The sequence below is a fragment of the Budorcas taxicolor genome, chromosome 8 (assembly GCF_023091745.1).
Source record: "Budorcas taxicolor isolate Tak-1 chromosome 8, Takin1.1, whole genome shotgun sequence".
Taxonomy (NCBI): Eukaryota; Metazoa; Chordata; class Mammalia; order Artiodactyla; family Bovidae; genus Budorcas; species Budorcas taxicolor.
The window spans coordinates 5,874,788-5,946,876 of record NC_068917.1 but is presented as its reverse complement, the minus strand read 5'-3'; positions in this window follow the sequence as shown (position 1 = coordinate 5,946,876).

Genomic DNA, 72,089 nt, shown 5'->3' with positions numbered 1-72,089 from the left:
GAACTGGAAAGAAATTACTATGAATTTTTAGAATATCACAATAAATTACAATTATTTAAGAACATGAATGGAAAGGAATTTTCAACTGTACAACTCTGATTACTTTATAATAAAAGGGGAATCTATAAAGAATGTATAATATTTACAGTGGTTGCATACATCTACATGTTAAAAGTTTTAAGTGGGAATTCAATAATCAGAATGAAAGTGTGTATGTTGTTGAAGTATAATCCAAGAATTAAAAAACAGAACAACTTATTTTATTTCAGGAATAAGATAAATATATTTTAATAAGTTTTATGTTTGCTATTATTGCACAATTACACCACATGCTTATAATTTTTTCTATTCTTTGTCAATTTAAAATAAAAATCAAACTTATAAAACAACATTTTACATTAGTAGTTGTTTAACGACTATTATTTTTTTTTAATTTTATGGAATATAGCTGATTTATAATATTGTGTTAGTTTCAGGTATATACCAAATTATTGGTTACAAAGAATGTCCAGCGAGGCATTGAGTAATATACATATTTTGTAAATAATTTCAAAATTGAGTCTGAGTTCATTCTTTTATATTTTGTTGTTTTTATTTTTGTTTTATATTCTGCTATCCTTTTATTTTCTATATTATAAGAAAATAAAAGTTTCTTATTTTAAAAATAAAGTTTAACATTATAATTTACAAATTAATGATGGATTATAGTTAAACTAATTCTTGGAAAAATATGTCATAATCTGTGGTTGGTCACAGTGACATTTGACACTTTTTATTTTCTTTTCCAATAATCATTCTATTAAAAATGTTGTCAAATTCTTTATTTATGACAATATGGACTCCTGGATATTTACTCTGAGTCATATTGCATTAAATTTATATTCAAATGGACTAGGGAAGCATTGTATTCAAGGATTTATAGTTCTTTTCTATAATCATTCATTTTAGAATGTATATTTTTCTCGGAAGTATCACCATCAAGCTTGCTTGTCCATACTTTTGTAATATAACAACTACTCTTTGGTTCCTTAGGTTTTAGTCAGATTACTGATTTCCACCTGTATCATAGGGTTTCTTGGTCTTCTCCCTACTTTATAACTCTTTTCTTCAAGAACTGGCTTTTATTATCCACAAGACATATACTAATATGTTCACATATAGAATTCACATGCCCTGGAAAATGGGTCCCATTTCATTAGACAGTGGAGAAATGTATGCCACATGCTATGGAAAGAAATAGAGCAATGTCCTGGTAATGATGATAACAAAATCAGTGGCTAGTAGCTGAGTGTGATACCAACAGTCATGAACAGTTTAACACATCAGAGAAAGACACAATCGAAGAGCACACTATTCACCCCACTGACATCCAAGGTTTTCACTGCTGAGGCTATACTCTACAAATGGCAATATCAGAAATGATATTGCCAGAAAAATAGACCTTACTAAAATAGTCCAGCCAAGTCAGTAAACCACTACCACCAAGTTCCAGCAGTGCAGGGTCAATTGGTATCCAGATTTGCTGTAATGTATTATCTAAAATACCACTTTTCAACAATAAAAATCATAAGAGATTCAAAGAAATAGGAAAATGTAATTGTCACATAGTCACTTCCATTTAACATTGCAATGTTGATTCTACTAGGGCAATTAGACAAGACGAATAAATGAAATACATGGAAATTGGAAAGAATTAAAATTATCTTTGCAAATAACATGATCTTATATGTAAAATATGTTAGGAAATCAGTTGAAAACAATATTTATGTGGATGTGCATGTGCACTCAGTAATGTCCAGCTCTTTGTGACCCCATGAACTGTGGCCCAACAGGCTCCTCTGTCCATGAAATTTTCCAGGCAATAATACTGGAGCAGGTTGCCATTTCCTTCTCCAGGGAATCTTCACAACCCAGGGATTGAACCCACATCTTTTGTGTCTCTTACACTGGCAAGCTGATTCTTTACCAGCTGAGCCATCAGGGAAGCCCTGACACAATACTACCAGACTAGAATCAATAAACAAGTTCATCAAGGTGTAAGTTTAAACTATTTTTTAAAAATCAATCAGCAATGAAATGTCTACAAATAATTCCATTTATAATGGCATCAAAAAATATAAAATACTTAAGAATAGATTTTTATGACCCAGGAATCCCAATACTGGCCATACACCCTAGGGAAATCAGAATTGAAAGAGATGCATATACCCCAATATTCACTGCAGCACTATTTACAATAGTTAGGACATGGGAGAAACCTAGATGCCCATTAACAGATAAATAGGTAAGGAAATTGTGGTACATATACATAATTATTCAGCTATAAAAAGGAACACGTGTGAGTCAGTTCTAACGAGGTGGATGAACCTGGAGCCTATTATACAGAGTGAAGTAAGTCAGAAAGAGAAAGACAAATACTGTATATTAATGCACATATATGGAAATTAGAAAGACCGTACCAATGATCCTACATTCAGGGCAGCAAAGGAGACACAGATATAAAGAAAATACTTTTGGACTCAGTGGGAGAAGGCAAGGGTAGGATGATTTGAGAGAACAGCATTGAAACAAGTACATTATCAAATGTAAAACAGATGACCAGTGAAAGTGTAATGCAAGAAGCAGGACACCCAGAGCTGGTGCTATGCAACAGTCCAGAGGGAGAAGAAGGAGGTGGAAAGGGAGTTTAGGAGGGAGGGGACACATGTATACCTGTGGCTGATTCATTTTGATGTATGGCAAAAACCATCACAATATTGTAAAGTTAATCATCCTCCAATTAAAATAAGTTAATAAAAATAAATAAATTTAAAACTTGTATTCTAAAAACTCTAAAACACTGTTGAAAGAAATTTAAAATGCTATAATAAATGGAAAGCATCTATGCTCATGGACTAGAAGACTTAACATTGTTAAGATAGCAACATTCCTTAATTAATTTGTGGACTCAACACAATGCACAACAAGCATGAATGGCACTTTATTTTTTTAAACAGATACTAGAAAAACTGATTGTAAAAATTATAAGGAAATTGAAGGAACTCCCCTTGTAGCTCAGTTGGTAAAGAATCTGCCTGCAGTGCAGGAGACCCGAGTTCGATTCCTGGGTTGGGAAGATCCTCTGGAGAAGGAAATGGCAACCCACTCCAGTATCCTTGCCTGGAAAATCTCATGGACAGAGGACTGCAGTCCATGGGGTCGCGAAGAGTCGGATACGACTGAGCGACTAACACTAACTATAATAACCAAAATAATCTTGAAAAAAAAATTGAAGGAATCATACTTTCAAATTTCAAAACTTAGTATAGAGCTGCAAGAATCAAGACAGTGTGGTACTTGCGTAAGGATAAACATATAGATCAATTAACTAAAATTGAGAGTCCAGAAAGACTGATATATTTATGGCCAATTGATTTTGAACCAGAGTGCCAAGGCAATTTAATGTGTAAAGAATAGTCTTTTCAAGAATTGGTATGGGGACAACTGGACATCTACATGTAAAGCAATAGAATCAGACCCTTTCCTTACATAACTCTCAAATATATTTAAAGGCTAGTGAATTCTAAATCAAAATCTAGAATCTAAATTGTAATACTAAAAAAAATTAGAGAAACAAATAGGTGTAAATCTTCATGACCTTGGGATAAGCAATAGTTTCTTACTTATGACATCAAAAGTAAAAGTAAAAAAAAATAATCAAGTGACTTATCAAAATTAAAGTGTTCCATGTTGTAAACAACAACCTAAGAAAGTAAAAACATAGAAGTGACATCACCAAGATGATGGTAAAGGTCATTTCTAACACTGCTCTGCATTCACAAGAAGAACAAGTAACAACTAGTTTATGGACAAGACACTATTGAGAGATTCCTAGAACACGAGGTTGAGGCTGAAACACCCTCTGTACCACAGAGACCAAGACAGACCACATTTGAAGGGAAGAGGAGTGACTACATTGCCCCTCTCACAGTCCAATGCAGTACTACTCCAAGAGGTCTCCCCGAGCCTATGGTTTCTCCAGTGTTAAAAGAGAGCCCTAGGTGGATAGACAGCTTGCTCAGGGTTGTAGGTCACTTCCTGACAGCCCCCTACTCCAGTCATCCCCATTAGGATGCTGAGAACATACAGGACTTGACCATGGCGATCCGGTTGCAGCAATCAGCACTCAGGTCCTGGCAGACAGAGTTTCTACCTGCAGCACCCAAGCAGTACTCAGACTAATGCTCTGCTCTCCTACAGAACTGCATTGTGGCAGTCTGACCAGAGAACTCAGCAGTGTGCAGGTCTGCCTGATTCTTGTCCTCAAAGTCTTTTTGTACACAGAACCTGGTCTGTCCCTGCCAGTTAGGGGGGCTGAGTCATCTGTGCCAACAGTTCAATTGTAGCTCCTGGTTGTTCCCAAGCAGAAAATCTGATCAGAAAAATCTTAGAGGCTTCTTGGAGCTGGACCCCCAACCCATCTAGACAGAGGTTCTCAGACACAGACCTGCCCACTCTTAGGTGAAGCACCCAGCCCTACTCAACTGGAAAGCCTGGTCAGAATACCTGGAAAGCTGTGTAGCCCAGTAACTATCAAACAGAGAGACCAACGGGCAGAGTGGGTAGTCTACAGAGCAAAGAGAATGGTCCCTTCAGGCAGGGAACTTGGGGCACACATTGGGCTGAGTTAAGATTGCTAACAAAGAGCCTTGCCTGCCTTGAAGCTGCTTCTCCCCCTGTTCTCAGGCAGGAAACCTAATTCGTAGTCCTGCCCAATGCTGAATAGAGCCTTCAACTGCCCAGCCAGGGAACCTAAAGAGAGTAGACAAGTAGCTGTGGGAGTTCCATAGGAAGCTCAGCCTGTGGCCTTCCTCATCTGCAGAGTAAAACCAGGGGCCTCATCTGATGAGAAAACTCAGTATATAGTCTTACATGATTCAGATCCCAAAACAATAAACTGCTACCAGGACAAAGAAGCTAGTTCATTGCCCCACCAGCAGCTGAACATAAGACCTAGTGCTTGACTGTCTAGTAAGTCTGACTAGAAAACATAGGCAACTTGACAGCCCATCTTCAAGCCTTTCTTGGACGGGGAATAAACTAGCAGTTCTATCTAAGTCTTCTCAGCATCAATCAGCCTGTCAACTTGCAGCACTATTTACAATAGCCAAGACATGGAAGCAACCTAAATGTACACAGCAAATGAGTGGATAAAGAAGGTATGATACAAATATACAATGGCGGCGGGGGCGGGGGGGGGGGGGGGCAGTCAGCCTAAAAAGAATGAAATAATACTATTTGCAGCAACATGGATGGAGCTCATGTCAGTTCAGTCGCTCAGTCGTGTCCGACTCTTTGCGACACCATGAATCACAGCGTGCCAGGCCTCCCTGTCCATCACCAACTCCCGGAGTTCACTCAGATTCACGTCCATCGAGTCAGTGATGCCATCCAGCCATCTCATCCTCTGTCGTCCCCTTCTCCTCCTGTCCCCAATCCCTCCCAGCATCAGAGTCTTTTCCAATGAGTCAACTCTTCGCATGAGGTGGCCAAAGTACTGGAGTTTCAGCTTTAGCATCATTCCTTTCAAAAAAATCCTTGAGCTGATCTTCAGAATGGACTGGTTGGATCTCCTTGCAGTCCAGGGGACTCTCAAGAATCTTCTCCAACACCACAGTTCAAAAGCATCAATTCTTCAGTGCTCAGCCTTCTTCACAGTCCAACTTTCACATCCATACACGACTACTGGAAAAACCATAGCCTTGACTAGACGGACCTTAGTCGGCAAAGTAATGTCTCTGCTTTTGAATATGCTATCTAGGTTGGTCATAAATTTTCTTCCAAGAAGTAAGCATCTTTTAATTTCATGGCTGCAGTCACCATCTGCAGTGATTTTGAAGCCCAAATAAATAAAGGCTGACACTGTTTCCACTGTTTCCCTATCTATTTCCCATGAAGTGATGGGACCAGATGCCATGATCTTCATTTTCTGAATGTTGAGCTTTAAGCCAACTTTTCACTCTCCTGTTTCACTTTCATCAAGAGGCTTTTTAGTTCCTCTTCACTTTCTTCCATAAGGGTGGTGTCATCTGCATATCTGAGGTTATTGATATTTCTCCTGGCAATTTTGATTCCAGCTTGTGCTTCTTCCAGCCCAGCGTTTTGCAGGATGTACTCTGCACAGAAGTTAAATAAGCAGGGTGACAACATACAGCCTTGACGTACTCCTTTTCCTATTTGGGACCAGTCTGTTGTTCCATGTCCAGTTCTAACTGTTGCTTCCTGACCTGCATACAGATTTCTCAAGAGGCAGGTCAGGTGGTCTGGTATTCCCATCTCTCTCAGAATTTTCCACAGTTTATTGTGATCCACACAGGCAAAGGCTTTGACACAGTCAATAAAGCAGAAATAGATGTTTTTCTGGAACTCTCTTGCTTTTTCCATGATCCAGCAGATGTTGGCAATTTGATCTCTGGTTCCTCTGCCTTTTCTAAAACCAGCTTGAACATCAGGAAGTTCACAGTTCATTTATTGCTGAAGCCTGGCTTGGAGAATTTTGAGCATTACTTTACTAGCATGTGAGATGAGTGCAAATGTGTGGTGGTTTGAGCATTCTTTGGTATTGTCTTTCTTTGGGATTGGAATGAAAACTGACCTTTTCCAGGCCTGTGGCCACTGCTGAGTTTTCCAAATTTGCTGGCATGTTGAGTACAGCACTTTCACAGCATCATCTTTTAGCATTTGAAACAGCTCAACTGGAATTCCATCACCTCCACTAGCTTTGTTTGTAGTGATGCTTTCTAAGGCCCACTTGACTTCACATTCCAGGATGTCTGGCTCTAGATGAGTGATCACACCATCGTGATTATCCAGGTCGTGAAGATCTTTTTTGTGCAGTTCTTCTGTGTATTCTTGCCATCTCTTCTTAATCTCTTCTGCTCCTGTTAGGTCTCTGGATGGAGCTAGAGATTATCATAACAGTTAAGTAAGTCAGAGAAATCAAATATGATATGATGTTGCTTATATGTCGAATCTAAAGAAGGGGTACAAATGAACTTACCGACAGAACAGAAATAGAATTACAGATACAGAAAACAAACCTAGGTTACCAGAGAGGAAGTGGGGAGACAAGTTGGAAGCCTGGAGTTTACATATACACTCTACTACATATGAAATAGACAACTAGTAAGGACCTACTATGTAGCACAGGGGACCATATACTCTGCAGTGGCCTATATGGGAAAAGGGTCTTTGAAAGAGTAGACCTATGCACATAAGCGATGCGCTTTGCTGTGCGCCTGAAACTAACAGCACATCAATCAACTTCACCCCGACAAACACCGGATTTCATAAGCGCTGGAACAGGCACCTTGCCCAATATGGGCTCTGATAGCAAGCCCCTTCTTCCCAAACATACTACTATCAGAGGCTTCTAGAAACCCACCTGAGCTGACTGGTTAAGAACTATCTTTGTTGGAGCAATCCTGTAAAGTTTGGAAGAGGAGACTGCTTACTGAAATGGACAGACACCAACTTAAGGGATAAAAGATTATGAAAAATTAGGTAAACATGGCATCACTAATTAAGCTTCAATAACTAATCCCAAAGAAATAGAAATCTATACACTATCAAAGAATTAAGAATAATCCCCTTAAATACATTTTGGTCATCTACAAGAATACATAAGATAGACGATTGAACAAAATTAGGGAAATAATGCATAAACAATACAAGAAGTTCAACAAAGAAATAGAAATCAAAAAAAGGCAAACCCCAAAGCTAAAAACTACAGTGACTGAACTCAAGATTTCAATATAGAGCTTCCAACAACATACTAAACCATGCAAAGATAGAATTAATGACCTAGACCCCTAAATAATTTGAAACTATTTAGTCAGAGGAGAAAAAAGGAAAAAAGAATAATAATAATTAAAAAAGAGTGAAAAAACCCTATGGGATTTGCTGTGCAAAATCAAAAGAAACAATGTCTACATTAATGCAATTCCAAAGGAGGAAAATATAGAAGAAAGGACAAACTGTATATTTAAAGCAGTAGTGGTGGATGGCTTCCCAAACTTGGGGAAAGAAACACATTTCCATGCTATGAGGTCCAAAAGTCCCAAATAAATTGAACACAAATAGGGCTGCCCTGAGACACTATCAAATGAAAAGGGTAACACAACATACCAAAGCATATGGATACAGCAAAAACTGTTCTAAAGAAACTAAAGGCCTACATTAAGAAACAAAACAAAAAAAAGACCTCAATGAAGCTACATCTATGCCTTAAGAAACTAGAAAAATATAAATAAAATGAGCCCAAAATGAAGAAATATAATAATTAAGATTAGAGCACAAATGAAATAAAAAAGAAAAATATTAACAAAACAGTTGGATTTACAAAAGATAAGCAACTGACAAAACTTTAATTAGCCTAACCAGGAAGAAAGAGAGAGAAACTAAGTCAACAAAATTATAAATAAAAAGGTAAACATTAAAACTGATACCACAGATATACAAAGTATCATAAGAAGCTGTTAAGACCACTATAGTCCAACAAATGGTACAGGCGAAATAGAAAAAAAAAAAAAAAAAAAAAAACCCTCTTAGAAATATACAGCTTACATTGAATCAGGAAGAAATAGAAAGTCCAAACAGACCAATCATAAGTAAATATATTGATTCAGTAATAATCAAATATCTCTCAGTGAAAGAAAGACTAGAACTAAGTTAATTAACTGATGAATTTTACTAAGCATTTAAAGAAGAATTCACACCAATTCATTTCAAACGCTTCCAAAAAATTGAAGAAGATGAGATATTCCCAAACACATTTTATGAGGCTAGGGCTATTTGCCCTAACAGCAAAGGCAGAAAAAACTGCAAGAAATTATAGGCCAATTACCTTTCATGAATATAAATGCAAAAATTCTCAATAAAATGCTAAAAAAAAAAAAAAAACCTGAATTCAATAGCACATCCAAAAGATCATTTACCATGATCAAGTGGGATTTCTATCAGTGATGGTTCAACATATGCAATCCAATGTGGTACATCATCTTAATAGAATGAAAGAAAAAGCTATATCCTCTCAATAGATGCAGAAAAAGCATTTTACAAAATTCAAGATCTGTTTATGATAAACCTGTTAACAAATTATGTATAGAAGGAACACACCTTTACATAATAAAGGGGACGTATGAATACTCATAGCTGACATCATATTCAATGGTGAAAGGTTGAAGGCTTTCCAATAAGATCAAGAGTAAGACAAGGATCCCCACTATCACAGCCACTGTTCAACATGACATCGGAGTCCTAGACAGAACAATTAGGCCAGAAAAAGAAAAGACATCCAAATTGGAAAAGAAGAAGTAAAATTGTCTCTATTTACAAATGGCCTGGTTTTACAGAGAGAAATCCTAAAGACTCCACCAAATATTTTAGATCTTTTTAAAAAATTAAATAAAGTTGAAGGTTACAAATATAGAAACCAGTAGTATTTCTATACATGAACAGCAAACTATTTTGAAAGAAATTAGAGAAAATGATCTCACTTAGGATATCATCAAAACAATAAAATACGTGGGAATAAATACAATGAGAAAGTGAAAGATCACTACACTTAAGACTACAAAACACTGAAGAAAGAAATCAAAGAAGGTGTAAATATACAAAAAGGAATCCTAGGCTGCTAAATTGGAAGAAATAATACAGTTAAAATGTGTTTACTGCCAAAAGCCATTTATGGCAAAAGCAATCCTTATCAAGATTTCAATGTTATTTTTAACAGAAGTAGAAAAAACAATCCTAAAAAAAAACCTGGAACCAAAAATACCCTAAATAGCCAAAACAATCTTCAGAATATAATCAGTCTGATTTTGGTATTGACCATGTGGTGATGTCCATGTGTAGAGTCTTCTCTTGTGTTATTGGAAGACGGTGTTTGTTATGACCAGTGTGTTCTCTTGGCAAAACTCTGTTAGCCTTTGCCCTGCTTCATTTTTTACTTCAAGGTCAAATTAGCCTGTTACTCCAGGTATCTCTTGATTTCCAACTTTTGCATTCCAGTCCCCTATGATGAAAAGGACACCTTTTTAGGGTGTTAGTTCTAAAAGGTCTTATAGGTCTTCATAGAACCATTAAACTTTAGCTTCTTCAGCATGACTGATCAGGGCATAAACTTGGATTACTGTGATATTGAATGGTTTGCCTTGGAAATGAACAGTGCTCATTCTGTCATTTTTGAGATTGCATCCATGTTCTGCATTTTGGACTCTTTCATTGACTATGATGGCTACACCATTTCTTCTAAGGGATTCTTGCCCGCCGTAGTAGATATAATGGTCATCTGAGTTAAATTCACCCATTCCAGTCCATTTTAGTTCACTAATTCCTAAAATGTCATTGTTCACTCTTGCCATCTCCTGTTTGACCACTTCCAATTTACCTTGATTCATTCCAGGTTTCTATGCAATATTGTTCTTTCCAGCATTGGGCTTTATGCAATAGGTAATAAAAAATGAAATGCCAACACAACACCATGCTAAGTAATTTGAAAAGTCCAGAGGATAATGCAGAGAAGACAGAGAACAGCTAGTGAAGGAGGAGGAAAACCATAGGAGAATAACCAGTGAGTATGCTTTGTTCTGTTTTTAAAATGATAATGTTATTATTCACCTAGAGCCAGACATCCTGGCATGTGAAGCCAAGTGGGCCTTAGGAATCATTACTATGATCAAAACTAGTCGATGTGATGGAATTCCAGTTGAGTTATTTCAAATCCTAAAAGATGATGCTGTGAAAGTGCTACACTCAATATGCCAGTGAATTTGGAAAACTCAGCAGTGGCCACAGGACTGGAAAAGGTCAGTTTTCTTTTGAATCCCAAAGAAGGAAATGTGAAAGAATGTTCAAACTACCACACAATTGCACTCATCTCACATGCTAGCAAAATAATGCTCAAAATTTTCCAAGCCAGGCTGCAGCAGCAAGTGAACCATGAACATCTAGATGTTCAAGCAGGATTTAGAAAAGCCAGAGGAACCAGAGATCAAATTGCCAACATTCGTTGGACCATCGAAAAAGCAAGAGAGTTCTAGAAAAACCATCTACTTCTGCTTTATTAACTGCACCAAAGCCTTCATGTTGATCACAACAAACTGTGGAAAATTCTTCAAGCAATGGAAATACCAGACTACCTGACTTGCCTCCTGAGAAATCTGTATGCAGCTCAAGATGCAACAGTTAGAACTGGCCATGGAACAATAGACTGGTTCCAAATTGGGAAAGGAGTACGTCAAAGCTGTATATTATTGCCATGGGCGGAGTACTGTTACTATTACTGTGGCAGCAGTTTCATTGTCTCAACAGGTGCATACTGCTCAATATGTTGATACTATGTCTAAAAATGTCTCTTTAACGCTGGCAAATCAGGAAATTATAGACAGAAAACTAGAGATGAGGGTAGACGCCTTAGAGGAGGCAATAATGCATATTGGGACTGAGTTGCAAGCTCTTAAAGTGGAAATGGCGCTGTCATGCCACACTGATTACCGGTGGATATGCGTGACATCTTTGAAAGAAAACGAGACAGATTATGAGTGGGAAAAAGTTAAAAATCATATTTCAGGTGTTTGGAACAGCTCTGACATTGGCCTGGACTTAGGAAAACTTCATAATCAGATACAGACCTTTGGATTTTACTGCCCCTGGAGCCGCTAATGACTTTTTCCACACCTTCTCTAATTTTATTTCTGGAAAAAGTATTCTGTCTAATATCTTCAGTTATGTTGCCGTTGGTGCTCTAATTTTGCTTCTTATAATCATTCTTCCTTGTATTGTCAGGATTCTTTGGCAGAGCATTCAGAAGCTCTCAACTGACCTGCACCTGATTAAATTAAACAAAAAAGGGGGATATGCCGTGGGCCAGCGTGAGGAACTCCGCCCATGGCAAAGGTCATGAGGAAGGAGGCTTGGCATATGCAAAGGTGTGATCAAGCCTCAGGAAACCCCCTGTTCCCGAGCATCTAACCCCAAAACCAGAGTCTGTTTTATGCTCTCACCTACACCTCTGACTTTACGGGGGGCTCTCCCCCATAACTGTTTCTCTCGGAGAAGAAGTAAACGTGCAGCTCCAAAGCAATAAAAATTCTTGGGCGTGACAAGAGTGTTTCAGCTTACGGACTGCTCTGAAGGTTATCTAGCCCGCCTGTATAGGTTCATCCGGCCACATGGGATTGTTTACAGCCTCCCAATCTGAGAGGCACGAGATGTTTTAGACTTACTAAAGGCAAAATATTTTGGGGAGTTAGAAATTATTAGTATAGTGTGTTGGTTAGGAATTATATTGGTGAAGGGTTTTTTCATTGTTGTGTCAATAATTCCTGCTAATTCCCTGCTCTGGGTGGGACAAGGATGTCTCAGATCAAACCTCTCTGCTGACAGACTAGCTTGTGTGACAGGATTATCCATACTCCTGCCACATGATTGTTTACTACCTCTTAACTGTAAACAGCACAGAGAGTTTTGGAGTATTTTGAGAGTCTTAGCACAGGGCTTTTTCTTCTTGTTGAGTCAAAGATTGCTGCCAGGCCTCCATATCCTTAGGCACCTGGGAATATATTAATCAATATATTTGGACTATAGAAAAGGAAATATAGTAGTTTTTGATGTTAGCAATACTAGACTTTTTGAGTTAATGGATTTTCTTTTTTGTAATAGATCACTGTACTTTGTTATAAATCACTGTGTCCTTGTTATGTAAAAATGTGACTTTATCACTATCTTAAGACCAAATAGATCTTAAGGGGAACATTGGTGAAAGGATTTTCACTTGTTGGGCTGATGTTTGCTGCTAAATCTCCATGTTCCCTACCCTTATGATGAATATAACTAGCATATAGGAAGAAATAAGTATTAACCTTTAAGCATATAGGAGAAATAAGTATTAACCTTTAAGACTAATCATGTTAACCTTGGGTTAAATAAATTCCTTTCTTGATTGTAACTCACTATACCCTCACCCTATAGGAATGTAACTTTATTTGGAGGGTGGTGCCTGGTTTAAGAAAAAACACCCTTGGAAGAAACAAGTTTTTTGGTTATCAGAAAAAAAGGATCATAAAATGTCAGCAGGTCTCACTCATGGCCAGAAGATGATGTAATATCCCTAAGACCTTTTTTTTTTATATACATTTATGTGAAGCACCTGATTTTGATAAGGTCAGGATTGCTGACCCCTGCGTGACTCTGTATTCATCCCTATGTGTAACAAAAGGTATATAAGCAAACCCAAAAATAAAGAGATCAGATCAGTTTCTGGAAAGACTGATTCCCCCATGTCGCTTCTTTCTTGCTCCTGTTTTTCTGGTTGAATTCCCATCTGGAGCATGGATGCTATTCCACGTAATCCAAGTTATTCAGCCTCTTTTTCTCCACTAATCTTCCTACTACACCATCCATTTCTAATCTCTCTATATCTGTGATTAAATATGTATTTTTCCAAAGACGCCGACTCTGTCCCCACTTTTGAATCACCCTGGATCCACCGGGGCTGGACCCCGGCATATTGTCACCCTACTTATTTAACTTATATGCAGTATACATCCTGAGAAAGGCCAGACTGGATGAAACACAAGCTGGGATCAAGATTGCTGGAAGAAATATCAATATCCTCAGATAAGCAGATGACACCACCCTTATGATACAAAGTGAAGAAGAACTAAAGAGTCTCTTGATGAAAGTGAAAGAGGACAGTGAAAATGTTGCGTTAAAACTCAGCATTCAGAAAACTAAGATCATGGCATCTGGTCCCATCACTTCATGGCAAATAGATGGGGAAACAGTGGAAATAGTGATAGACTTTTCTGGGCTCCAAAATCACTGCAGATGGTGACTGCAGCCATGATATTAAAAGATGCTTTCTTCTTGGAAGAAAAGCTATGATCAACATAGACAGCATATTAAAAAGCAGAGAAGGAGGGGTGGCCCCAAGATGGTGGTGGAATAGCATGGGGAGACCACTTTCTCCCTGACAAATTCATCAAAAGATCATTTGAATGCTGTGCAACTTCCAGAAAATAACTTCTGAATGCTGGTGGAGGACACCAGGCACCCAGAAAGGCAGCCCATTCCTTCAAAAGATGGTGGGACAAAATATAAAAGGCAAAAAGACTGAGATAAGGGTTAGGAGATAAGGGTAGGAGACCTGTCCTGGGGAGGGAGTTGTGAAGGAGAACTTTCCAAACAGTAGGAAACTCTCTCACAGGCAGGAATGTGAGGAGTTTTGGAATCTCAGAGGGCAACACAACCGGGAGGGAAAAGAAAAAAACAAAACCCACAGAATATGTGCCTAACCGCATCTGCCAGTGGAGAAGTAGCCCAGACGCTCACATCCACCACCAGTGAGTGGGGGCTGGACAGGAAGGTGTGAGTGGCATCATAGGTCCTCAGGGCAAGACCCAGGCCTGAATGCCCTGAGGAGGATCTTAGGGAGCTAACGTGAGATAGCAACCCAAACTGCGGGATCACAGGGAGAAAAAAAAATAAAAAGGAGAGAAAGAACTTCCTCCCGAAAGGCTCTAACTTGCAGCCTGGTCGGCTCACAGAACAAAGGATTGAGAAAATACCAAAGGAGAGCTAGCTGGCTGCATACAGGCCCCTCCCCCCTGCTGGAGGCAGAGAGGCCAGCGGGAAGCAGCCAGAGCTGGAAGGCAAGGAGCTGCTGTAATCTCGGCCCCAGGTACGGGCATCCTCCCCCAAACTGTAAGCAGGCTCCCAGTTGCTAACCATACCTTCCTGGGATCTGAATGGTTTACATCTGCCAGGAGAGTTGCAGCCTGAGATCAGTTCCCCAGAGAGACACAGGACACACCTGGGATGGTGCTTTCATGGTGCATCCGGGAAACTGAGTGGTTGGTACTGGGGAGGTGATTAAGATGCACGGCCCACCTGGGACAGTGTGCTCACCAAGCACTTGGTTGCCTGACCTGCTCAGACCTTGGAAAGGCACAAAATGCACATCCACCCGAGTCTGTACCCTTGCAGAGTACCTGAGAACCTGAACCTGAGTGGCTTAAACCTGGAAAGTGCACAAAACGCAGGGCCCACTTTGGACAGTGCCCTGCAGAGCACCCTGGAGCCTGAGCAGTGTAGACCTGGAAAGCACACATCGCTGTGAGCTGGGGAAAACTCAGTGTGGTCCATACACTGCAAGCATTCTCCACACACACCACAATATTTGTTTGCAGTGTTCCTCCCTCCCCACAGCACAACTGAACAAATGAGCTTAATTAAGTAAGTGACCACCTTCACCCCCTTGTGTCAGGGTGGAAATTAGATACTGAGGAGACTTGCAAACAGAGAAAGCCAAAATAAAGAAAAGGGAACAGTTCTGGAAGGGACAGGTGCAACAGATTAAAACTCTGTAGTTAACATTAACTCAGCATTGGAGGGGGCCTATAGACATTGAGAATAAGTACAAGCTGGAATAAGGAACTATCTGAAACTTAACTGACCCCACACTGCCCAAAACAGCTGCAGAGAAATCCCTAGATATACTTTTACTATTATCACTTTATAAATTTTTTAAATATAAATTCTTTATTACTCCTTTAACTCTCATTTTTATAACCTACTATTACCTTGCAAAGAAAGACCCTACTTTTAAAGGAAATCATATATATATATATATGTGTGCATGTGTGTGTGTATATATATATACACATATATATAATTTTGGTGATTGATTTTGTTTTGTATTTTTCATACTGTATTTTTGAGAGTATAACGTCTACTCTAGGTTTTTAATCTTTGCTTTTTGGTATTTGTTTTCAATTTTATACCTTTAAGAATTGAAACTTCAGTATCCATTTTCACTTAGGGGTATGATACTGGCTTGATTGCTCTCTCCCCATTTTGACTCTACCATTACTTCTCCAGGTCACCTCTATCTCCTCCCTCCCACTTCTCTTCTCTACTTAACCCTATGAATTTCTCCAGGTGCTTCAGGCTGTGGAGAATACTTAGGGAATTGATTACTGGCTATATTGCTGTCTCCCTTTTTGACTCTTCCTCTTCTCCTCCTGGTCACCTCTGTCTCCCTCCTCCCTCTTCTCTTCTCCATGTAACTCTGGGAACCTCTCTGGGTGTCCTTCACTGTGGACAATTGTTTCACCATTAACCTAGATATTGTATCACCTGTGTATGGATGGAAAAGTCTTGAGGCTACTGTAAGAATAAGATTGAAAGTCAGAAGCAAGAGGTTCAACTCCAAAATTTGAGAACATGAGAGAACTCATGACTCCAGGAAACATTAGTTGACAAGAGCTCATCCAAAAGCCTCCATATCTACACTGAAACCAACCTCCACCCAAGAGCCAACAAGTTCCAGAGCAAGACATACCATGCTAATTCTCCAGTAAAAGCAGGAACACAGCCCTGAGCATTAAAAGGCAGGCTACCCAAAGTCAAACCAAACCCATAGATACCTCAAAACTCACTACTGGACACTTCGTGCACTCCAGAGAGAAGAGATCCAGATTCACCCACGAGAACACAGACACAAGCTCCCCTAACCAGGAAACCTTGACAAGCCACTAGTCCAACCCCACCCACAGGGAGAAACCTCCAAAATAAAGCAGAACCACAAACTTTCAGCACACAGAAAGGCCACCCCAAACACACCAACCTAAGCAAGATGAAAAGGCAGAGAAATATTAAGCAGGTAAAGGAATAAGATAAATGCCCACCAAACCAAACAAAAGAGGTGGAGATAGGGAGTCTACCTGAAAAAGAATTTAGAATAAAGATAGTAAAGATGATCCAAAATCTTGAAAACAAAATGGAGTTACAGATAAATAAACTAGAGAAAAAGGATTAAGAAAGTGCAGGAAATGTTTAACAAGGACCTAGAAGAAATAAAGAAGAGTCAATCAATAAAAAATAATGCAATAACTGAGACCAAAGGCAGTCTGCAAGGAACAAACAGTAGAATAACTGATGCAGAAGATACGATAAGTGACGTGAAAGATAGAATGATGGAAGTAAGTGAAGCAGAGAGGAAAAAAGAAAAAAGAATTAAAAGAAATGAGGACAACTTCAAAGACCTCTGGGACAATGTTAAACACACCAACATTTGAATCATAGGAGTCCCAGAAGAAGAAGACAAAAAGAAAGAGCATGAGAAAATACTTGAGGAGATAATAGTTGAAAACTTCCCTAAAATGGGGAAAGAAATAGCCACTCAAGTCCAAGAAACCCAGAGAGTCCCAGACAGGATAAACCCAAGGCGAAACACCCCAAGACACATATTAATCAATCTAACAAACTTCAAGCACAAAGAGTAAATATTAAAAGCATCAAGGGAAAAGCAACAAATAACACACAAGGGCATCCCCATAAGGATAACACCTGATTTTTTGATAGAAACTCTTCATGCCAGAAGGGAATGGCAGGACATACTCAAAGTGTTGAAAGAGAAAAGGCTACAACCCAGGTAACTATACCCAGCAAGAATTTCATTCAAATATAAAGAAGAAAAAGCTTTACAGACAAGCAAAAGCTGAGAGAATTCAGCACCACCAAACCAGGTCTTCAACACATGCTAAAAGATCTTCTTTAGACAGGAAACACAAAAAAGGTTTATAAACTCAACTCTCCCCCCTCCCCCGCCAAAAAAAAAAAAAAAAGCAAATGGCAATGAGGTCGTACTTCTCAGTAATCACCTTAAATGTAAATAGGCCGAATGGCCCAACCAAAAGACAAAGATTGCCTGAATGGATAAAAAAAAAAAATAAGATCCCTATATATGCTGTCTACAAGAGACCCACCTCAAAATAAGGGAGACATACAGACTGAAAGTGAAGGGATGGAAAAAGATATTTCATGAAAATGGAGACCAAAGGAAAGCAGGAGTAGCAATACTCGTATCAGATAAAATAGTCTTTGAAATAAAGGCCATGAAAAGAGACAAAGAAGGACACTACATAATGATCAAAGTATCAATCTAAGGAGAAGATATAAAAATTATAAATACATATGCACCCAACATAGGAGCACCGCAATATGTAAGGCAAATGCTAACAAGTATGAAAGGGGAAATTAACAGTTGCACATTAATAGTGGGAAATTTTAATATCCCACTCACACCTATGGATAGATCAACCAAACAGAAAATTAACAAGGAAATACAAACTTTAAATGACACAGTGGACCTGTTAGACCTAATTGATATCTATAAGACATTTCACCCCAAAACAGTGAATTTCACCTCCTTCTCAAGTACACATGGAACATTCACCAGTATAGAACATATCCTGGGACATAAATCTAGCCTTAGTAAGTTCAAAAAATTGAAATTATTTCAAGCATCTTTTCTGATCACAATGCAGTAAGATTAGATGTCAACCACAGGGGGAAAAAAAACTATTAAAAATACAAACATATGGAGGCTAAATAACACAGTTTTGAATAACAGTCAAATAACAACAAATCACAGAAGAAATCAAAAAAGAAATCAAAACATGCATAGAAATGAATGAAATGAAAACACAACAACCCAAAACCTATGAGATTCAGTAAAAGCAGTGCTAAGGGTAAGGTTCATAGCATTACAAGGATATCTCAAGAAAGAAGAGAAAAATTAAATCACCTAACATTACACCTAAAGCATCTAGAAAAGGAAGAAATGAAGAACCCCAGGGTTAGTAGAAGGAATGAAATCATTATAATTAGGGAAGAAATAAATGCAAAAGAAACAAAGGAGACCATAGCCAAAATCAATAAAACTAAAAGCTGGTTCTTTGAGAAGATAAATAAAGTAGACAAACCATTAGCCAAACTCATCAGGAAAAAAAGGGAGAAGAATCAAATCAACAAAATTAGAAACAAAAATGGAGAAATCACAACAGACAACACAGAAATACAAGGGATCATAAGAGACTACTCTCAGCAACTATATGACAATAAAATGGACAACTTGAAAGAAAGAGATGAATTGTTAGAAAAGTATAGCCTTCCAAAACTGAACGAGGAAGAAATAGAAAATCTTAACAGACCCATCACAAGCATGGAAATAGAAACTGTAATCAAAAATCTTCCAATAAACAAAAGCCCAGTACCAGATGGCCTCACAGGTGAATTCTACCAAAAATTTAGAGAAGAGCTAACATCTATCCTACTCAAACTTGTCCAGAAAATTGCAGAGGAAGGTAAACTCCCAAACTCATTCTATGATGCCACCATCACCCTAATACGAAACCAGACAGAGATGCCACAAAAAAGAAAACTACAGGCCAACATCACTAATGAACATGGATGCAAAAAATCTTCAACAAAATTCTAGCAAACAGAATCCAACAACATATTGAAAAGATCATACATCATGAACAAGTGGGCTTTATCCCAGGGAAGAAAGGATTCTTCAGTATTCATGAATCAATCAATGTGATACACAGTATTTACGTATTTAAGGATTGAAACCATATGATTATCTCAATAGATGCAGAGAAAGACAAAATTCAACACCCATTTATGATTAAAAAAAAAACTCTCCAGAAAGCAAGCATAGAAGGCACATACCTCAACATGATTAAAGCCATACATGATAAACCTACAGCAAACACTATCCTCAATGGCAAAAAATCGAAAGCATTTCCCCTAAAGTCAGGAATAAGACAAGGGAGCCTACTCTCACCACTATTATTCAACAGAGTTTTGGAAGTTTTAGCCACAGCAATCAGAGAAGAAAAAGAAATAAATGGAATGGAGACTGGAAAAGGAGAAGCAAAACTCTCAGTGTTTGCAGATGACATGATCCTCTACATAGAAAACACTAAAGACTCCACCAGAAAATTACTAGTGATAATCAATGAATATAGTAAAGTTGCAGGATATAAAATTACTACACAGAAATCCCTTGCATTTCTATACACTAACAATGAGAAAACAGAAAGAGAAATTAAGGGAAAAATCTCATTCACCATTGTGATGAAAAGAACAAAATACTTAGGAATAAACCTACCTAAAGACCTATATATATATATATATATATATATATATATATATATATATATGTTTGAGTTTGAGTAGGATAGGTGTTAGCTCTTCTCTAAATTTTTGGTAGAATTCGCCTGTGAGGCCATCTGGTACTGGGCTTTTGTTTATTGGAAGATTTTTTATTACAGTTTCTATTTCCATGCTTGTGATATATATATATAACACTGAAGAAAGAAATCAAAGATGACACAAATAGATGGAAAAATATAACATGTTGATGGATTGGAAGAATCAATATAGGGAAAATGAGTACACTATCCAAAACAATCTATAGATTCAAAGCAATCCCTATCAGGCTACCAATGGCATTCTGAGGAAAAAAAAAAAAAACTGGAACAGTCAAAGCAATCTTGAGAAAGAAGAATGGAACTGGAAGAATCAACCTGCTTGACTTAAGATTATACTACAAAGCTTTAGTCATCAAGACAGTATGGTACTGGCACAAAGACAGAAATATAGATCAATGGAACAAAACAGAAACCCAGAGATAAATTCACACACCTATATGCACCTTATCTTTCACAAAGGTGCCAAAAATATACAATGGTGAAGAGACAAAGTCTTTAACAAGTGGTGCTGGGAAAACTGGTCAACCACCTGTAAAAAAATGAAATTAGAATACTTTCTAACACCCGACACAAAAATAAATTCAAAAAGAATTAAATAACTAAATGTAAGACCAGAAACTATAAAATTCCTAGAGGAAAGCATAGGCAAAACACTCTCTGACATAAATCACAGCAAGATTCTCTATGACCCACCTACCAGAGTAATGGAAATAAATCCAAAAATAAACAAATGAGACCTAATTAAACTTAAAAGCTTTGAATAATGAAAGAAACTATAAGAAAGGTGAAAAGACAGCCTTCAGAATAGGAGAACATTAATGAAGCAACTAAAAAATAATTAATTTCTAAAATATACAAACATCTCATGCATCTCAATACCAGAAAAATAAACGACCCAATCAAAAAATGTGCCAAAGTTCTAAACAGACATTTCTGCAAAGACATACAGATGGCTAGCAAACACATGAAAAAATGCTCAACATCACTCATTGTCAGAGAAATGCAAATCAAAACCAAAATGAGTTACCATCTCACACCAGTCAGAATGGCTGCTATCAAAAAGTCTACAAACAATAAATCCAGGAGAAGGTGTGGAGAAAAGGGAACTCCCTTTACACTGTTGGTGGGAATGCAAAGTAGTACAGCCACTATGGAGAACAGTGTGGAGATTCCTTAAAAAACTGGAAATAAATCTGCCATATGACCCAGCAATCCCACTGCAGGGCATACACACTGAGGAAACCAGAATTTAAAGAGACATGTGTGCCCCAATGTCATCACAGCACTGTTTACAATAGCTGGGACATGGAAGCAACCTAGATATCTATTGGCAGACAACCAGACAAGAAAACTGTGGTACATATACACAATGGAATATTACTCAGCTATTAAAAAGAACACATTTGAATCAGATCTAATGAGGTGGGTGAAACTGGAACCTTTTATACAGAGTGAAGTGAGTCAGAAAGAAAAGTATCAATACAGTATATTAATGCATATATATGGAATTTAGAAAGATGGTAATGACAGCCCTATATAGGAGACAGCAAAAGAGTCACATATATAAAGAACAGCCTTTTGGACTCTATTGGAGCAGAGAAGGGTGGGATGATTTGAGAGAACAGCATTGAAACATGTATATACCATATGTGAAATACATCACTGGTCCAAGTTCGATGCATGAAACGGCATTCAAAGCCGGTGCACTGAGACAATTCAGAGAGATGGGATGGGGCGGGATGTGGGAGGGGGTTTCAGAAGGGGGTGTACATGGCAGACACATGTACACGCATGGCTGATTCATGTCAGTGTATGACAAGAACCACCATAATATTGTAAAGTGATTAGCCTCCAATTAAAATAAATAAATACATTAAAAAAAAAAAAAAAAGCAGAGACATTACTTTGCCAACAAAGATCCATCTAGTCAAAGCTATGGTTTTGCCAACAGTCATATATGGATGTGAGAGTTGAACTATCAAGAAAGCTGAGCACTGAAGAAGTGATGCTTTTGAACTGTGGTGTTGGGGAAGATGCTTGTGAGTCCCTTGGACTGAAAGGAGATCCAACTAGTCAATCCTAAAGGAAATCAGTCCTGAATATTCATTTCAGCTTCAGCTGAAACTGAAGCTTTCAGTGATGAAAGCTGAAACTCCAATACTTTGTCCACCCAGTGTGAGGAACTGACTTATTGGAAAAGATCCTGATGGTGGGAAGGATTGAAGGCAGGAGGAGAAGGGGAAGACAGAGGATGAGATGGCTGGATGGCATCACAATGACTTGATGGGCATGAGCTTGAGTAAGCTCTGGGAGTTGGTGATCGACAGGGAAGACTGGCATGTTGGAGTCCATGGGGTCACAAAGAGTTGAACACAATGAGTGACTGGACTGAACTGATCTGAACTGACTGAATCTTATGAAGAAGAACAAAGATGGAGGTATCATGCTTTCTGATTTCAAACTATACTACAAAGTCTATTCACCACACTAGTGTGCTATTGGCATAACTAAAGTCATACAGATCAATAGAACAGAATGGAGAGCCAAGAAATAAACCCATACATATACTGTCTTTTAATTTATCACAGGAGAGTCAAGAATATACAATGGGGAAAGAAAGTTTCTTTAAAAAATGATGTTGGGGCAGCCACATGCAAAAGAATGAAACTGGACACCAATCTTACACTACATGTGTGTGTGAAAATTAATTCAAAAACTAATGACAGACTTGAATTAGAGACCTGAAATCATAAAAATCCTAGAAAAAACCCAGGAGGTAAGCACTTTGAAATTGGTCATGGTGATGATTTTTTAGATCTAACACCAAAAAGGTAAAAATGTCAAAAATAAACATATTAAATTATGTACATCAAAGTAAACCATCAACAAAATGAAAAGTCAGCCTATTGAATGGGAGAAAATATTAGCAAACCATGTATGTGATAAGGAGTTAATATCCAAAATATACAAAGAATTATTTAAAATCATTGGCAAAAGTGAAAGAAACCAATAAAAGACATACATATGATCAACAGGTAAACTAATATGTTTATATATATAAACTAATATATATATATACATATATATATATGTATATATATATATATATATATATATATATATATATAGTACACACATGTATACATGTAAATTTAAAGTAAATCAACTATACCTCACTTGAAAAATCATTATGGAGCAAAGAAGAAATCTCAACAAAATTAAAAAAATAAAACTAATGTTTTGGCCTAAATGAAAATGCAACTTAGCAAAAAGTGATTCAGCAAAATAAGTGCTTACAAGGAAATTAAATGCATATATTAGAAAAAGAGCCTGGAAATCCATAATCTAAGCTTCTATATTAAAAAATTAGAGAAATAGAGCAAGTTATATTCAAAACATGGAGAAGGAAATGGCAACCCACTCTGGTAATTTTGTCTGGAAAATCCCATGGACAGAGAAGCCTGATAGGCTACAGTCCATGGGGTTGCAAAGAGTTGGACACGACTTCATATTCAAAACAAACAAAAATAATAATATAAATTAGAACAGAAAAAAATTAAACTGAAAACAGGAAATCAGTAAAACCAAAGGAGGTCGAAGGAGGATATTAAAAGTAAATGCACTTGTATAAAAAGCTTGCTTGGATAAGTGCACATCCAATAAATTGTTTTATGTTCATAAATAAATGAATATACACAATACTAATTTCTCTACCAATCCATGAAATCAGTAAAAGTCAACATACTGTGACATGCAAAATCACAAAATGTGTTGGTTTATCTAGACAATGCTGTCTCAAGAATCAGCAGAATTTTATTTTTGTTGAATTATGTTTAATTCTTACAACCTCAGATTTTATTGAAGGATACAATAATAAATGATGAAAGTGAAAGAGGAGAGTGAAAAAGTTGGCTTAAAGCTCAACATTCAGAAAACTAAGATCATGGCATCTGGTCCCATCACTTCATAGCAAATAGATGGGGAAACAAACGAAACAATGAGAAACTTTTTTTGAGGGGGGGCGGGAGCGGGGGCAATGCTCCAAATCACTGCAGAGGGTGACTGCTGCCATGAAATAAAAAAAAAACACTTGCTCCTTGGAAGAAAAGCTATGACCAACCTAAACAACATACTAAAAAGCAGAGACATTACTTTGCTGACAAAGGTCCAGGTAGTCAAAGCAATGGTTTTTCCAGTAGTCATGTATGGATGTGAGAGTTGGACTATAAAGAAAGCTGAGCACCAAAGAATTTATGATTTTGAACTGTGATGTTGGGGAAGACTCTTGAAAGTCCCTTGGACTGCAAGGAGATCAAACCAGTCAATCTGAAAGGAAATCAGTCCTGAAAGTTCATTGGAAGGACTGATGTTGAAGCTGAAACTCCAATACTCTGGCCACCTGATGTGAAGAACTGACTCGTTCGAAGGACTCTGATGCTAGGAAAGATTGAAGGCGGGAGGGTAAGGGGATGACAGAGGATGTGATGGTTGGTTGGCATCACCGACTCGATGGACACAAGTTTGAGTAAGCTCCAGTAGTTGGTGATGGACAGGGAAGCCTGGCACGCTACAATCCAAGGGTTCACAAAGAGTCAGACATGACTGAGTGACTGAACTGAAATGAACTGAACAATAATAAATAACTTAATGAATCCTGATTTATTATTTGTTATAGGGATGTTTAAAAGGCATTGACCACTGTATCATTCAAATATCTCCATTTTATGTTCTACAAAAGAAACTAGGTGCAAAAGAATTTTACTTCTCTTATAAAAACATATACATATATGAATATATGAATATTTTCAACGATGAAAGTAGCATTTATTTCTTTTTTCTTTGTTTCAGCCCTAGGAAGCTTAAAAGTAAATATATTTCACTGTTTTTAAAGTATAGGATTACTGCCTAAGCATATTGATAATTTTCCAAACTTTTACTTCAATTTTTTATTTTAATACTTATATATTAACTATGCATATATATTCAACATGTAATTTGTATATTGAATATGCATTAATCTTAGGTTTATTTATAAGAATGAGGGAAAGTTTAAAATGATATTAATATCCGCTATTTGATGAAATTTTAAGTAGTAAAACATTTTTATAGATGGTTAAATAATTTTATGGGATACACGGGTCATAACAAATACCTACTTCCAACAATGCAAGAGATAACTCTACATATAGACATTACCAGATGGTCAATACTGAAATCACATTGATTATATTCTTTTTGGTCAAATATAGAGAAGCTCTCTACAGCCAGCAGAAACAAGACCTTGAGCTGACTGTGGCTCAGATCATCAGCTCCTTATTGCAAAATTCAGGCTCAAATTGAAGAAGGTAGGGAAAACCACTAGGCCATTCAGGTATGACCTAAATCAAATTCCTTATGATTATACAGTGAAGGCAATGAATAGATTCAAGGGACTAGATCTGGTAGACACAGTACCTGAAGAACTATGGACATAAGTTCATAACACTGTACAGGAGATGGTGACCAAAACCATGCTCAAGAAAAAGAAATGCAAAATGCGAACTGGTTATCTGAGGAGGCCTCACAAATAGCTAAGGAAAAAAAAAAAAAAAGAAAGGCAATGGAGAAAGGGAGTTATACATGACAGAATACAGAGTACCAGAGAATAGCAAGGAGAGAAAAGAAAGCATCCTTAAGTGAAAAACACAAAGAAACAGAGGGAAACAATAGAATGGGAAAGACTAGAGATCTCATAAAGAAAACTGGAGATACCAAGGGAACATAAAAAAGCAGAGACACTACTTTGCCAACAATGGTCTGCCTAATCAAAGCTATGGTCTGTCTAGTCAAAGCCATGGTTTTTCCAGTAGTCATGTATGGATGTGAGAGGTGGACCATAAAAGCTGAGTGCTGGATAATTGATGTTTTCAAACTGTGCTGCTGGAGAAGACTCAGAATCTGGTAGACTGCTAGGAGATAAAACCAGTCAGTCCTAAAGCAAACCAACCTTGAATTTTCATTGGAAGGACTGATGCTGAGGCTCCAATACTTTGGCCACCTGATGTACAAAGTCAAATAGTTGGAAAAGACTCTGATGCTGGGAAAGATGGAAGGCGGGAGGGAAAGTGGATGACAGAGTATCAGATGGTTGGCAAACATCAGCAACTTAATGGGCATGAGTTTGAGTGAGCTCTGGGAGATGGTGAAGGACACGGAAGCTTGGGGTGCTGCAGTCCATGGGGTCACAAAGAGTCAGACATGACTAAGCGACTAAACAACAAGGAAGGGAACATTTCCTGCAAATATAGGCACAATAAAGGATAAAATGGTAAGGGCTTAAGAGAAGCAGAAGAAATTGAGATGAGGTGGCAGAAAATACACTGAAGAATTGTACAAAGAAGGTCTCAATGACCCGGATAACCACAATGGTGTGGTCACTCACCTAGAGCCAGACATTCTGGAGTGTGAAGTCAAGTGATCCTTAAGAAGTGTTACTACAAACAAAGCTAGTGCAGATGATGAAATTTCAGCTGAGCGACTTCAAATCCTAAAAGATGATGCTGTTAAAGTGCTGCACTGAATATGCCAGAAAATTTGGAAAACTCAGCAGTGGCCACAGGACTGGAAAAGATCAGTTTTCATTCCAGTTCCAAAGATAATGTTCAAATATTCATATAGTTGCACTTATTTCACATGCTACTAAAATTATACTCAAACTCCTTCAAGCTAGGCTTTAGCAGTATGTGAACTGAGAACTTCCAGATGTACAAGCTGGATTTAGAAGAGACAGAGGAACCAGAGATCAAATTGTCAATATATATTGGATCATAGAAAAAGCAAGGGAATTAATATATATATATATATATACTTCTGCTTCAATAACCACACTAAAGCCTTTGACTGTGTGAATCAAAACAAACTGTGGAACATTCTTGATGAAAGGGAAATACCAGACCACCTTATCTGCCTCCTGAGAAACATGTATGCAGGTCAAGAAACAACAGTTATAACCGGACATGGAACAATCGACTGGTTCAGAATTGGGTATGGAGTATGTCAAGTCTGTATATGGTCACTCTGCTCATTTAACTGCTATGCAAAGTACATCATGAGAAATGCTGTGCTGGATGAAGCACAAACTAGAATAAAGATTGCTGGGAGAAATATCCACAACCTCAGATATGCAAATGACACCACTTTAAAGGCAGAAAGTAAAAAGTAACTAAAGAGCCTCCTGATGAAGGTGAAGGAGGAAAGTGAAAAAGCTGGCTTAAAAATCAATATTCAAAAACTAAGATTATGGCATCTGGTCCTATCACTTCATGGCAAATAGAAGGGCAAAAGGGGGAAATAGTGACACATTTCATTTTCCTGGGCTCCAAAATCACTGCAGATGGTGACTGCAGCCACAAAATTAAAAAATGCTTGTTCTTTGGAAGAAAAGCTATGACAAACTTAGACTGTATTAAAATGCAGAAGTATCACATTGCTGACAAAGGTCTGCATAGCCAAAGATATGGTTTTTCCAGTAGTCATATACAGATGTGAGTGTTGAACCATAAAGAAGGCTGAGTGCCAAAGAACTGATGCTTTTGAACTGTGGTGCTGGAGAAGATTGTTGAGAGTCCCTGTGAAACCAAGGAGATCAAACCAGTAAATCCTAAAGACATCAACCTTGAATATTCATTGAAAGGACTGATGCTAATGCTCCAATACTGTGGCCACCTGATGTTCAGTGCTGATTCATTGGAAAAGACCCTGATGCTGGGAAAGATCGAAGGCAGGAGGAGAAGAGGAAGAAAGAGGATGAGATGGTTGGATGCATCACTGACTCAGTGGACATGGGTTTGAGCAAAATCAGGAAGGACAGGGAAATAGTGAAGGACAGGGAAGCTTGGCATGCTGCAGTTCATGGGGTTGGAAACGGTTGGTCATAACTTAGCGACTGAACAATAGCAACAACAATCCACAATTTGGAAAAGGAAATGGCAACCCACTCCAGGATTCTTGCCTAGAATATCCCACGGACAGAGAAGCTTGGTGGGTTACAGTCCACGGTGCTGGAAACAGTTGGACATGACTGAGCACACACACCATCAATCCACAATTGGATATCATCAATACCATATATACATTTTAATAATATCATAAACTTCCATAACTTTATGCTTTCTAATGATGTCAGTTAAATTTGAAGTTTCTAGCAAGTTGCAGTTGCCACTAAATCAATATTGAAGATTAAAATGCTATTAAATATTTAACAATATATCAGACATTAATTTGCATTTAGAATAGTTCAAGAATTATTGTTTTAATAATGTGTCCAATAAGAGTTTAATTGTTTACAGGAATTAATAACTTATGGGAATGATTCTTTTTAAATGTTGTTAGTCACTCAGTCATGTCCAACTCTTTGCAACCCCATGGACTATAGCCCACCAGGCTCCTTTGTCCATGGAATTCTCCAGGCAAGAATACTGGAATGGTAGCTAATCCCTTCTCCAGGTGATCTTCCTGACCCAGGGATGGAAGCTGGGTCTCTTGCATTGCAGGTGAATTCTTTATCATCTGAGTCACCAGGAAAGTCCCACTGTTTTTTAATGCCAGTACAAATATAGAATATGGAATTAAATTCATATAGTTTACAAATCTTTTTCTATTCATCAAGAAAATCAATAGAATATGCTTATACCATTGATTTATAAAGCTCTTAATTAACTGCTTAGGTCATATTTTACAAGGTAATATTATCAATATTTGATCTGAGCTGGATAAATGGGCCCCGTTCTTTCTAATGATTTGCACAGTAAGCAATTGATGATGTCTTTTACTTTTTCCAGTACCAATAAATTAAGATATGCAAATTTCTATGAGATTATTGACTATATGTTTTCACGTACAACTCTGATAATAAGGCCAAAACTATACAGATTGGAAACACAGACGTAACAGTCTCATTCACATTCATGAAACTCCTGGGAAAGTGAGATTGGGAGCCATCAGAAAAACAACAGAGTTTTTGTTTTTTATATATATACTAAGGAGATCTGGAATTTATACCATCAAATGGCAACAAACCTGTTATGACAGGCTCAGTTCTACCTTACCCAGGAAAGGACAGTGGTATCCCTGGTGCAAATGCAGGTTGAGATAAGAACGGTAGGTACCAAGTGTACACAGTCATCAAGACACAGTGAAAGAGCAACGGTACTTGTTTTCAACAGATAACTAAAGTAATAAGTTTGAAAAAAATTAAAGAGTGTGTGACACAGGCTTTTTCGCCTCTCTCATGATCGTTTGTTTTGTAAAAGTAAATTGAGCCAACAACAGGAACATTTAAACAATACCATTCCTATATTTAAAAAGTTTGGGGAATTTTCAGCATTAAAATTCTCCTATGTTCATGACTTGTCAAGCTCACCAAGTTTATTGGCAAAGTTATTATTTTCTTTTTTTTTTCTGTAATCTAATCCATGCATTAGAATTCCCCTAATTAAAGAATGCTTAGCAAAAAAAGAAAATGCTTAAGAAAAAAAGTCCAAGAAGTAGTTGATGCTTTAAGGTTGATTTTTTAAAAAAAGAGTTAATATTTGTACATGTGAACTGTTAGAGTTTAATCTAGGATAATGATGAGTACTGTTTTCAGTAACTCTGTAATCCCTTCAGATTTCTCTAAGAATTTATTTGCATTAATTTATATGACAAAATATTTAGAAGAATTTTCTTTTGATAATTGAAAATAAAATGGGGCATATTTCCAACAAGATATATAACACTCGAGTCAGATGTTTGGTGTCACTGCACCCCCTAAAGTCCATTTATCACAGAGAAGTTGGTACAGCGAGCTCACCACTAGCTGTGTCCTTTTATCAGCCTGAGTAGTGGAGCCTGAGATTTGTAGGATTCTGCACACTGGACTGAGTAATACCAAATACTGCACCCCTATGTGTCCCATTATTAAATATCAAAACCAGATTGGGGGAGACCCTCAGACAACCTATATATCTTGTATTTGAATAAAGTGAGAAACATAAACAGAGATAGCCCAAGGCCTTAAAGACAAGTTGATGACACAGATAGGTGTAAAAAATAGATTTCCTGATACCTAGGTCAATGCTTTTATTGCATTTTCATGTCACCTAGTAGTACAGAGTATTGAAAATTGTGAATAAAAAAGATTTCTAGATTTTACAAATCTGATTTTCTTTTTTTATATGAATGTGTCCCCCAAAATAAAATATGGATCACTTTTGTAGGCCACTTTATGTTTTCTCACTATATATTCTTTATTATGTACCTTGTAAAAGAAAAAAATATACAACAAAATATTGTGAATAATAAAATGATTCTCCTATTTCTCTTGGCCACTGTATTTCAACCTCAGAAGTAACCACAGCTAACTATTCATTCTGGATTCTTCAAGATAGTATATGTACATTTTTAAAAAATTCACTTACATAAGCTCATTATTCACTTGATACTTTGAATTAACTTTATTGTGGTCATCTCCCTGTGTTGGTATCTATAGCTTTATCTTCTACCTATTGCTTGATTGCATTTAATATTACTAGTACATCCTAGTTAATTAACAGACTCTGATTAGTGGATAGTAGATCTTACATTAGTTGGCAAAGTCTTTAGCAGCAAATTAGAACTCCCAAGTATATAATTTTTTTTTTTTAAGAGCTCTTTTCTGTAATAGAAACTCTGTAGGTGAACACTTGGTGGCTTGGCCTTAGTAGCTCCCTGGTGCCACTACAGCTGTATGATTCTTTCACCCTTTGTCCTCATAGTTGCAAAATGTCTTCCCCACCTCACTGTTACACCCTCATCAGAACTGTCTCTTTAATGGGGAAAATGAGAACTTTGCCCAGTGCTGGCTTAATATATTTCTGCTTGCATCTCATTGCCAGTAAGATATGAAATGTTCACTCCTGGTGGCAAGGAAGGTAAGCAAAGGCAGTAGTGAATTCAATTAAATGAGCGAGGGGTTGGAGCTTTGATTCAGTTGATCAATAATGGTATTTTTTCATGAGTTGTTAGGGAAATTAAGTAAATTGTCTTGATTGGGCTTCAGAGATAAAGCAGAACAGGCCTCTGACCTTGCTTCTAACCTGCCTGGACACTGCCCTGACTGTGAGTGACTGCCTGCTGTGAACACAAGACTTGTAGCACCATAGATAAAATAGAGGAAAAATCTTGAAATTGTTGAGCCAATGGAGGAGCCCTGGCAAACCAAGCTCCAGGCTTAACAACATTCCAAGTTTTACAAGAAAAGTTCAGTTCAGTCACTCAGTCATGTCCAAGTCTTTGTGACCCCATGGACTGCAGCACACCAGGCTTCCCTGTCCATCATCAACACCTGGAGTTTACTCAAATTCATGTACTTTGAGTCAGTGATGTCATCCAACCATCTCATCCTCTGTCATCCCCTACTCCTCCTGCCCTCAATCTTTCCCAACATCAGGGTCTCTTCAAATGAGTCAGCTCTTTGCATCAGGTGGCCAAAGTATTAGAGTCTCAGCTTCAACATCAGTAGTCCTTCCAATGAACACCCAGGACTGATCTTCATTAGGATGGACTGGTTGGATCTCCTTGCAATCCAAAGGACTCTCAAGAGTCTTCTCCAACACCACAGTTGAAAAGCATCAATTCTTTGGTGCTCAGCTTTCTTTGTAGTCCAACTCTCACACACATACAAGACTATTGGAAAAACCATAGCTTTGACCAGACGGACCTTTGTTGACAAAGCAATGTCTCTGCTTTTTAATATGCTATCTAGGTTGGTCATAACTTTCCTTCCAAGGAGTAAGTGTCTTTTAATTGCATGGCTGCAATCACCATCGGCAGTGATTTTGGAGGCCCCAAAAATAAAGTCAGCAACTATTTCCCCATCTATTTGCCATGAAATGATGGGACCAGATGCCATGATCTTAGTTTTCCTAATGTTGAGATCCAGCTTTTTCACTTTCCTCTTTTGTGTTCATCAAGTCAGATCAGATCAGAGCAGATCAGCCACTAAGTTGTGTCCGACTCTTTGTGACCCCATGAACTGCAGCACACCAGGCCTTCCTGTCCATCACCATCTGCCAGAATTCACTCAAATTCACATCCATTGAATGGTGATGCCATTCAGCCTTCTCATCCTCTGTCGTCCCCTTTTCCTCCTGCCCCCCAATCCCTCCCAGCATCAGAGTCTTCTCCAATGAGTCAACTCTTCGCATGAGGTGGCCAAAGTACTGGAGTTTCAGTTTTAGCATCATTCCTTCCAAAGAACACCCAGGGCTGACCTCCTTTAGAATGGATTTGTTGGATCTCTTTGCATGTTCCATCAAGAGGCTCTTTATTTCTTTTTCACTTTCTGCCATAAGGGTGGTGTCATCTGCACATCTGAGGTTATTGATATTTCTCCTGGCAATCTTGATTTCAGCTTGTGCTTCTTCCAGCCCAGCGTTTCTCATGATGTACCCTGAATATAAGTTAAATAAGCAGGGTGATAATATACAGCCTTGACGTACTCCTTTACCTATTTGGAACCAGTCTGTTGTTCCATGTCCAGTTCTAACTGTTGCTGCCTGATCTGCATACAGATTTCTCAAGAGGCAGGTCAGGTGGTCTGGTATTCCCATCTCTTTCAGAATTTTCCACAGTGTATTGTGATCCACACAGTCACAGGCTTTGGCATAATCAATAAAGCAGAAATAGATGTTTTTCTGGAACTCTGTTGCTTTTTCAATTATCCAGCGGATGTTGGCAATTTGACCTCTGGTTCCTCTGCCTTTTCTAAAACCAGGTTGAACACCTGGAAGTTCACCGTTAACATATGAAGCCTGGCTTAGAGAATTTTAAACAATACTTTACTAGCGTGTGAGATGAGTGTAATTGTGCAGTAGTTTGAGCATTCTTTGGCATTGCCTTTCTTTGGGATTGGAATGAAAACTGACCTGTTCCAGTCCTGTGGCCACTGCTGAGTTTTCCAAATTTGCTGGCATCTTGAGTGCAGCACTTTCACAGCATCATCTTTTAGGATTTTAAATAGCTGAACTGGAATTCCACCACTTCCGCTAGGTTTGTTCGTAGTGATACTTTCTAAGGCCCACTTGACTTCACATTCCAGGATGTCTGGCTCTAGGCGAGTGATCACACCATCATGATTATCTGGGTCATGAAGATCTTTTTTGTATAGTTCTGTATATTCTTGCCATCTCTTCTTAATATCTTCTGCTTCTGTTAGGTCCATACCATTTCTGTCCTTTATTGTGCCCATCTTTGCATGAAATGTTCCCTTGGTATCTCTAATTTTCTTGAAGAGATCTCTAGTCTTTCCCATTCTGTTCTTTTCCTCTATTTCTTTGCACTGATCCCTGAGAAAGGCTTTCTTATCTATCCTTGCTATTCTTTGGAACTCTTCATTCAGATGCTTATACCTTTCCTTTTCTCCTTTGCTTTTCACTTCTCTTCTTTTCACAACTTTTTGTTAGGCCTCCTCATACAGCCATTATGCTTTTTTGCATTTCTTTCTCTTGGGGATGGTCTTGATCACTGTCTCCTGTACAATGTCACGAACCTCCATCCATAGTTCATCAGGCACTCTATCAGATCTAGTCCCTTAAATCTATTTCTCACTTCCACTGTATAATCATAAGGGATTTGATTTAGGTCTTACCTGAATGGTCAAGTGGTTTTCCCCACTTTCTTCAATTTAAGTCTGAATTTGGCAATAAGGAGCTCATGATCTGAGACACAGTCAGCTCCTGGTCTTGTTTTTACTGACTGGATAGAGCTTCTCCATCTTTGGCTGCAAAGAATATAGTCAATCTGATTTTGGTATTGACCATCTTGTAATGTCCATCTGTAGAGTCTTGTCTTGTGTTGTTGAAAGAGAGTTTGCTATGATCAGTGTGTTCTCTTGGCAAAACTCTATTAGCCTTTGCCCTGCTTCATTCCGTACTCCATGGTCAAATTTGCCTGTTACTCCAGGTGTTTCTTGACTTCCTACTTTTGCATTCCAATCTCCTATAATGAAAAGGATATCTTTTTTGTGTGTTAGTTCTAAAAGATCTTATAGGTCTTCATAGAACCATTTAACTTCAGCTCCTTCTGCATTACTGGTCAGGGCATAGACTTGGATTACCGTGATATTGAATGATTTGCCTTGGAAATGAAGAGAGATCATTCTGTCATTTTTGAGATTGCATCCAAGTACTGCAATTCAGACTCTTTTGTTGACTATGATGGCTACTCCATTTCTTCTAAGGGATTCCTGACCACAGTAATAGATATAATGGTCATCTGAGTTAAATTCACAGCGGCAAGGTGCAGGTACAGTGGCCGAGAGGAGCTACACTGCATCCAAGGTAAGGAGTAGCGGTTGCACTTTGCTGGAGCAGCCGTTAAGAGATACTTCATGTCGGAGGTAAGAGAAACCCAAGTAAGATGGTAGGCGCTGAGAGAGGGCATCAGAGGGCAGATAGACTGAAACCACAATCACAGACAACTAGCCAATCTGATCACATGGACCACAGCCTTGTCTAACTTAATGAAACTTAGCTGGGCCATGTGGAGCCACCCAAGACAGACGGGTCATGGTGGAGAGGTCTGACAGAATGTGGTCCACTGAAGAAGGGAATGGAAAACCACATCACTGTCCCTTCCTTGAGAACCCCATGAACAGTATGAAAAGGCAAAAAGATAGGACACTGTAAGATGAACTCCCCGGGTCATTAGGTGCCCAATATGCTACTGGAGATCAGTAGAGAAATAACTCCAGAAAGAATGAAGGGATGGAACCAAAGCAAAAACAACACACAGTTGTGGATGTGACTGGTGATAGAAGCAAGGTCCGATGCTGTAAAGAGAAATATTGCATAGGAACCTGGAATGTTAGGTTCATGAATCAAGGCAAATTGGAAGTGGTCAAACAGGAGATGGCAAGAGTGAACGTCCACATTCTAGGAATCAGCAAACTAAGATGGACTGGAATGGGTGGATTTAACTCAGATGACCACCATGCACAAATGAGAAGTAATTAGACTGCTTTTGGCTTAAACTACCAATTCTGAGGTGTTTTGTTACACAGCTAAAAACAATCATATTGACATATTAATGAAAAATTAAGTATAGTATGAAAATACATATAAATATGAACAAAACTTATTTTAAAAAGTAGTGAAAAGACTTGGTTTGGCTCTAGATAAGGGGGAATAAAAGGTCAGAATAGCCAGGATTAAAAGTCTACAAATAAATGCTGAAGAAGGTGTGGAAAAAGGAGAATCCTCTTGCACTTGATGGTATTGTAAGTTGGTACAGCCACTAAAGAGAATAATATGGAGTTTCCTCAGAAAACTAATAATATAGCTACCATATCATCCTGCAATCCCATTCATGAGAATATACCCAAACAAAACAATAATTCAGAAAGATACACGTACCCCATGTTCATAGCTGCACTATTAACAATAGCCAAAGCATGAAAACAACCTAAATGTCCACTGACAGATGAATAAAGAAGATGGGGTATATAGATAGATAGATACATACATACATATACACACACAAACTGGAATGATACTCAATCATAAAAAGAATGAACTAATGTCATTTACAACAACATGGATGCAACTAGAGATCATCACACTAAGTGAAGTAAATCAAAGAAAAACAAATCCATATGACTACACTTATATGTGGAATATAAAATATGACATAAAGGAAACTATGTTCAGAAGAAAAACTGACTCATAGTCATAGAGGACAGGCTTATACTTGCCGAGGGAGCTGGAGAGGGAGAGCAATGCACTGAGAGTTTGGGATTAGCAGATGTAAGCTACTACATTTAGAATGAATAAACTATCTATTTAGAACAGAATACTGTATAGTACAGAGAACTGCATTCAATACCTTATGATAAACTGTAATGTAAAAGCATATTTAAAAAAGAATGCATATATATGTGTATAACTGAGTCACTTTACTGTACAGCAGACATTGATACAACACTAAATCAACTATACTTTGATTAAAAACTGTGTGTCCACCAACAAACACTAAGCCTTCTTCAGAAAGAATGAAAGGGGAAAAATATAAAAGAAGAGAAGGAGAGTTATTGAGCGGAGCACTGGTTTTAGGGTCAGGCAGCCCTGACTTGGATATTGAGGTTTCTCTAATCTCAGTTTCCCTATCAGTAGATGAGAAAAACACTAGCTTTTGGCATTTAACGTACTAGCGCAATCAGGGATACTTGTTGCTGAATTCTTCACAAGATTGCTCTCTCCTATTCTTCTGCAATATCGTAGTCTCATATAAGAGATGGAGACTGTTGAAACTAAGAAAGATGTTCACTGTAGTATACATTTCCATCTTGTCTGTGGTACTCTTAGCACTGATACATCTGTGTGTTTTTATGCCAACACCACACGGCCTTGATTATAGATTTATAACAGGTTTTGGTTTTTCTTGTGTCCAGTATGGCAAAATATAACTTAGCAATTTTTCTTTGAAGATTATTTGTAATATTCACAATTATCCTTTTATAAGATGTTAAATGGGCTTCCCTGATACCTCAATTGGTAAAGAATCCACCTGCAATGCAGGAGACCCCGGGTTGATTCCTGAGCCAGAAAGATCCCCTGGAGAAGGGATAGGCTACCCACTCCAGTGTTCTTGGGCTTCTCTTGTGGCTCAGCTGGTAAAGAATCTGCCTGCAATGCAGGAGACCTGGGTTTGATCCCTAGATTGGGAAGATCCCCTGGAGAAGGGAAAAGCTACCCACTCCAGTACTCTGGCCTGGAGAATTCCATGGCCTGTATAGTCCATAGGGTCACAAAGAGTCAGACACAACTGAGCAACTTTCACTTTCACAAGATGTTAAATGATTTCCCATTTTCCACCCACTCAACACATCAGCAATAATATAAATACCAAAAATAGATTTTAGTTGAATTACATTTAGAGAAATTTTTATAAAAGATTACCATTTTTATAATATAAAGACAGGTCAACTAAGAGAGTTTAATCCTTATTAGAGGGTTGAACTATAGAAGTAGTGACTGAGCATGAACCTTGATGGATGAATGTGTTTCTATTAGGTACAGGTGAGAAGAAGCATTTTAGTCAAATAAAACAGCAAACTGCAAAGACAGGCATTACCAGTCATGCGTATTATAATGCACGGACAGATTTATGTCTGGCCAGAGAGCTACATAATAGCTTTAAAATGAATACGAGTAAACACTCTTTTCCCAAATTAAACTTGCAGTCTTTCTCTCCATGGTTATTAATATGTTGCTCTCATTTTGGGGAAAGGTTGAGGATGGAAATACTCAGTATATTATTTTAACTCATGTTACTATCCTATATCAACATATTAACATCAAAAAAATGGACAATTTTTGTCTGCTTCTTTTTTTGGTCCCATCCAGTTATTTATTGACTGCTCAAGGTCTTGTTGAAGGTAAACTTGTTTTCAACACTAATTTGTATTCTGTAGTTTACTATTTTACGGAGGAACTATTTTCTTCAAAATATTTTATACAATAAAGTGTATTGAGAACATTTGTATGGAAGACTACATAAAATAGAACAATTGTTATTATTAATTCCAAACCAGTATAGCATATAAAAAGGGTAGCAATTGTTGCTGTGCTTTTTTTAATGTCTTAAAAATTCGGGGAAGTTCCAAAGATTGATTGTAATGGAGGACAATGATTAATTTGACAAAATACAACTAAACATAACCTTATTTCTCATATATTTTATTAGTAAGAATTTTTCATGTTTTTCAACGTCTCATTTAAATGTTTCTCAATTAAAGTAGCTTCTGAAGCCTGGCAAATATTTCTTTTCACTTACTCTCTTTCTATAGCAAACCTACAGAACACTGATCTCATGAAAATGAGACTGGGTGTGTTAAATGGTATGAGAATAGCTCCATTAATGGTAAAATTTTCACACTATACTTGTAAGGGGGCAGTGGGCCTTGGTAACATTCAATTAACTCACCAATTTTTACAAAAGGATGTTTTCTACTAATTTAGTGAAGTGTTCTTCCTTGGTTATTTTTCTGCTTCCCACTATGATAAATCTAGAATTCCAGAAGTACAGAACATTGAAGATGAACAGAGCAAAGGCTTTTCATAAAATGATATTACTAGTCAAGAGGCCAAGTGGAATCAATGGGGAAAATTAATCCTAACTCAATTTGTAATTTTTAAGCAGCTCATGCAGCTCAATACCAGAAAAACAAACAACCCAATCAAAAAGTAGACAAAAGACCTAAACAGATATGTCTCCAAAGACACACAGATGGCTAATAAACACATGAAAAGATCCTCAACATCACTCATTATCAGAGAAATGCAAATCAAAACCACAATTAAGTATCATCTCACACCAGTCAGAATGGCCATCATTAAAACATCTACAAACAATAAATGCTGGAGAGAGTGTGGAGAAAAGGGAATCCTTTTACACTGTTGATGAGAATGCAAAGTGGTGCAGCCACTATGGAGAATTGTGCGGAGATTCCTTAAAAAACTGAGAATAGAACTGCCACATGACCCAGCAATCCCACTGCTGGGCATACACCCCAAAGAAACCAAAACTGAAAGAGACACATGTACCCCCAGTGTTCACTGCAGCACTGTTTACAGTAGCTAGGACATGGAAGCAACTTAAATGTCCATCAGCAGATGAATGGATAAGGAAGTTGTGGTATACATACAAAATGGAGTATTACTCCGCTATAAAAAAGAACACATTTGAGTCAGTTCTAATGAGGTGGGTGAAACTGGAGCCTATTATACAGAGTGAAGTGAGTCAGAAAGAAAACATAATTACTGTATGTTAATGCATATAAATGGAATTTAGGAAGATGGTTCCAATGATCCTACATACAGGGCAGCAAAGGAGACATAGATACCAAGAACAGACTTTGAGACTCAGTGGGAGAAGACAAGGGTAGGATGATTTGAGAGAATAGCAGTGAAACATGTATATTACCAGGTTTTCCTGATAGCTCAGTTGGTAAAGAATCCACCTGCAATTCAGGAGACCCCGGGTTGATTCCTGGGCTAGAAAGATCCCCTGGAGAAGGGATAGGCTACCCACTCCAGTGTTCTTGGGCTTCCCTTGTGGCTTAGCTGGTAAAGAATCTGCCTGCAGTGCAGGAGACCTGGGTTGGATCCCTGGTTGGGAAGATCCCCTGGAGAAGGGAAAGACTATCCACTCCAGTACTCTGGCCTGGAGAATTCCATGGACTGTATAGTACATGAGGTCACAAAGGTCAGACACAACTGAGCGATTTTCACTTTCATGTATATTACCAAATGTAAAGTAGATGATGAGTGCAAGTTTCATGCATGAAGCAGGACACCCAGAGCTGGAGCTATGGGGCAATCCAGAGGGACTGTGGGGGAGGGAGATTGGAAGGGGTTCAGGATGGGGGGGTGGGGGGAGGCACACACATATACCTGTGGCCACTTCATGTTGATGCATGGCAAAAACCATCACAATACTGTAACTACCCTCCAATTTAAATAAACAAAGTAATTTTTTTAAAAAAACATAGGAAATTTTTTCATTAAGACATGCCATTTACAAATATAGTTGTTGGGTCTTTTCTTCCTAAATTTTTAAAGAGTGGATGTGAATATGGACTGAATGGGATGCTGTGGGATGAAGACAGAATTGAGAAGCTGAACCTACCAAACAGCAGTATTTTCCTTGCCAGCTCCCTCCCTGTGTATCTGTTAAACAGAGCTAGGCAGCAGGTAGAGAGAAAGATAAATTTAAATGATCGATTCCCTTCTGGAGAAGGCAATGGCACCCCACTCCAGTACTCTTGCCTGGAAAATCCCATGGACAGAGGAGCCTGGTAGGCTGCAGTTCATGGGGTCACAGAGTTGGACATGACTGAGTGACTTCACTTTCAATTTTCACTTTTCACTTTCATGCATTGGAGAAGGAAATGGCAACCCATTCCAGTGTTCTTGTCTGGAGAATCCCAGGGATGGGGGAGCCTGGTGGGTTGCAGTCTATGTGGTCACACAGAGTTGGACACAACTGAAGTGACTTAGCAGCAGCAGCAGCAGCAGCAACTTACCTTCAGGAGACTGAAGAGAGATCAGAAGCAGCAGAAAGAGGACAGGAAGAAAGGGCAGACCCCAGAGGCTGGGATTTCAGGGAGCGAGGATGGAAAAGCAGAGAGGAAAGTTCAGGGGAGCCCTTGTCATTCTCATAAGGCTGTTGATGGTGACCAACACAAAGACAACTATTTAAAAGACATTTCACTATGTATTAAAAACCTATGGCCTGCCCTTTGAAAATGTATCAGGATGTGGATAAAACTGTGAGTGCATACCAGTGACTGTACTGTTTTGAATATACCTCTGTACAGCATTGGGGCACCTGGGCCCATTATATAACCTTTCTTTCTTGTGTATGTGTGTTTGTGTGTATTTAGCTGACAACTGTGATTTAGCAGTAACAGAATTTGCTGCTGTTTATAGATGGTGAAAATGTGTTATTTATAGAAGATGTTGTTGTCCAGCTACTAAGCTATGTTCAACTCTTTTAGACCCCACAGACTACAGCACATCAGGCTTCCCTGTCCTTCACTATCTCCTGGAGTTTGCTCAAACTCCTTTCTATTGAGTCGGTGATGCCATTCAAACATCTCATCCTCTATTACCCCATAGAAGGCAAAAAGGTGTTATTAATGGAGAAGAAAAGGAGAGAAAAGAGAAGCAGAACTACCTTGGGACAAGAAATAATATAAACACATTTCTGAAATACATTTCAAATATGAAATACATTTACACATGAAACTCAGAGGGCTAGAAATACAGGTTTCATAATCTATCAGTCTATACCGTCTTGAACATGGCACCTAATTCTGCTGCCAACTTCCAACTTTGTATCCAGATAAAGGTCTGTACAACCTTAAAACAAAGAACACACTGAAATAAGAATAAATTGTATATACTATGCATATGAGACCGTGGAAAGACTCCTCTGTCATCGCTGGATACTAAACAGATGTTAATGTGGTGACTATTGGGAGGAAGAGACACAAAGCCTGTAATTCCTCATTCCTTTTTCATTGTTGTCCACGCATTCATGAGTCTATAAGGACAAGTATTTTACAGCTTATAGTAACCTTTCATTCTAATATACAGTTTCCAGGAAAGGGAAACATATGCATATTAGATGTTTCTTTTTAGTGAAGTTTTATAAATCCCAAAGTGAAAGTTGAAGGAGTGAGCCGGGAAAAATAGGTAAAGAGAGCAAACAGTACAAACTTCCAGTTATAAAATAAATCTGGGGATGTACTGTTGACCCTGGAGATGATAGTTAATAGTAGTGTTTTGCATCTTAGAAACTTGCTAATGAAGACAGTTGATCTTAAAAGTTCTCATCACTAGAAAAAAAAAAAGAAATTTAACTGTGTATGGTGATAGATAGCAACTAGACTTACTATGGTGATCATTTCACAGCATATATACAAACATCCAATCATTATGTTATATATCTGAAACTAATATAATTTATATGGCATTTAGACCTCAATTTTAAAAACAGCTGACTTCCCATAATTCACAGAGACATATAATTAGACTTCTCAGGGCATCTTTAGAAGAAGCTGTCCCACGGAGGTGATATGCCCACTAGCAATGTTTTAAAGGGCAAGCCCTTGTTATGGAGAAAGGAATTTGGGTACTTGGATATTAAAAAAAAAAAGAAAGAAAGTACACACACACTAACAATAGTATAACCAAAGTAAATTTTCAGAGAAATGAACATTGTAAAAGTATGAAAAAAAAAATGTCCTTTAGTACTGAGAAAAAGACTCCTGGAATCATATGGATTTTCACTTTTCAGGACCTGATTTTTTTGGCAAATGATGTGGCCAACAAGGAAATAATCTCCAAAAACTGCAAAGCAGCTCAACATCCAAAGAAACAAACAAAACAGTCTAATCAAAAAATGGACAGAATACCTAAATAGAGCTTTTTTCAAAGAAGATATATAGATGGGCAAAAGGCACATGAAACAATGCTCAACATTGTTAATCAGAGAAATACAAATCAAAACCACAATGAGGCATCACCTCACACATGTCAGAATGGCCGTCCTCAAAGTCTATGAAGAATAAATACTGGAGGGTGTAAAGAAAAGGGAACCCTTCTACATTGTTGCTGGGAATGTAAATCGGTGCAGACAGTGTGGAAAACAATGTGGAGATTCCTTAAAAACTAAAAATAGAGCCATATCATTATTCTGCAATCCCATTCCTAGGCATATATGTAGATAAAACCACAATTTGAAAAGATACATGCACCCACTGTTCAAAGAAGCACTACTTACACTAGCCAAGACAGCGAAGCAACTTAATGTCCAAGGAACAGACAGGTAAATGGTAATTAAGATGTGGTGGAGAAGGCAACGGCAACACACTCCAGTACTCTTGCCTGGAAAATCCCATGGACAGAAGAGCCTGGTAGGCTGCAGTCCATGGGGTCGCTAAGAGTCGGGCACGACTGAGCAACTTCACTTTCACTTTTCACTTTCCTGCATTGGAGAAGGAAATGGCAACCCATTCCAGTATTATTGCCTGGAGAATCCCAGGGACAGAGGAACCTAGTGGGCTGCTGTCTATGGGGTTGCACAGAGTCGGACACGACTGAAGCGACTTAGCAGCAGCAGCAGCATACATACATAGATTATAGCTGGATCATAGGAAAAGCAAGAGAATTCCAGAAAAAACATTTATTTCTGCTTCATTGACTATGCTAAAGCCTTTGACAGTGTGGATCACAACAAACTGGAAAATTCTTAAAGAGATGGGAATACCAGACCACCTTGCTTGCCTTCTGAGAAATCTGTATGCATGTCAAGAAGACCTGCAGTTAGAACTGGATGTGGAATAACAGCCCAGTTCAAAATTGGGAAACGTGTGTGTCAAGGCTGTATATTGTCACCCTGCTTATTAACTTATATACAGAGTACATCATGCAAAATGCCAGGGTGGATGAAGCACAAGCTGGAACCAAGATTGCCGGGAGAAATATCAATAACCTCAGATATGCAGATGATATCACCCTTATGGCAGAAAGTGAAGAGGAACTAAAGAGCCTCTTGATGAGGGTGAAAAAGAGAGTGAAAATGTTGGCTTAAAACTCAACATTCAAAAAATGAAGATTAAAGCATTCAGTCCCATCAGATTGGGAAACAGTGGAAACAGTGACAGACTTTATTTTCTTAGGCTCCAAAATCACTGTGGATGGTGACTCCAGCCATGAAATTAAAAGACACTTGCTCCTTGGAAGGAAACCTATGACAAACCTAGATAGCATATTAAACAGTAGCGATATTACTTTGCCAACAAAAAAGGTCCATATAATCGAAGCAAAAGTTTTTCCAATAGTCATGTATGAATGTAAGAGTTGGAACATAAGGAAGGTTGAGTGCCAAAGAACTGATGCTTTTTAACTGTGGTAGTGGAGAAGACACTTGAGTTCCTTGGTCTGCAAAGAATTCAAACCAGGAAATCTGAAGGAAATTCGGTCCTGAATATTCATTGGAAGGACTGATGCTGAAGCTGAAGCTCCAATACTTTGGCCACCTAATATGAAGAGCCTATTCATTGGAAAAGACCCTGATGCTGGGAAAGATTGAAGGCAGAAGAGGATGACAGAGGGTGAGATGGTTGGATAGCATCACCAACTCAGTGAACATAATTTGAGCAAACTCCAGGAGATAGTGAAGGACAGGAAAGCCTGGCATGCTGCAGTCCACAGGGTCGCAGAGTTGGATACAACTGAGTGGCTGAACAACAACAATAATAACATACACACACAGATACACTATAGAATACTACCTAGCCATAAAAAAGAATGAAATAATGTCATTTGCAGGAACATGGATGAATCTAGAAATCACCATACTAAGTGAAGTAAGCCAGACAGAAAGACAAATACAAAATAACACCTTTAAAAACTCAGGATAACACAGCTCAAGCTCCAAACTTAGGATACTGTCTGCATGTTTCCAAGAGGAGCTGAATGTCAAGGAATTTACATGGGTAATATTTTCATTCCCACAGTAATAAAACAATAATAAATGTTCTAATGGGACTTGCAAGTGTTTAAATTAAATCTTTAAAAGTGAACATGGAAGTCCCTGCAGAAGAAAGCAGCTCAGTGGTCCAGTACGCAATGCAGAGCAGTCCTGCCATTTCTCCTGTAGAAACAGTGCATGAAAGAGAATGTTTCAGGGCAAGTCTCAACCAAATCTCCCTCTTCACAGATTCCTTCTCCCATCACACCAGGAAGACAAGACTTCTTTAGAAATGGCTACTTTCAGTGTTCGATTAAAAAAAAAAAAAAAAATAGAGTCCTATAGTTCCAAACCACACCATTTCATTCTGAAAACATCAACAGTTTGGAAGAATGTGTTAATTAGGCAGTGAGGGTTCCACCTCACACCACTTCTCTGGAACAAATAATCTTAATGAATAAAAATGGTAAGGGCAGTTAACCCTACACTTTCATTAATATCCAGGAAATGACCCAAAGCACAGTCATCATAGATAGTCCACATCAATTTTCAAGAATCCCTTAGATTAACAAGTGTCATGGCTTTGATATAATTATAGGCTTATTTTTCACGTCAGAGACATGGTATCAAAATACATGTTTCACAGAATCAGAATTATTCATGCAGTTAAGATGATTTTTTTAAACCCTGTCTCAGCTGACTACTTTATTTTAAAAGTTGTTGTTATTCAATTGCGAAGTCATTTCCAGCTCCTTGTGACCCCATGGACTGCAGCACACTAGGATTCCCTGTCCTTTACTGTCTTCCAGAGTTTGTTCCCACTCATGTCCATTGAGTAGGTGATGCCATCCAACCATCTCATCCTCTGTTGCCCCCTTCTTCTCCTCCCTTCTATCTTTCCCAGCATCAGTCTTTTCCAATGAGTGGGCTCCTCCCGTCAGGTAGTCAAAGTATTGGACCTTCAGCTTCAGATCACAAGTATTTGTTCTTAATTAGGTACCTATAAGTTTACTTAACCTAAAAATGAAAGGTCTGAACTACTAGAGCCTTGACAAAAGAATATGAACAGTTGGAGCAGGAAAAGTTTTGTGTTTTTCAAAAAGTTGATAAATCACAAAATCACTCTGTTCTTTGCTGTTACATTAGAGGTCAGTCATGAATGTCTTTCACCAAATACAAAGACTAGGGTGATGGATGGAGAGTGACGACTTGCACATATTTTAAAAATTGTCTATACATTTAGGGGGAAAGGAAAACACAAACCACTATGACAGAAATAGAACAAGGGATTTAAGAAAAGAGTGGTAAGTAGAATTGCTCCTCCAGCCTTCACCATGTGGTAATTTCTGAGGGAACCATTTTCTATCTAGGTCTGTATTCAGGAGATGCCAGAGGCTCTGAAAGTCTAACTTACAATGGATAAGAGCATTTTGTCCACAGGAAATATACCTATGCTCGAATAGTAGATAGGATATGTACAGGATTCAGAGTTCTTGATAAATGAAAGTAAATTTTAAAGTTGATAATAGCTTAATAAAGTGACAAAATACACTTAATATTGTTCACAAAAAGGCAGTCTAAATATAGCAAGGAAATGCCCATTTGTATTAGGAGCAGTGAGCTGAGAAGAAACACACATACACACATTGTATGTTGTATTTATCCTTGAGTAATTTGGTGGACTCATGTCAATGTGTGGCAAAAACCACCACAGTATTGTAAAGTAATTAGCATCCAATTAAGATAAATTAATTAATTTAAAAAACTGAGTACCATCAGAACATATCTTTAAAGATTAATCTAAGTGTGTGACCAACAGAGCTGCTGAGACATCACAGCTTCCTGACCCGTCTAGGCTCTAGGATGCTACCCTACAGAACAGTACCCAAGAATTCATATATAATGAACCACTTAAAGTTATTCTGTGAACTCCCAGACAGATGATGTTGAAGGCTCCTGCAAGAATTTCCTAGTGTTTAGATGCCCCAAAAAGGCTTAGGAAAGGGTCAGTTCTAGGTGCCAGCCTGGATGTCACTGTCACTTTTCCACATTTTAGCACACTTCAGCACCCAAGCAATTTGTACTCCTCTTCCTCCCTCTTGCCCTTGTCATCATCTGTCGAAATAAAGTAAGTTCTTAACCTCAAGATACTCTGTGGATTTTATAAAATGTAAGAAGCCAGAAGGTAAATTTCTACAGGAAAAGACATGAAATGTGGCCTTTGTCCTCAAATCCTGGAGCTTCAGTAGTCTTGTCCTCTATAGGGATGCAAGTATGTCCCAGACAGAGCCTGTCATTTCAAACTAGTGAAAAGACCCCACACGTGAGCAGGACAGTTCAGTACTAACAGGTTCTAAAGGAAAAATCAGTACGAATTATTAAGAATGGTATTTCATTTGGTGTATTTAAAATTCACAACAATCAAAGCATAGAAAAGCTAACAAGTAATGCTTTAGAAGGATTTATTCTCTTTCAGACAGCAATGCATAGTGGGCCCGAAAATCTGTCAGATTCTCCCAACAAAGTCACCTTATTTTACCCAAGAAAATACTTAGCAACTAACACTCAGAAACATGTAATGAAAATAGCATGAAGCATGAATAACAGCAAACACCATTAAACATTTCCATATTTTATTCATGTCTACCCCATAATATGTCTGATCATCACTGTTGAGGCTAAGTTGTGTTACATAATTTGCTCAAGGTCATAGCATTCTTGAGTTTAAGAACACAGTCACGTCTTTGGCTCCAGCGATGCTGGCTGGCTTCCCAGGGAAGCTGGGCTCTGGGTTTACCCTGGGCAACTCACCTTCCTATCAGTAAAAGTGTCATTATGTCCTGTCAAGGTGCCTCCACCTCAAACTGTCATAGATAATATCATTTCAGAAGTGGCCTATTTCAGATTGGTAGTTTCTTTCAGACATCCTTTCAGTTCAGTTCAGTCGCTCAGTCATGTCCGACTCTTTGCAACCCCATGCACCGCAGCACGCCAGGCCTCCCTGTCCATCACCAACTCCTGGAGTTTACTCAAAGTCATGTGCATTGAATTGATGATGCCATCCATCCATCTCATCCTCTGTCATCCCCTTCTCCTCCTGCCCTTAATCTTTCCCAGCATCAGGGTCTTTTCCAATGAGTTGGTTCTTCATATCAGGTAGACATCATTTATACTTTATTATTCCCCAAATAATTTGGAAGTTTACATTTTTTAAGCACATAACAGTCTCCTCCCAAATGAAGTGGGAAATATAAAAAAGAAAGGACGTCCAAAAGAATCTACCCTGAGGACAAGGCCTTCTGTAAGAAGTTATTATCTGATGACACTGACCATGTGGGCAATTTGAAAATCTCCCAGACCTCAATTCTAAAATTCTATTTCATTAAAAAGACTTTTCCACTAATAACTCTATACCAGTAACTAGGCTAATTCATTCATTCAACAAATATTACTTAAGGCTTAGAAGGCAGCAGGTATTACTCTAGATGCTGGAAATACAGCCATGAACAAAAGAGAAAAAAGCTTGGCACCTTCACAGGATTTATAATCTAGTGAGAAAAGCAGGTGGTAAAAGAGAGAAATACATAAAACATAGAGTGTGTGGATCACGGTAAGTGAACAGGACAGAGAAAAGAGTAGGAAGCACCGGGAAACTGAGAATCCTGCTTTCTCTCTCCTCAGCTATGAGCTGGCACCAGGAAGGGAAGCCTAACATGAGAGGCAACCTCAGCACCATTAAGGCAAAGGTGAATATTGATAAGATAAGAGAAAATGTCAGGACAGGTAAATGGGGGAGTTACACACACACACATAAATACTAGCTTGTCATGTTTGAGGCATCGCCATGTATGTGTGTATGTACATACATTAGCATATACACACATACATGTGTATACACACATATACCTACTATATCTATTACAGGCAGGAGCAGCACCCATGACAACAGCGGTTATAGATAAGTTATACAAACCTGAGCATGCATATATACCCAACCCAGTCAGAAGTTGAATGAATAATTAATAGTAGGAGAAAAATCTGCAATTCAGTTTGATTTTAGGGCTCAGCATCTATTTCAACTCAGAGGAATGATTTGTGAACACATCTAATTAAGAACAAGCCTGTAGCTAAACCCTACACATTCCACTGTAGTTTCTTAATTGAACTTAGAAAAAATAGTGCAGGTTTTTAATTTATGATGAAGTATTTACATAAAAAATAGTTTGACGTTTGCCATAGCACGTTGATCACAGAGTAAAAATAGCTCATATCTACTCCCTACCCGCCTTGTACACACACACAAATACATAGGTAGCCTAAAGCAAAAATGTCTCAGCAATCAGGCAATCTTGTAAGAATAAATATTTTAAGCATAATTTGAAAAGCTCTGAAGACTACTGACCAAAGTCTTCCCTGCATTTATTATGAAGTCTTTTCCTATGCAACATATAAAATTTTGGATTAGATTTGAGTGATAAAAAGAGGAACCGCTCCCCCCAAATTAGTGGCCTATGTTACTGCATCCTTAAAAAACGGTACATATGGATTGACAGCTCTGAGCAGGCCCAGGACCAACACACTCACCCAGACCTGGGCTCCCCCAGACATCTCCTCGGTTCTCTTCACATAGCTTTCATTCTTACAATGAAGCATGTCTTCATGATTGCTGCTGCAGCTCTGGACATCACATCCACAGTTCAGGCATAATAAAGGGGAAGAAGATCAGATCATAAAGGAGGCACATTCCAAATAATCCATCTCACTTTGAAGAATGTGTTGAGATTATGACACAACACTTCACATTGGTTAAACTCCAGTGATTAAAAATCACACTAGATGCAAGGATGGGAGCATAACCGCTGGCAATGAACTTGGGATCCCCCTGCACTAATGAAGTCACAAGGAGATTTCAGGCAGATAATCATCTGTCACTCTCATACTTAACTTTGGAAATTTTTTGATCCTCATCCCTATGAAACTCCTTGGAAGAAAATATCCTATTATAAAGCTATGGCAAACCAAGCAATGGATTAGTTTATCTTCTCAGCTATTCTTATGCATGGTGGTTGTATTTCCGGGCAAAATTTTTAAAGTCCACAGAGATATAATTACTGGTGCATGCACACACACATGCACACACTACAGAATCAGTACTACACAAAGCTGGCATCAGGGAGTTTTGAAGGTAGAAGGCTTTTTAAGTTTCTACCTACTCACCTTCATTCAGGCTTTGATCACCCTTTACAGCTGCGTGACATGTTTTTTCTGTCCTTCAACTATCAGTTTATTCCCAAGGAACAAACTGTCTTTTCACCAGTGTTTCTTTGACAGGTTGTTCCAAGCCTTCCTTCCTATGCAGCGTCTGCATGTATCAACAATCCTATGACCACCCCCCACTCCCACCCCCCCCCACCCCCCCGCCCCGTGATGGATGCTGGGTTATCATTCCTTTAAATCAACTGGAGCTGATGAAAACAGACATGCAAAATGTTAAATGGAAACACAGCATATCTCCTGCTGTTTTGGCTGTCTAGTGATTGCAAAGCATACCCTGATATACGAATAGAACTAGACCATTATATTTTCCAGGGGCACTGAACTCCGACATGAGGTGGGAATACAGGAGTTCACAGTGCATTTCATACAACTGTAGACATCCCAGGACCACTTCATGTACCCCAGCAATATGGAGTCACTGTCTTCTCACATTTACAGGGTTTGTCAGACTTTGAAAACATATTGATCTTAATTAATAACATTAGAGGAGAGAGGAAATCCTAAAGATATTTTTAAATTGATTTATTTTCAGGAGTACATAATTACATATGGCAAAACTGCTGCAAGTAGAAAACATTTCTTCTCAATTCATTCAACAAAGAGTTTTGAACAGTTAACAGGATAAGTAATGTAGTCAGGGTACCTATTAGAAAAGAAAATTTATCTAGGTAATTTAAGAAAAAGTGGTCATGTTGCCTAATATTCAGATAGTAGAATAGCTATAGGACTTAGAAGGTAGTTCTTGCATCTAAGTGGTGATTCTGAGCACCCAACCCCAAGCCTAATGTAAAACCGTCTGACTTCCTGGTGTCTTCACTCACCACTAGTAAGTAAATTGGCTCTTGGGTTTGTCTATAATACAAAAATGTCAGAGAGATCCCAGAACAGTGGCAATTCCCAGACTAATGACTAAAAAGAGAATAAGAATAAGCCCCTTTTGGATAATTTAAAAACTATGCTTCAGCATTTAAGATTTCAAAGGTAGTTTAACATTCAAGAAAATTAAAGAAGTAGATCTTTCCCAGCAATAAAAGAAAGAATTTTGTCACTTAATGCCTTTCCCAGATGATCAATTTCTACTACAATAAAAGATATAAGAGGTTCCAGAATTGTGAACATGTTGAAAAATACCCACGTCCCTGAAGTGTTTCATCATTTCATGTCTAAACTGAAATTTTGCTGAGCTAATTTGGCCAGAGATAGCCTTTCTGATTAACTTTTTTAACTTTCACTTTCAGCTTTTTTTTTAAAACTACAATATTGTATTGGTTTTGCCATACATCAACATGAATCCACCACCAGTGTACATGTGTTCCCAATCCTGAACACTCTTCCCACCACCCTCCCCATACCATCCCTCTGAGTCATCCCAGTGCACCAGCCCCAAGCATCCTGTATCCTGCATCAAACCTGGATTGTTCTGATTAACTTTTGTAAAAGTGAGACAGATTCTTTTTCCATTCTTTTCAGAATCCATTTTACAGGCAGCAATAATTATTTATTTTTATATGGTTCTCCAGTGTTTGAATGGAAGATTCCTACATGTCTCAGAATATCTATAGAAGACACATGGCTTCCCAGATGGCTCAGTGGTAAAGAATCCAACTGCCAATGCAGGAAACCCTGGAGACACTGGTTTGATCCTTACATTGAGAAGATCCCCTGTAAAAGGAAATGGCAACACATTCCAGTACTCTTGCCTGGAAAATCCCGTGGATGGAGGAGTCTGGCAGGCTACAGTTCATGAAGTCGCAAAGAGCTGGACAACACTGAGCGACTGAGCACAGCCCATAGTAGATACATTCACTGCCTTGTATGTACACATACAAATCTATTCCATGGTTCCCACAAAACTTAATTGTCTGCACACATGCTTTCTTAGTTGCTTAAGGGCCCATCTGTAAGCAGGATGAATAAGCTGGAGACAGAGGGAAGGTGGAGGAGGCAGGAAGTGTAGAGGGTCTACAAACTGAGACAAGAAATTGTCTAACCTTGACGGAGGTCATGGGCAACCTTGAAAAGAACAGCTTAGGTGAAATGGTATAGAAAAAGACTGATCTGAGTGAGTTAAAGAGTGAAATGAATAAACATGAATGAATTATTCTTCCATCCAGAGACAGGTAAATCTCCCTAAGCATAATGTCAAGGAAAGAAAAGCTAGTCATAAAAGCACATTTGCTGTCAGTATTATTACATTTATAGAGTGCACAAACATGCAAAAGTAAATCTCAGTCTCTAGCAATATCCACTGAGACAGTAAAAATATAAAGAAAATAAAAGGAGTGATTACACTCAGGGAAGAAGAATGGGGTTCAGATTGTGAATATCAGGTTTGGGGACACATTTCTGCAGTGGTGAAAATGTTCTATTTGCTGATCTATATAGAAGTTTCATCAGTGGTTTCTTTTCTATTAAACAGTAAGCTGTACACTACATTTTATGTTTGTGTCTGTAAGTATATATATATATTTGCAAAATGGAGCATTTCAAAATGAAAAGCAACGGGGACAGAATTCCACTTTCATCCATGACAAAATTACAATACTGGGCTTGGCCTACTGTTCTAAACAATTATAACACTAAAGAAAATATACCATGAACCGTAAAAGCCTACAATATATCAAGCATTGGCTAAAGATCTTTAAAGTTTGATGATTCTTGAGAAAAGGGAAACACATTTGCTGAGTTCTACACTGCCCTGGTTTCCTTTATTGGAAGTGGAGCTAAAAACAAACAAACAAACCAGTCTTATTGAAATTGGAAAGGTAAAATGGGAAAGACAACAGAGAACTGAATCAACAAAAACAAAGCTAAGTATGTCAGGTTCAGAAATGTTTGTAGAATTCCACTGCCATCCACAACAAAAATCAACAGCCTAGAAATGAAGAAAATATAATCTAGATTCAATATATCATTCACAGTATCTAACATAGTTACACGGAGAAGGCAATGGCACCCCACTCCAGTACTCTTGCCTGGAAAATCCCATGGATGGAGAAGCCTGGTAGGCTGCAGTCCATGCTAAGGGCCGGACACGACTGAGTGACTTCCCTTTCACTTTTCACTTTCATGCATTGGAGGAGGAAATGGCAACCCACTCCAGTATTCTTGCCTGGAGAATCCCAGGGACAGGGGAGCCTGGTGGGCTGCCGTCTATGGGGTCGCACAGTGTCGGACACGACTGAAGTGACTCAGCAGAAGCAGCAAAATAGTTACAATGACTTAGCATGCAAAAAAAAGAAAAAAAAAACAAGAATCCAGCAAACTTAATGTATACTCAAGGGAAAAAAAGTATGCAATTAAAACAGACTCTGAGTTGATTCAGATGTCACCGTTAGTAGATAAGAACGTTAAAAGAGTTTTAAAAGAGTGATTACAAATAAACCAAGGATCTGAGGGAAAATATAGACAAAGTATGAACGGATGAGAAATCTCCACAGAGTAGAAGACCTTCAAAAGAACTAAATGGGAATTTGAAAATAGAGAAGTGGAATATTTAAGTGAAATCATATTGAATGAGCTAACCACAGTTTGAAAAATACCGAAGCAGGTGAGCTATCTATCAATCAATATACGTTATCCAGTCTCAAGAACAGTACTATTTATCTCTTGAAATTAGAGGTCATGGTGCAGAGTTAGGCCAGGCAGCATGATGGAATATTATTCAGCCACTTACAGCTTCTCTGGTATAGAACAGGGCTGGTAGCTTGATTTAACAAAGACAGTATTTTAGCTAGGAGAATATAAAGAAGTGAGTGAGGCGCCAGGGAGCCGAAGGGGGAAGCAAGACAGGGATCATGAAGTTTGATCACAGCATTTAAGCAGCTTTAAGAGACTAGTAAGAGCATGAAAAGAATGAAGAGGATGAACAAAGCCTGGGGCTGATAAATCATATGTCCAGGAGGTGTCCAAGATTGAGTCAACTAATTAGAGCCAGTGAGCTGGAAGTGCAGAAAGCAAGGGTCAGAAAGTGGAAATCATGAAACTGAGACAATGGAGGAATTTCAGTTATAGATACTGAAGGTGTCTAGAAGGCAGGGCTATCCAGTAAAACTTTCTGGAATGATGGAGATTTTTTAAATCACTTTTTATTGGCATTTGGTTGCTTTCCAGTGTTGTGCTAGTTTCTACTGTACAGCGAAATGAATCAGCCATACATTACATATATCCCCTCCCTTTTGGACTTTCTTCCCATTCAGATCACCACAGTGCATTAAGCACAGCTCCCTGTGCTATACAGCATGTTCTCATCATTGTTGTTCAGTCAGAAGTCATATCTGACTGTGACCCCATGGGCTGCAGCATGCCAGGCTTCCGTATCTTTCACCATCTCCCAGAGCTTGCTCAAACTCAAGTCTGTTGAGTCAGTGATGCCATCCAACAGTCTCATCCTCTATCACCCCTCTCCTCCTTATGTTCTTATCAGTTATCTATTAAACATATACAGAATCACAGATGTAGAGAACAAATGCCTGGATACCAATGGGGAAAGGAAGTGGTGCAAAGAATTGGGAGATTAGGATTGACACATAGACACTACTGATGGAGATATTCTGAGCTGTCAAATATGGAGGCCAAGAGCCACGTGTGACTGTCAAGCACTTGAAATGTGACCTGTGCAACTGAGAGACTGCAGTCCTAATTTTTAAAATTCTAATAGTCATGATGTGTGGTTAATGGATACTGTAATAGGCAGTGCAGGTTAGAGTGTGGTTACAGAACAAGTAGATGAGGCCAGACCGGAAACAAGGTTTATCTGCACACTAAATCCAGAGCACTGAAAGGATTACCTACGTAGTTACTGGAAATCACCACCTTGAATATCTGTGGTGACAGGAGAGCGACAATGAGTCAGGAGCAGCAGCACTGAGGAGTAAGCAGAGTGGTATGGATGAGTCCCATGAGCAAGGTGATAGGCACTCTTGTCATCCAGCAAGGAATTCAAGCCTAGAAGTATTTAGGGACAGAAATGGGAGAACATCTCATCTTTGAGATGGTGGGGACACCCTCTTGCCTGCAGGTGATGGGATCAAGGGGCTGTGCTCAAGAAAAGAGCCTCTAGTGAGGGCCCCAGGCAGCCAGAGGTGTGACCAGGAAGATATGGTGGTGGTGGTTTAGTCACTAAGTTGTACCCTTCTCTTGCAACCCGATGCAACCTTGCCAGGCTTCTCTGTTGATAGAATTTCCCAGGCAAGAATACTGGAGTGGGTTGCCATTTCCTTCTCCAGGATATCTTCCTGACCCAGGGATTGAACCTGGGTGTTTTGCACTGCAGGGAGATTCTTTGTAGACTAAAGCATCAGGGAAACCCCTGAGGAAAGGTAGGCTCCCATTATCCTGAGACAGAAGAGAACACCCAAAGAAGAGGCTGAGATGTTATTTTCATTTTCTGCATGAAGCTCAGAGAAGTAAAGCAAATTGCCCAAGATCACAGACCTCAATCACATGACAGAGGACCTGAAGCTTGATATTTTTACCCCAGTGCCCATGCTCCTGACCATTGCACTCAACCACATCCACACGACCCACCACAGCTCCTAGAGTATCTGGAGCACCAAGGAACCAGTCAATACTTTTCAAATTAGTCTTGAATGAGACAGCCCAACAATGCATAGAATGGGAAAGACTAGAGAAATCTTCAAGAAAATTAGAGATACAAAGGGAACATGCATGCAAAGATGGACACATTAAAGGACAAAAATGATATGGACCTAACAAAAGCATAAGATATTAAGAAGAGGTGACAAGAATATACAGAAAAACTACACAAAAAAAGATCTTCACGACCCAGATAATCACAATGGTGTGATTACTCACCTAGAGCCAGACATCCTGGAATATGAAGTCAAGTGAGCGTTAGGAAACATCACTATGAACAAAGCTAGTGGAGATGATGGAATTCCAGTTGAGCTATTTCACATCCTAAAAGAATATGCTGTTAAAGTGCTGCATTCAATATGCCAGCAAATTTGGAAAACTCAGCAGCGGCCACAGCACTGGAAAGGTCAGTTTTCATTCCAATCCCAAAGAAAGGCAAAGCCAAATAAAGTTCAAACTACCACACAGTTGCACTCATCTCGCATACTAGCAAAGTAATGCTCAAAATTCTCCAAGCCAGGCTTCAACACTACGTGAACCATGAACTTTCAGATGCTCAAGTTGAATTTAGAAAAGGTAGAGGAACCAGAGATCAAATTGCCAACATCTGTTGGATCATAGGAAAAGCAAGAGAGTTCCAAAAAAACATCTACTTCTGCTTTATTGACTATGCCAAAGCCTTTGACTGTGTCTATAACCACAAACTATGGAAAATTATTCAAGAGATGGGAATATCAGAAGACCTTACTTGCCTCCTGAGAAATCTGTATGCAGTCAAGAAGCAACAGTTAGAACCAGACATGGAACAACAGACTGGTTCCAAATTGGGAAAGGAGTACGTCAAGACTGTATATTGTCACCCTGCTTATTTAACTTATATGCAGAGTGCATCATGAGAAATGCCAGGCTGGATGAAGCACAAATTTGGAATCAAGATTCATGGGAAAAATATCAATAACCTCAGATATGCAGATGGCACCAGCCTTATTGCAGAAAGTGAAGAAGAACTAAAGAGTCTCTTGAGGAAAGTGAAAGAGGAGAGTGAAAAAGCTGGCTTAAAACTCAACATTCAAAAAACTAAGATCATGGCATCCTGTTCAATCACTTCATGGCAAATAGACGGTGAAACAATGGAAGAGTGACAGACTTTATTTTCTTGGGCTCCAAAATCACTGCAGATGGTGACTGCAGCCATGAAATTAAAAGTGGTTTACTCCTTGGAACAAAAGCTATGACTGAACTACACAGCATGTTAAAAAGGAGAGACATTACTTTATTGACAAAGGTCTGTCTAGTCAAAGCTTTGATTTTTCCAGTAGTCATGTACAAATGTGAGAGTTGGACCATAAAGAAAGCTAAGCACTGAAGAACTGATGCTTTTGAACTGTGGTGTTGGGGAAGACTCTTGAGAGTCCCTTGGCCTGCAAGAAGATCAAGTCAGTCGATCTTAAAAGAAATCAGTCCTGAATATTCACTGGAAGGACTGAGGCTGAAGCTCCAATACTTTGGCCACCTGATGGGAAGTGCTGACTCATTGGAAAAGATCCTGATGCTGGGAAAGATTGAAGGCAGGAAGAAAAGTGGATGACAGAGGATGAGATGGTTGGATGGCATCACTGCCTCAATGGACACAAGTTTGAGCAAGCTCTTCGGAGTTGGCGACGGACAGGAAAGCATGGCATGCTGCAGTGCACAGGGTTGTACAGTCGGATACAACTGAGTGACTGAACTGAACTGATCTGAGACAGTGCTGTGGAATGGCCATACCTATGCCCAGCATTCAACCCTACCAGCCAAGTATAACTGAAATATAAACTACGCCTGTTTTGTGACGGAATCCAGCAAGAGACATGAAGTACAGAAAAGTTTGCTTCTTCCTGTTTTATGTTGCTATCAACAAAAGTCCTGTGGGTATCATTTTAATCCTCTTTAAATTCCTACCATGTTCTGAATTACTAAAGTGTAGTGTGGCTATATTTCATCAATGTGGAATAAATACTCTATTTTTCCCCTAAATTTTACCCGCTCTGGTTTACCTTCTAGCCTTTCCAAATTGTTCTTTTAGAGACACAAGGACACAGACAACAATGACTTTTGGCAATTCTAAAGTCACATAATTTATCCTGAGTTTTCGTACAGTATTATAAATAGAATGCTAGATTATATTTAATCACATAGAAAACCTGAAAGTTGGCTATAGGAATGCTAATTCACTTCTTTACTAGGAATCAACACCAAAATGTGAAGCCATGAAATCTTCCCTTTCATAAGTCACTGAAGCTCGGTTACTTATGGAGTTGTTGAGACTTTGTTCAATTTTGTTCTATTTACTAACTTCTTGGAGCTTAGGATGAAAAATGTGCTTGCACACGCGCACACACACACACACATATATATGCATTAGTAAAAAAAGAAAACTTCAATCACTTGTCTTTTATTATTTTCACTTTTTCCTGTAAGTCTGTGTATGTTTGTCCTGCCTGTAAGCAGGGAGGAAGCAGGTGAAGAGAGTAGGCAAGCTTAGAGAAAGAAGAGGTCGGGAAAGAAGAAAACATCAAGAGACCCCAGAGCAACGGACTTGACAAGATATCTCTTTGAAGTGGAAGGCATGAAAGCGGCTCAGAGCTAGCAGCTGAGAGGAGAGGTGTTCACAGATACAGTCTCCTGAGGAGTCAGGGCATAATGAGAGCCTTCCGAAGGGTGAAATAGCGGCAGGCAAAGGGCAGTGCTCGGCATCCTGGGAGATGGGGGTGTGGCCACCACAGAGGAAGGTAAAAAATGGCAGCACAGGTGCGAGGGCCTTTCTGACAAAAAGCGGGAAACAACCGACCTAAAGGGCCAGCACAGGTATCTCTGAGGAGGTGCTTACCAGCACCGAGAACCAGGGGCTGCTTCTCGACCATCAGGTCTGACAGTAAATAGGGGCGCCATAAACAAGAAACAGAATAATGCCCCTCTAAGTAACGTACTAGGCAAAACTACCTGAAAGTCCCTAAGGGCCAGCATCTAAGAAAAATAGCGTTTCAGGAAGACGATTTTATGACCTGTTGAACACTTGCAGTTAAACAGGCATGACTGGTCTCTGAAGATTTACGGGCCTATCAACGAGACATCAGCAGAGCAGTATTCACCGAGCTGTGCATTGTTCACAAAACCAGACGACAAGCTGTGGGGAAGAGTCAGCGTCAGATATGGTCCCTTCCCTAAAATCAGCTGGAGAAAGAGGAAGACTGAAAAAAAAGGAAACACTTAGGAGTGTATGCTTACCAATGGATGGCTGAGGGTTATGTGCAAAATGTATATTTCCCTTGTAGTAGGACATTTTGGTTTTTTCTTAAGCAATCTAACAAATTATACATGAAATATTCACATTCATGGAATAGGCAACTGTTTTTACATGCCTACCATGTGGCCACAGATCACTGTACAGTTGGATATAGAGATGAGAGATGATTGGATGGAGGGACCAAGGCATAGACTTGGGCTCCAAGGTGCCATGGAGCAAAGTCTGGCTCCATGCTACCTGGCCATGGAATAGTGGGCAGTCCCTAGTTCCACTGCCCCTGGGTTCCCTGAGGACGGGATACATTAGTCAGTACCAGGCTCCCATCACAGACGCCAGGCCCTGGTAAGTGCTCAGCATGTGCCACTCTCACTAAGGGCTAGAAAACCTGCCTCTTGAATACTGTAAACCCCAATCATGTATTTGGGTTCGCTACTGATAATTAAAGCAGATTTACTAACACTACCAAATGTTTTCTTGTAGGAAGTAAACCACAGGAAAATTAAAGCACATGTCTATATGCAGAGTAGAAAGGAGATGAGTGGCTGGCCAGTGTGGGTAGCAAATTCCTGTGTGTAGATGCTGCGGGCTCACCAGGGTAGTCAGGAGTACTTCCGATTCTCTAAACATTGCTATCATGGAACAAATTTGAGGGAGATGCTGAAACTCTTATTTCCCTGAGAGTGATGGATGCCTGGGTACACCACTGACCAATCATTGACTGAGTTGAGCCCCACTGTATTGTTTTCTTCCAGGACACAATTTTCAAAGCTGGAAGGCAATGATGGACTCCCAACAGAAATCACAAATTTGTACCTAGTTTGTCCACTTGAAGATTTTTCTCACTTAATTTTCTATCACTTAAATGCATCTGATGCCTCTCACTGCTAAACTCTGTCCTATTAGGCAGAAGTTTTGATGCATAAAATACATTATCATCAATCTGATTTTCTCTTCCTGCCTAATAAAGAGGGAATGGGACTTCCCAGGTGGCACTAGTGGTAAAGATCCTGCCTGCCAATTTAGGAGACATAAGAGACAAAAGATATGGGTTTGATTTTTGAGTCAATAGGATCGCCTGGAGGAGAGCATGGCAACCCACTCTTGTGTTCTTGCCTGGAGAATCCCATAGACAGAGGAGCCTGGTGGGCTGCAGTCCATACAGTCACAAAGAGTTGGACATGACTGAAGCAACTTACCATGTGTGCACACGCACAAAGAAGGGAACATTGTTGTTTTGCCTTTTAAAAAATTGTGTTTAAAGTAAACACATTTTACAATACGATTTTCTGAAAGTTGGTTATTGTTCTATTTTTTTCTTGCTCATTCATTCATTCCTCAGTTCATTTCTGAGCTATTTTCAAGATATATTTAACATAATCTTATTAAATGCCTATAGATAAAACAATCATATTTCCTTAAGTTACACTTTTCACTTTTGTTGTATACAGTTTTTTATCATTAATATTTATTATCAACTAGATACTTTTTAGTAAATTTCAGAAAGAAATTAATTCACCCCAATATACTAATGTGTATAAGTATGTATATAAACACATGTGTAACAGGGAAGCCCGGGTGACTCATTGGTAAAGAATCCACCTGCAATGCAGAAAACCTGGGTTCAATCCCTGAGTGAGGAAGATCCCTTGGAGAAGCAAATGGTAACCCACTCCAGTATTCTTGCCAGCGAAATCCCATGGACAGGGGAGGCTGGCTGGCTACAGTCCATAGGGTCCACAAAGAGTTGGACGTGACTGAACGACTAACAAACACACGTGTGCACGCATGCACACACACATATAAATATAAACGAGAGAATTAAAAATTATATGAAATGATAAAATGGAAGTCTGAAACTGTTTTATGATTGCAATCTGTAATATTTTAGATAAAATTTTTAAAAGCCTGACATTTATAATCAAGGCCAGGAAATTGTTGCATATAAGCAAGTGAACAAATAACCGGCCCAGCTGAAATTGCCCTGGGGCTCTGGCTTGTGTTTCAGCAAGCTTTGTGGATTTTCTTTAAGCCATTTAAATAGCTTACCACAACCCTTCCCCATCCTTCACTTGCTTTTTCCAAATACATAATGATTCATCTAACATATGTCCCCAGTTTTTAAAAACTGAGACTTTGTGAATGATTCTCAGGAAAGATTTGAAATTAAATAGCAAGAATAATCTTTCAGATCCCTCCATATTTTCATTAGAAAATTTTCCTTTATAATGCCATTTGCAGCAACATGGATAGAACTAGAGATCAACACAGTAAGTGAAGTTAAGTTGGAGAGAAACACAAACATCATACGGTATCGCTTGTATTTAGAATCTAAAATATTACACAAATGGATATATGCATGTAATAGAAACAGACTCACAGAGAGCAGGCTTGTGGTTGAGGGGCTGGGGAGAAGGGGAGTAGGGGAAGGATGGATTGGGAGTTTAGGGTTGCCAAATTGCTTCAGTTGTATCCACCTTTTTCTGGCTCCATGGACTATAGCTTGCCAGGCTCCTCTGTCCATGGTTATTTCCAGGCAAGTATACTGGAGTAGGTTGCCATGCAGCCTCCAGGGTATCTTCCCAACCCCAGTCTCTTAAATCTCCTGCATTGGTAGGTGGATTCTTTACTATTAGTGCCACCTGGGAAATGGAAGCCCTTCGGGTTAGCAGATGTAACACATAAACTGGAGAAACAAATCCAACTGTACAACACTGGGAACTATATTCAGTATCCTGTGGTAAACCATAATGGAAAAAAGTATAAGAAAGACACACACACACACACACACACACACACACACACACACGTGTATTATAATCACTTTGCTGTACAGCAGAAATTAACACAAAATTATAAATCAACTGTACTTCAATAAAAATATATTTAAAAATTAAATACATAAAAATAAAAAAGAAAGTTGCCTTTTCAATTCAGTTAACAATAGAAGAGGAAATTGTTGTAGTATTCCAGCTGTCATAAGCTTTCATACTAAATTGTAAAGATTAAACAATTTTATAGGTGGATCATTGTGAAAAGATATTACTTCACCTTTATGCACCTCAACAACAAGATTGGTGCCAAAGCATCTCTAACTAAGATTTGGGGAATTGGGCATTAGAGGGTAAAGAATCTGCCTGCAAAGCAGGAGGCCTGGGTTCAATCCCTGGATCAGGAAGATTCCCTGGAGAAGGGAGTGAAAACCCACTCCAGTATTTTTGCCTGGAGAATCCCACAGACAGAGGCAACAGTCCATGGCATCACAAAGAGTCGGACGTGACTGAAAGACTAACACATACACATACACACACATTCGGTCTTTGGTTTGCTACCAAACAAGCTCCCAGTATTCAGGTAAAAAATCATTAATTGATTACCACAAACCAAATACCTAGATCTCAGCTCTGTGTCTTCCATTTGTTCCACCAGGACACACAGTTCTCCTGATCCCTGAACAGTCTTGGTGCTTTGAGGTGGTATCTCACTTGCCCACAGAATGTCCTCAGCTTCTTTGTTCTGGGGTCCACTCAGACCACTCATCTCCCCAGTGTCTGATGTTGACGACTGCCCAGCACTGAGGCTTACCAAATGCACAGTGACACCACCGCTCAGCCAAGTGAGAAGAGACCTCTCTCTCCATGTTTGAACAGGGAAGATAGTTTGAGCCCTAAGTGTAGAAGAGTCTAATGTTTGTATTTTGGAATCCTTCCATACTTTATTGGACCACAGACCTACACACACACCTGACACATTCCCCCAAGCCAATTCATATTTCCTCGGGTGCTACACTGAATGGGTTAAGTGTCAGCTGCTAAGAGAAGCCCAGAAATATCGTTCTAAAATACTTGTCTTATTGAGAAACCCAGTTCATTGCACTGACTGCCTTCTCTTTGCCACAGTCAACCCTATACACCAGGTCTCCTTACATCTTTGAGCATAATGACCTTCCCCCTCTTCCCCTGTAAACCTGTTACGTTTGAACTACAGCTGAGGACAGAACATGGGATATTCCTGAAGATGCACCTGGAGCATGAGCAGATGCAAATAGACACAAGCAACCACAGTGAGATGAATCCAGAGCCCAGTACTCACTCAGCAGACAAACTGCTTCAACGATTTGAACAATTTCACTATAAAAGACTCCACCAAGCTCCTTCCTGCCTTCTGAAAAAAATCTTTTCCCAGGTTAATAACACATACATCCAGAGCAATTTGAAAATTACTGTTAAACTGGAATCTTCACTGCATATTGAAAATTTCATTCCAGGTCATGTACATAATTTATCAAAAGTTTCTCAAATGCTAGGAAAATAGAGAAAACCAAGGCTCACGTAGCAAGTGATCTTATGAATTTATTAGATATGATTAGACAGACAGTTTTTTTTTTTTCCTACTCTCATAATAATCTATTTCTGGAAGAGACCAATTATGTACTATTCAAGCTCTAGCAAGTGACCTGTAAAATTAACAATCCAATCATCTTATAGACAAGCTCTAAAATTTACTGAGATTTTATGGGGCATTCTCTTTAGCTAATAGAACTCCTGACTTTTCTGACATCAGTTCAGTTCAGTTCAGTCACTCAATCATGTCCGACTCTTTGCGACCCCATGAATCGCAGCACGCCAGGCCTCCCTGTCCATCACCAACTCCCAGAGTTCACTCAGACTCACGTCCATCGAGTCAGTGATGCCATCCAGCCATCTCATTCTCTGTCATCCCCTTCTCCTCCTTCCCCCCAGTCCCTCCCAGCATCAGAGTCTTTTCCAATGAGTCAACTCTTCACATGAGGTGGCCAAAGTACTGGAGTTTCAGCTTCAGCATCATTCCCTCCAAAAAAATCCCAGGGCTGATCTGGGATTTCAGAATGGACTGGTTGGATCTCCTTGCAGTCCAAGGGACTCTCAAGAGTCTTCTCCAACACCACATTTCAAAAGCATCAATTCTTCAGCACTCAGCTTTCTTCACAGTCCAACTCTCACATCCATACATGACCACTGGAAAAACCATAGCCTTGACTAGACGGACCTTTGTTGGCAATGTCTCTGTTTTTCAATATGCTATCTAGGTTAACTCCACCTAATTATCTTACTGGTGTAAACATCTTACTGATGTTAATGGTGGGATTGTCAGCAATAAAATGTTAATAGTATTTTGCTTGCATCAAAATTAAAAGCCAAAAATCATCAAAATGAGAATATTCGTCTGTAGGATACCTGACAAAGTTTCACAGCCATATGGTAGGTTAGCGGATAATAGAGTAATGCTGCAGAGAAGGCAATGGCACCCCACTCCAGTACTCTTGCCTGGAAAATCCCATGGTTGGAGGAGCCTGATAGGCTGCAATCCATGGGGTCGCTAAGGGTCGGACATGACTGAGTGACTTCACTTTCGCTTTTCACTTTCATGCATTGGAGAAGGAAACCCACTCCAATTTCTTGCCTGGAGAATCCCAGGGATGGGGGATCCTGGTGGGCTGCTGTCTATGGGGTCACACAGAGTCAGACACGACTGAAGCGACTTAGCAGCAGCAGAGTAATGCTGATGTTTCTGATGAGGGTGGTGACAATAGTGATGTGAGTCATGCTTTATCTGTAAATGATGAGGACACAGTCACCCTATACTCCATATCATTGAGGGCTGAAGGTCCCTTCCTTGTATTTCACAGCTAATAACCTCTAGTGTGCACATACACATTTAATTTTGTCTAATCTCATGAAACACTGCAAGGGTAAAGTGGAATCAAAAGATTTGGTGGTGCATGTTTATGTATTTTTCCTATTGCATATCAAATATTCAAAAGGCAAAGAGCATATTGTATCCTTTCAAAAAACACTTACATGATTAAGTATTAGGAAACAGGTTCAGTAGCACAAAATTCACAGAAATTGTTATTTTTTAAAGTTAAAAATAACTCATGAAATGGAAGGTTTTACCTGTGACAGAGCAAGCCCTGACTCATTTTTATGAAACCTGAATCTCAAGCACTCAAGAGGCTTTATAGGAGTCTTACCACAGTCAGAGCCACACAGCAGGTATTATCATCCTGCTGGGGATTTGATCATTTCTCCCCCTCGAGGTCTCCTTTTATTGAAAGGGAAAAAAGCTCCCCTAGATATAAAAGGCTTTTAAAAAGTCTTTTCACATACTGAAAATATTTCAAGTTTTTCATGTGTGTTATATATATCAAGCAGTTCTATATATGTAGAACTACTGAATATATAAAAATAATGTGGAATAAATTCAGAGGAAGTTAGACTTCACAGCATATTCCTGTGTCCTTGAAGAGTCAGTTCTCAGGCCATTCTGCAGTCTTCCAAACCATCAACCCTTGTTTAGTTTGCAAGTCTGATGCTGAAGCTGAAGCACTAGTACTTTGGCCACCTGATGCAAAGAGCCAACTCATTAGGAAAAACCCTGATGCTGGGGAAGACTGAGGGCAGGAGGAGAAGAGGACAACAGAGGACAAGATGATTGTATGTCATCATCAACTCAATGGACATGAGTTTGAGCAAGCTCTGGGAGATGGTGAAGGACAGGGAAGACTGGCATGCTGCAGTCCTTGGGGTTGCAAACTTTCAGATATGACTGAGGAGCTGAACAACAGTGGAAGTCTTCCTTAAAAAAAAAAAAAAAACAACCTACCAATACAGTTGCCTTGGTTTCTAAAAGTGGATGGGTTCAATGCATTTACTCTAGTTAGGAGTCAGAGGGATATGAAACTACCATCTAACAAAAATGGACTGAATTTGTTCTTTGTGCTGAGCAGAACCCAATATGGTAGAAAACCCTCTTCTGGCGACACAACATTATCTCAGATATGGACAGCACAGCAGTTGCTTCACTCCAGAAGCCCTGAGAAACAGAGGTCCTTCCTGGTCAGGACAGCTCTTCTTTGGGTTGAATAAGCCAGACCCTACATAATGCACTTTGGAAAATTCAGAAGAGCCTTATATGAATTACCTCCTTCCTTGCCCTAAGAGAAGTTTATATTCACCATAAGTTACCTACTTTTGGTGAGGGCACTGACTTCCCATTAAAACCCACAGGTATTCTCAGTCTTCTCATGACTGAGGTCTTTAAATAAGTGAGCAAAAACCATATCTTTATTGATTGGGGACAATGTCAGAGCTGTAGCTCAACTTCTCTATAGTCCAAGCTGTAGGTGGGATGGACCATTAGGGTCCTGGGTGGGCAACTTTTCTGAAAAATACCAGATGATGAATGTTTTTATACAGCCTTTACAGGGTATATAGTCTTGACTGCAACTATGCCCCTCTGCTGTTGTAGCAGGTGGAAGCCATAAACAAGTAAGTGTGATTATGTGACAAAGTTCGCTTTGGACACTGATGTAAATTTCATGTAAATTTCATATACTGCAAAGTAGTATTTCATTACTTTTCAACTACTTGTGAAAATGTGAAAACCATCCGTAGCTTGTGAATCTGCAAAGATGATGACTGAGGCAGAGCTGCCTGGTGGACAGGAGTTTTCAGACCTCTGACCTAGGAGATACAGGCCTCAAATGTAACATGTTTAGAGACCAGCTCTCCCCACCCCGAACTCACAAGGCTCCACCTCTCAGTAAATGCTGTTCAGTTACACACACCAGCAACTTGATGCTTTTCCTTAGTTTGTCTCTGTCTCTTATATACCAAATCTCATCCTGTCAGCTGAACCCACAAAACCCACTTTTCACCAAATGGCCTCCTGTCATGTTAGTCAAACCACCTGTGATTCACCCTCTGTGGCCGATCACCTGATAAGGTCATGTCTCCCCATGTCTCCCCCATGTCTCCCCCATGTCTCTATTGCATGAGCTGCCCTGATGTCCAGTCTTAGCAAACTCAACCCACTCTGCAGACTAATCCACAATCCAGAAAGATCTTTCTATCAGACAAGTCAGACTCTCTTCTACTTTTCCTAATGAAACTCTTTCTGCTTCCTGGCTCACACAGAAGGAAAATCATCCTTGGGCCTATGAAGGCCTCTGAGTCCTGACTCCCTCGGCTGTCTCTGCAGCCTCCTCATCCACCACAGCCACCTCTGCTCCAGCCAAACCAGCCTTTCTGCTGTTTCTGGAACTCTCTGTCCTCAAATGCTGCTTCTCTCTCTTCTCCGCCTCTATTTAGAGTGCTCTTTCCTCACGGACCTGTGTGACTCACTCGCTCATTACTGAAGAAGTTTCCTCAACCAACTAGTGTAAAAGGACACCTCCCACCAATACTTTTTATTCTGTTACATTCTCTGTTGAACTAACACCTTTTGTCTTATGACCCATTTTCTTGTCCTCCTATTTTTCCTGTCTTTTTTTTTTTCTTCTAGAATGTAGACTCTGCAGAAAGAGACATTTATTTTTTTGCCTTGACTGCTGTATTTCATGCTGATAGAACATTAGCTGAATGAATAAAGAAATGAGTGAGATGATATCAGAATTGTCAAAAGGGAGGGGACATCTGACCATACAGGCATCTTAAGTGGGACTGGCCTCTTCCTCATTTCACCTTGAAGGATGATAGAGGTGTGCTTCCTGGTAGATCAGAGCAGGGAATTTGAATCAAGTGCTTCTGTCTCCCACCTCTTCTCCAGCTACCTAAGTAGATTTGGGAGGTACTTAGACACTTCAAGTCTGAATGGCCATAAGTATAAAATTTGGGATCTCTATTTCCTGAAAATTAAGAATTTTATACAATTTTTTTAGGTACAGTGCCTAGCCATTTGATCAGAACAAGTGGTAAGTGCTAGTATTATGCAAAAGTTACTTACATTCATCTAGATTACCTTTAATCAAATGTAGGAAAAACAGTGAAAAATAGACAACTCCAAAATTTCAAAATAAGGAAGTTCTATTAGATTCAAATGAAAAATTGGGGATAGCCAGGTATAAGTTAAAAATTGCATTACTTGGTTCAGTGGCATTAATGTCAGTCATTGATATGGAGATATTTATTCTAAAAACAGACATTGGGTACCTGTGTTCCAGCTACACTCTGGGCACTGTGTTATTCCATCTTTGCAATGGGAATACAAAACAAGATGATTTTTGATTGGAAAGACCATCTAGATTCCTACAAGATACTAAGATCCATTCTTTATGTTGTTTACATTTCCACCAAGCATTTTTATAATTAAAATTGAAACCATGTTACCCTTCCACCCTCATTTACAAAGAGCATTCTTTTAAGAGGAAAGCAATTTCTTTCCTCTGAAGCTAGTAAAATTTCTGAGATGTGTGTAAATCAATAGTTTCTAAACTTTAGAGTCTGCTAGTACCACAGTAAGTGATGGGGGGTGCGGGGTATAGATCTCATCAAAAATGGAAATACTTGGACTTACCTTACCTTCTGGTTCCTGATTCAGAATACTGAGTCCAGGAGGGCTAACTTTTAACATGAGTTCAACTCATCCTAATGTTTTAGTACCCATTTTTGAGAAATACTGGTCTAATAATGTAAAGTATATATTTAAAGAAAATAACAAATTTGAATATTATATATAAATTAAAATGGTTAAGTACCAGAAATTTTTAGCATTTCAGTTCTCTAATTAATATTTTTTAATCAGCATAACTAAATATTCTTGCCATGAATAACCAATAATATAATAGAGATTATATTTCACTACAGCAATAATATGACACACTCTAAATTTGAAGCATTCTGTGAACCAGTTTACAGGGTTGGGTTTTTTTATATGTTGTTGTTTTGAAACTAAGGTCAGTAGTCTCATTGACAGCACGGACAAATTCACAATTTAAAGAGCCCCGAAATATCTAATTGTGTTTTGGGTTTTGCTTGTTGTTATCAAGACTAATTTTAAAAGCACAGATGGAAAAATAGCACAGAAGGAAAACCTCAGTCTGGTCTGCTTGTCTTTTCTTCTCTCTTTGGATGGTCCATAAGAAAATGAGAAAACAGCAGATACTCAAAATTCACAGAGCTTAGAAAAGGCCACTGATATGAAATGACTGTCACTTCACTTGCCCTACTTGAGAAATAATTATTTCTGTGTAATGGTTGACAGGTTGAAATCAGATTTTATAGTCTAGATGTCTGAGAGCAAAGGACTAGGAATGACAACCAAGAATATCTGTTGGTAATTTCACTAAAATCTTGTAGGGAATTTGGGTTATCTCTTTGGTAGATAAAAACATACAAGACTTCACAAACTGCCTGCCTTGAAAACAATTTCCTTTCTTTAAAAAAGTTTGATGGACTTCTATTTATTTTTTAAATTAATTTTTGTTTTTATTTTTTAATTTCTTAAATATTTTCTTACAAGAAAAGGTAAAAATAGGGCTGTATGTTGCCAAGATTTTTGTTAGGGATTTTCCCTAGTTTTTCCATGAAATCAGTGTAACTGGGAAATATATGATATAGAGATAGTACAAACAAAAAGACACAAACCTTAAAAAAAAAATCCAAAACCTCATTTTCTGCTTTTTACTTAATTGAAGATAAACTATTTTCCAGACTTGGGTTAAGGTTTTAGTTATCATTATAAGAATGTTTTTAATAAAAGTATTTTAATATTCTGACAATATGTTAGAACAGCCTGCTTTGTGAACTGTGTTCTTTTTACCATGGTATTTTCTCATAAACATTGTTGTCAGTTGATAGGCAAGTGAACTTAGGTGCCTTAGTATTAGTGACTACTGCTCTTCTATATTCAACTTTTATAAATGCATGTTAAAACTGTTTGCCAATGATGCATTTTCTAGCAAAAGAAATATTTTCTAAGGAGAAGAAATGAATCTATCACTTAAAAATCTGGTTTATTTATCAGTGGCAGCCTGTGCTAAGCAGCAATTACACAGTTAATGTGTGGGGTGGAGGGCCCATGTCTTGATCTCTTCATTGCACAACTACTCATCACTTAAGGTTGGATAGAATCTAATGTATAAACTCATGTACATATTTCATTAAGAACACTATCCAGTGGAGGAATGTCTCTACACTGTGAAAACATAACTGGGACTTAAAACAATTTTTAAGAAATGAGATGGATTTGGTAATCTGAATAGAGTCAGAATTTTTAAAAAGTTTTGGGTGACATTTCAAGTTTTTATTGGAGTATAATTAATTTACAATGTTGTGTTCATTTCAAGTGTGCAGCAATACATTCTTTTTCAGATTCTGTGACACTAGATTATTACAAGATACTGAGTAGAGTCCCCTAAGCTATACAGTAGGTCCTTGTTTTCCTATTTTATATATAGTAGTGTGTCTATATTAATCCCAAACTCCTAATTTACTTCTCCCTCAACTTCTGTAGTCTCCTTATGCTTATTTTCTGCTTCTATGATTTTACTTCTGGTTTGTAAGGAAGTTCACTTGTATCTAAGAATCAGAACTATTTAACTGTTTCATATGCAGTGAATCACAACAACAAGTATAATCCATTTGAAATAAAAACTATTATGTACAAGACCATATTGATAAGATTATAGTGAATGATTGCTAAAATGATAACTCTAGTTATAATTGGTGCTAAAATATTCAAACAAGATCTTTCATCTTTGTCTCAAGTCATTAACTTGGTGAAGAACGTGGGTTTTGAGTTCAGATAATGAGTAATATTTTTGCTGAATAAAATACTGCTTGTCATGCATTATGAAGCTATTAATTTTTTATTCTTTTTTCTTAATCCATTTGTAATGTAAATTCTCCTGCATAAATATTCTATAATATTTTGATTATTATACTCATATTAGTAGCAGAACTGCTATTAATATTAAGTATGTAAAATACAAATATAAAATAATACAGAATATAATGTAGAATATATGAAACCTGGCATTAAATATCATTAGTGTATTGTAATCTTAGTATCTAAATGACCCAAGTCACTTATCTCAACATATTAAGGTAGTGATCTTCTATTAATGGAACATAATACTTATTGATTTTTCATTGTATCTAATAGAAGTATAATATTATAACTGTGGATATCAGTTAAATTAAATACAGTGAATAAACAGAACACTGCAGCATGAGCACTCTATTCTTAAAAATTATTAATAAAAACAAACTTTTGAAAAGCTTTTGATATGAAAATAATCACTTGAAGTTCATGTGATATGAATTTCAATAGTGACAAACAAGATCAGACTTGGAAAAGTAAAGTAACTGAACTCTTTCTTTAGAATACTTAAAAGGGAATACTGTGTTCTTCAAATACAATAAACGAAAGCAAAACTCTGGAGAAGTGCTGCTATCTTCCCTGCTCTAAAATCATTCTAAATCTAAAATTGAAGTTGTCTGAAATTTAATTTTAACCATAAGTCAAAATATACTACAGTAAAACAAAATGCCTAACATTAAAGGAATTGTCCTTTTCCACCTTATTTATGAAGCATACAAACCTATTTTCTTGACACTTTGTATAGTAAAGATGCAGAAAATTTTTTTAATATATCTGATAAAGGGCTTATATTTAGGATATATAATGAATGCCTGCAAGTCAATAACAACAACAACACAGTTTTCTAAATGGGTAGAAAATTTCAAACGGTAAATAAGTATGTGAAAAGATTCTCACTCATTAGCCATTATGGAATGCAAGTTAAAAACAACAATGGGATGTCAAGTCTGACAGGATAAGTCAATTGATGATAAGAGTGATAAAACCAAGTACTGAGGAAGATTTGGGAAAGTGACACCATTGTACATTGTTGGTGAGAATGAAGACGGCACTACTGTTTCGGAAAACAGTTTGGCAGGTTTTTGTTGTTGCTGTTTTAAAACAAACATACTAAATCTACAATCCAGCTGTCGCATTCTTAAGTATTTAACCAAGAAAACTGAAAACTTGTCCATATAAAAATCTACTCACAGATATTCATAAGAAGATCTATGTTACAGTACAAACCTGCAAACAACCAAAATGACCGTCGACTGATTAATGGATAACAGATTGTAGGTCTCCATGTAAAGAAATATACCATTAAAAAGCAATAAACTACTGCTGCAAGTAATAATATGGCTCGTCTCAAAAACATTATACTAAGTGAAAGAAGCCAGACACAAACTAGCACTATTGAATGATTTCATTTCTATAAAATGCTAGAAAGGCAAAGCCATAGTAACTGAGAACAGATCAGTAGATTCCAGGAGCCCGATGTGGAGGAAGAGACTGACCCCAAAGCATCACAAAGAAAGTTCCCAAGTGAAGGAGATGTTTTATGTCATGATTATGGTGGTAGTTCATGACTGTATCAGTTCAGTTCAGTTTAGTCGCTCTGTCGTGCCTGACTCTTTGTGACCCCATGAACTGCAGCACACCAGGCCTCCCTGTCCATCACCAACTCCTGGGTGGACTCCTGGAGTCCGCCCAAACCCATGTCCATTGAGTCAGTGATGCTGTCCAACCATCTTACCCTCTGTCGTCCCTTTCTCCTCCTGCCCTCAGTCTTTCCCAGCATCAGGGTCTTTTCCAATGAGTTAGCCCTTCACATCAGGTGGCCAAAGTATTAGAATTTCAGCTTCAGCATCGGTCCTTACGATGAACACCCAGGGCTGATCTCGTTTAGAATGGACTGGTTGGATCGCCTTGCAGTCCAAGGGACACTCAAGAGTCTTCTCCAACACCACAGTTCAAAAGCATTGGTTCTTCTGTGCTCAGCTTTCTTTATATTCCAACCCTCACATCCATACAGACCACTGGAAAAACCATACATTTGTGAAAATTCCCTGTTCCATACACTTAAAATTGGTGAATTTAATTGCTTATCAGCTATGTATCAAGAAACTTGATTTTTTTTAATGCAAAAAGAAAAATGAGGAGAGCAT